Source organism: Cygnus olor, chromosome Z (genome assembly GCF_009769625.2).
Source record: "Cygnus olor isolate bCygOlo1 chromosome Z, bCygOlo1.pri.v2, whole genome shotgun sequence".
Classification (NCBI taxonomy): Eukaryota; Metazoa; Chordata; class Aves; order Anseriformes; family Anatidae; genus Cygnus; species Cygnus olor.
This window is the reverse complement of record NC_049198.1, coordinates 33,319,970-33,392,058: the sequence shown is the minus strand read 5'-3', so window position 1 is coordinate 33,392,058 and position 72,089 is coordinate 33,319,970. Positions and strand designations below refer to the sequence as shown.

The 72,089-nt window shown below is 39.1% G+C and overlaps 1 long non-coding RNA gene across 1 annotated transcript; it reads right to left on the bottom strand.

Moving 5' to 3' along the window:
* Window positions 1-35,636: 35,636 nt before the first annotated feature.
* LOC121062108 lies at window positions 35,637-56,879 on the bottom strand. Its single transcript, XR_005815411.1, has 3 exons — window positions 56,633-56,879; window positions 37,585-37,725; window positions 35,637-35,749 (listed from the first exon to the last, which is right to left on the bottom strand). It is a non-coding gene; the product is annotated as an uncharacterized LOC121062108 (long non-coding RNA).
* Window positions 56,880-72,089: the final 15,210 nt, after the last annotated feature.

Here is a 72,089-nt window from a genome sequence, read left to right as displayed (position 1 = left end):
ATTTTCATGAGGACAAACTGTTGAACAGCAGTCTGTTGAATTACTCATGCTTTCCTTTAGCAGGCATGTATGTTTTGTTTTCCATAGCAGCATTTTTTAATTATTTATTTTTAGTGCCTATTAAGAATTCACCAGTCCTACTTCCACTGTTCAGAGTTTCTGGGTTTGCTTCCACAGTGTGGTCACGTAGCATCCTTTTAGAGTATTTTTCTGAAATCTGTTGACAGGAAGCAAACAATAGTTTTTATGAATTTTGTGAAACAGTTTTTTAAAGCATACAGAAAGTATTTTTGTGGGGAAAAAGTTGTTGCTCTTGACACCTTCGCTTTCTAGTTTTTCAGTTTTAGTGAGAAATTGAGGCCTTCATAGCTAATGATGGAACTCTGGTAGGACTAGCTTTTCTCCATCACAGCCTACAGTAGACAAGAACCTAATAATGAAGAAGAGGAATTGCAATGTATTTGTACAATAGAAACTTTACCTAGAACAGATTCAAAATGATTAAATTGGATAAGCAATCATGCAGATGCTCAGCTGCCCCTGGAAAAAAAATGTTAAATGAAAAGAGTGGGATGATTTACACTAACATTTATCCTCCCAAAGAGCTGTCAGTTAAGCATTTTCTCTCTTCTCCTGAGAAACAGGATTTGTCAGATTTCCTGAGCCAATGGTATTTAAAAAAAAAAAAAAAAACAACAATTAAAACAAAAAAGAATAGATGTTTTTCCTACAAAGGAGCTATTGATTTGTGCTTGTCTTTTCAAAAAAAAAAAAAAAAAAGGTTTTACAAAATGTCTAACTACAAACCTATGCCAAAAACATTCCTGTGTAAGTGAACATTTTTTTTTTTTTTTTTTTTCCTTTTGGTCAACATTTAGCTCCTTATTGGTCTACTCAGTAAACCATCAGTAGAACAGCATAAATGTGGCTACTTCATTGTACTCTCTGTTTTTTGTGAGACTTCCTCCTTTTGATCAACATCTTACCATAGGAGTACTCTCAAACAAGTGAACCTATGTGTGTAGTGATGTGCTAGACAGATGATTTGTCCCTATGTTAGTGCTGTCTGCTGCAGGCAAACATTGATGTAACAGTGCAGAATGATGTCTCTTAAACCTATTTCCCAAATGCAACCATTTCATAGTACAGAAAAAGAACTATAACTGTTAACCTACACAGCTAACAAAAAGCACTACTGAATCCCATGCTGTCTGTACCTGTGAACATTATCATACCCTCTGCCATCTAAAAAAAGCATAATTCTTGCAAATACCAAAGAATAATGTAATACACTTTTATTTTCATGCATTAGGGATTGCATGATATTTAACTTGCCTTAGGCTTTGTTCTGCTAATTCTGGTTTATAAGGTTAAACCTTGGTCATTAAAATGAGAAAAGCCTACTATTAAGATTCTTCTACTAGGTCATAAATGTAAACAAAGAGCCAAGAAACAAACTAGAGCTACCCACATCCATGCTTTGGGCTAATGCCTTGAATCATCATACTATTAGCAGAAAATCTCATGGTTCATTTTTCAGTTCTCCTCTTGTAGCAGGGAACATGAACTCTGCAAACTTGCTGTAAAGCCTCAGTTCCATCCTGTGGAATGTCATTAGAAGATTTAATTGTATCAGGAAGACAAATAGATCTTGGTTTATATTTCTGGGAGAAGGAGAAACATCCTCCTTGCTCCAGATAGCATATACCCTGCCCCACATGTTTTTTCTGTAGCTTGTCTGGCATTCTCCTTATAACAAGGGGCAAGAAGTGTGTGAACAGGAGCTGATCAGTGCTGTCTGTCCTGTCTTCATACTGATTTCCATTTCTAACCATATCCTGGGCAAGGAGCTCCATGTGTGTGGAGGCTTACCGCTGGCCATGGGAGTGAGTCTGCAGGTCATAGAATGCGTGGTGGTGTGCCAGCCACTGGAGGGACCAGGGTGCCCTACATTTTGACTGGGTGTCAGTTAGCATGTGCAATCACCAGCAGATGTCAAGCCAGACTAGTGAGTGGCAGGTAGGATAAGGAACATGGGAGTCATGCATGGGAGTGATCCTAAGACTGGCCTAGATACTGTTGAGACCAGAACATCTGAGAGTTGGCTACTCTAGTAGCCATAGGTCCAAGCCAGCTACTGCAGAGTCCATGGGTCTGAGTTGGCTCCTGGTAGGTTCCTTGGGTCTCTACCAGCTACCAGAGATACTTGTTTGTGTATGCATGTGTGTGTGTGTGTGTGTGCGTGAAGCAACCTGGAGACAATAAGGTCCAGTGCTACTTGAGAGATGTATGTCTAAGATCACTTAATGGAGGGATACATACTGAATATATATACACATATATTTTACACTAACAGGCTTTCATCCTGATTGGCCAGAGAGGGAACAGGATGAGCCTTTTGTTGCTGTCTGCATTTCTCTGAGTGCTGCTTCTTTTGTCTGCACTGACCTGCATTGGCTGGATGTGTGTACTTGTATACACGTTACGTATATCCCCATGTCTGCTTACTGGGAATATATGCTCAGCCTCACTACTTGATGGTCCTGAGGACATGGATCTACAGCAGCCTTAGCACTGTTAGGCTGATTGATTCAGCAGCTCCAAATACAGGCTAGCAAAACCTTCCATTATTTAGAACACTAACCTGTGGACCTTGAAGTATCACCCTCACCATCATACACTTGGGAAAGCTAAGTATAAAAAAGAGATGTTACTCAATTCACCCAGAAAGCCAAAGGCAGATAATCTGTGTTTTTTTACCTGTTAGAAAAGTGAGAATCACCACTCAAGAACAGTGACCAAATCAGAGCATCTGTGAGCTGAGGATACTGTAGGCAAAAAGGAATGGACAGGAACAAAAGCCCCCCGGCTCAACTAGCAAGGTGTCTGTGAGAAGGAAGAGATTGGAAATGTCTCCCTGTTGTGGTTTAGCCCGGCTGGCAGTCAAACACCACACAGCCGTTCGCTCACCCTCCCCCCTCCCTCTCCGGGATGGGGGAGAGAAACGGGAAAGTGAAGTCTGTGAGTTGAGATAAAGACAGTTTATTAAGACAGGGAAAAGAATAACAATAATAATAATAATAATAATAGTATTAATAGTAATAATGTGTACGAAATAAGTGATGCACAATGCAATTGCTCACCACCCGTTGACCGATGCCCAGCCTATCCCCGAGCAGCCGGCCCCCCACCCCGGCTAGCCACCCCTATATATTGTTCAGCATGACGTCAGATGGTATGGAATACTCCTTTGGCCAGTTTGGGTCAGCTGTCCTGGGTCTGTCCCCTCCCAGCTCCTGCTGCATCCCTAGCCTGCTCGCTAGCAGGACAGAGAGAGGCTGAAAAGTCCTTGGCTTGGTGTAAGCACTGCTCTACAACAATTAAAACATCAGCATGTTATCAGTGCTCTTCTCATTCTAATCCAAAACATAGCACCCTGCCAGCTACTAGGAGGAAAATTAACTCTGTCCTAACTGAAACCAGGACACTCCCACACCTTACCTCAGCAGGCAGTAGTTACCATTTTGAGAATACTCGAAGTAAAGACATTTCAAGCTTTATTCTACTTGTCCCAAATCAAATCAAATCAAATCAAATCAAATCAAATCAAATCAAATCAAATCAAAGAAATAAACAGAACCACTACATCTTTGTTTAAGAGTGTGTCATATTTTAGACTGGTAAGTTACATGCAAAGTATAGTAACTACTATAATAACATGTGCCTTGTTATTAATTAATTGTGTGTCACACCAGATTACCATTCTACCCTTTGCCTTGCTCCAGACCACACAGTAAAGAAAGCATTTCTCACACTTATCATTAAGGTCTTTAAGACAGACCACAATGCAGTTAAACTATTGTGCTGTTGGAGGTGCGTAACAGCTTGGCATGTGGTTTTCTTACGCTTCACACTTGGGTTGTGTCAAGTAACAGTGCCAAGCAGCAACACGTGAAGTCTGTAGATGGTGGCTAAATATATCTTACTGTGGCTAGTCTGCAGATCCTTGTTCCTTGCTTCAAGCACTGCAAAACAAGCCAGAAGCAATGAAAAGGGAGGATGCTTGGCTTGACTTCCTCTTTGGCTGACAGTTCTGGAGAAATCTGCTCCCTCAGTTCCTTAGTTGGAGGGAAGCCTGCCAGGACATGGGACATTTTGAACTGGCACACATGGGGGTCGACGGGGGAGAGAAGAGATAAAACCTGAAGTGAGCTCCTTTACTGTTACAGAAATATACTGGAAGTGTTTAGAAAATACCCTGCTAAGTGTATCTGGATTGCTTTATTTTGTGTGAAAGCCACCTGGAAAATCTTCTTGACTCAGCTGGAGCATGAAAACAACTTGCCAAAACATCATCTCAAGCTCAGCTAATTGGAGTACTAGTTATTAAGCTGTTACTGGCTGAGGTAGTTTGTGAAACCACAGACAAGTGAAGTTAATGTGTAAGGAACAGTAAGGCAGGAGAAGAGGATGCTGTCTTCCCTTCCTTGCATGACAAAGTGACCATGTCATAACTTACAGCTTTCCAGCTCAGCATCTGTGTATTTGTGTGTATGACAAGATTTTTTTATATATACATGCATATGACTACATACAAAATAAAAATACATAGACCTACCTGCACAGAGATTTATATTCATTTGCATATGCTGTTCATGTGTCTGCATAAGAACAAGCCCCTGTGAACTGCCTGAAGTCTTCTGTGTGATTGGTTCCGTTTTGGAATTGTTATGGCATGCTAGAATTAAATCACAACAAAATCCACTTTTTCTGTCATCCAAGCCTGACTTAATTTGACAGGGACCACTTGAGATAAGTATTCTCCATGAAGGGAAATCTGGCCAATTCTATCTTCTGCAACAAAATCCAGTGACTTGAAGATGGGGCATTGAGATAGCAGCACACCAGTTTTGTACTGGATAATTTCTAATGGTTAAATGGTTTTAAGACTTTTTTAACACAGGTCTCATTCCGTATCCTGGTGGTGACAAAAATGATTCACTGCTATACGGAGAAAAACTGGACAAGGCCCCTAGTTATCAGTGTTGTACATAGAGCTCAAGTCTTCTTCTGATGTTGGTTAGGTGGATCTTTGACAAACATCCGCATTTGTACCCATGTCTGTTTTAGAGCAGTGAATTCCTCTGATCAGGTTAATTGGCTTGTTGCAGTTGCTGGGATACACATGTGAAAGTATGGGTTCTGAAAACAGCTATACCTAGTGCTCACATAAAAGGCAGAGGAATAATGCTGCTCAATTAGCAGCAAAAAAAAAAAGGAGTGAAGATGATTTGAACCCTGATTAAATTTCTGTTGCTCACTATGAAGACAGAAGTTCTTGTGCTTAAAAAACTTCTACTGCCTTCTGGATTGTTAAAGGAACTTAGTACATTTCAAGGATTCTTCAGATATGAACTTTTAAACCAATAACTATTTGAGAAAAGACCAAAATCTTCAATAAGGAAAGAACTGATACATTTTCTCATGAAATGGGAACAGAGCAGTCTGTTAATGTGTAGAAAATACACTGATAAGACTGCTGGAGATTGTCAAACAGCTCAATTTTCTTTTAGGTACAGAGCTTGGAGAACAGGACTGCGTATCAGGTCATGACTGCATGTTCCCTGTCGTAGTACGGTAGGTACTTGGATGATTACGGCCCAGAATGGGTCACTAGGCACTCTGTGACAGAACACCTTTTCAGAATGAAAATTTAACCAATTGGATAAATGAATGCATTTATTTATATGGTATTTATATCAGTAACACATCCAACAACTGACATTACAAAGAAAAATAATTTTATTATTAGAAAATAATTGTATAAAGAGATACTTCAGTGCCCAGCATTTATTCAGACATAAATCTTGTTATTTTACCTTCTTTCTCCAAAATTTTCACCAAAATTTATTTGATTATGTTGACCTGAGCAATTTTTACCAGTTTTGTTCTCATTTTAGAATAATTTTCTGTGGTGTAATATATGCACATATAAACACAAATACATACACATTTAGTAATTAATTAATTTAGAAAACATACGTATTGTATGAATTAAATGAATTACTATCACTAAATCACTACAACGAATTGCTTCGGTATCACTTAGATTTGCTTATATGCAATTTTATTACTAAATGTGAAGCATGACATTTGGGAGATGGTCAATCAAGATTAATTTAGGATCGTTAAATAATGCTGGTAAGGATACGGTGTGAATTAAAAAGAACATCAAGCAATGTGTTCAAGTAACAAAATGGTTTTCAGTGAATTTAAGTCCTATTTCAACCTCCATCACAAAGTCATCATAATGTTAGCTGCTTCTCTTAAATCTTCTTGTACCTCCAATGCCTTTTGCATCTCCATGCTCCTTGGAACATATAATTGCCAGCATCTCTACCTGACTGGGTGGGAGTGAGCAGGCAGAGGAGCTGGTCTGGACTGTGCTGCATGCTAGCCTGCTGGGACAGCTGCTGTCTCTGAGCATGGAACAGCTGAAGTACCAGCCATTCCCCTGGAAGAGGCACTACATTTAGACTCTATTCTACTTGTATTATGTGTATTTTTAGCTAACGTATATTTGTCCTCTAGTTTCATTTCGGCCAAAAATATTTGGTGTTTCTAAATACCTACTAATCAGCAGTGTAAAATAATTGTAGTATAAGGGGAAACTATAATCCTTTCATTACCTTTCCATTAAAAGAAAAAATAATAATTAAAAAAATGGCAAGAAATGTCTGTCAGAAGCTGCTAGAATGATCAGAAAAAATACTGAATGTGTATAAGGATACTGGGGAGACGAGGAACGGCTATACCTGTCTGAAAATTGGAATTGTTTCTACTACAATTTTGTAAAGTTTGCTCCAGAGTTCTTGGTAGTTCTTTTAGGGCTTTGAGGGGGGTTGCTTGAGATATGCGCAAACATAGGTAGGGCACTCCTGTGACATGGGAAGAAGGGCAAGAATTATCTGCGGATAACTGCCTTGGAAGGTTTATAATACTTTTCACTTCCTGTGCTGCTGGGAAATATGTCAGAGTAGCCTGTTTTGTGTACTTTGATTCGAGGCTGGACTGGAGTGAAACAGTTCTTTGGACTTGGCTCTAGAACAAGGAATTTGTAAGATGGAAGCAGCTGTGGTTGTGTACCAGCTGGCTAATTCACGACTGTGGGTCAGTGGGTAAAGGTGCTAATGGCTTGCCTATTAGTGGGTTGCAACCAGAATGAAATGTTCCATGAAAGGAGTTAAAACTGCCGCATGATAGCTGCACCCAGAACAATGTGGATGCAGTGGACCCTTTAGAGCATTCCTGTCCCACTGAGTCTTTCCTGTATACCCCATACTCTAATAACCTTGAACAAGGGATTTGTCAGCTGAGTAGTTTGGTGTTGCAGTAGGAAGGGAATCACTGAGTCTGAACGACATCTTACAAAGTCTAAGTGCTTAATAGACGTCTTTTGATGAAAGTTGTTTTGTATATGCAACTGCCCCTTTTTCCTTGCTTCTCTTGTACCACCTGCTCAAAGAAGTAGGACTTGCACACACTGAAAACAAACACTATCAAAATGCTACAGACCAGCATATCTACAAGCTTTGGAGTTCTGTTGCTGCATAATGAAGGAATTATTTAGATAAAAATCTGAAAACCTAATAAAAGAACATTCTTTGCTCAGTGACATGCTTATTGAATGTTTGCCATAGAAAGAAACTAAGATGTTGAATATATTACTTCCTTTACAGCTGGACAGTCATTGCACAATGAGGCCACATTTTAATAACAAATTTGAATTAGTGATAAACTGCTGCAAACATTTATGCAGCAGGTAGAGCATGATTACAGTAGCTTAGGAGACTATGTGTTTGAGTTCAACTATCAGAGATATTTGATACATAAAAGGGAATATGATCCTTTATTGGAAGCATTAAATAAGAAGCTAATGTTTTCCCTAAAGAAGGTCTGAAAACTGATTATGGCCCACTGGTTGCTTCTTATACTTGAAAAAGAAAACCCCATAAATAAAATTGCTTAGAGGGAGTTCAGTATACTTTCCAAAAAGCCATCCAAAAAGTTCTTTCTTTTTAAATAAATAAATGCTGAACTATAAAGTAACATTAAGTCTCATCCTAGCTGCCATTCTATGTTTTAACTGCTTTCTGACTGTATTGCTTTAAGTTTCTGAGTGAACCTTCTGAAGAGACAAACTCCCAACAAAAGAACAGGTCCTAAAAGTGATATATCTGGAAACACCTGGAAGTATTAGGATTATTTGTATCTAAGTAATGCCAGAAGGCCTGCTCATGATTGAGATCCTGCTTTACTGTGTTTAAACAGAGTATATTTCCTACAACATTCTTTAGGAAAAAAAATAGTAAAAAAGAAAAGGAAAGAATGCCATTGACTACAGTGACTTTGTCTTCACTGCACAACACATCCGCCTGAAGGAAGAAGGCTGCTACTGTGTACAAATTCCTTTAAAATCAACTTCACTGTTGCTGGTGTTTGGATGGGTGCTACCCAAGTCTTACATGTATATTAATTAGTCATCTTACAAGCAAATGTATTTTAAATTGTCTTCTAAATGGCACACTGAGTGGCAGAAGAGGTTAAAGTAGGAAAACCATCGACCATACTCTTATTTCAGAAAGAGGTTTATTGTGTCAAAAGACAATCCATGATAATGTAATGAATTATGTGTATTTGAGGAAAGATTTCTCTCATGAGTAAACAAAAAAGTGAAATAACTTGCACTTCACTTTTACCTAGTAAGTTCTATGAATATTTTGTCTTGTTAGCACATATCAATGGACATCATGTCTGAAGTTGATAATAAAAATAGTAAAAGAATGGGAGAGTTGCTTATGTTTATAAATATGCATCACACTCAAAACCAAATTAATTAAGAAAGATGTGTAAGCTGTCTTTTGCCTCCCTGAGGCAGTAAAATGAAATACAAGCTCAAGCACTTTCTATAAATGCTGTCCATATCTAAAGAAACTCAGAGATATATCCAACCTCCTCTGCTCTTTGTGGTCTGTAAAATGGACTGAATCAATATATCAAATGCAAGCACTACTGGCTTGAGTGGAAGGGAAAAAAATAATGTTCTCAAGGAATGAAATGGGCATTTTTTGATGCAGCATTCCAGAAAACATAATCTATGGCATGTGTCCAGTTCCCATTTAGTAACCAGAGAACTAGCTGCAGCTGTTTATTATGCCTGGTTGTGCCAGTTTGATAGTGTGTAATCATATTTGCATAAAGATAAAAAGGAAGGTGTTATAGAACAGAGTTTAGCCATGAATTAAAGGTAATTTCATAGTAATTAGGTATAATTTGTTAAAGAATTCTTCCCAGCTACTGATGACTCTGATTTCATAATTACAGGACAATGCTTACTACGGCTTTCAAGGCAGGATAAAACATACCAGAAGTGGTAGTGTCACACACTAGACGGATCTCATGGTGCAGTGAAAGACAGGTGTTTTGTCAGATTTCAGTCACACACTTTCACACCTGAAATGCATTAACCATAGCAGTGATGTTAATGAAGACCAGGTGCGTCTTCCACATTCTAAATGAGGAACTGGCATGATTGTTACTGTGTGCTAACTAGGAGTCTCCCAGTTGTCTCTGCGGATGGACTTTGATACCTGCCAGAAGGTGTCCTTTAAAATTTTAGTGTGTGAAGACACTCAGGCCCATAAGAAAGCACAAATGAGCCATCAGGCAAAGTCAGATAGAGGAAATACTGGCGTCCTCCTTCCAAGCCCATGAGAAACAAACGGGGTGGCTAAGCATGGAGCAAGCAAAAAACATGTAGGGAAAAACAAAGATAATTTGCTAAGGGTGTTCTGCCACATTTATTGTTTTCATCCCAGGATCCTGGGCAAAGATGTGAGTGTCCAGAAAATAACAATAAAATGGCTACAAGAGCTGGAAGGTAGATATCAGAAAGATGTCATATTATCAACAGCTGTCAGATACAGTCCAACTGAAAGGCCCTTATTCCTTTAAAATGTGAAGGCTTGCCATTTAATCTGGAAATGAGTAATAGACGCCTTGAGCAAGACATCTTTTTAATAAAACATAAGGTTTTCATTGTGATTGAGCCTACATAGCTTTAATGTTCTGTTATGGAAAACAAAACTTTTTAAAAAGAATTCCTCTTTAAAAGGTAATCTTTCCCCCTTTTCTTTGCATTTCCATGTGTTAGATTTGAGGTCGTCTACTCCCTGCAATTTACAATAGTTAAGGAAAAGTTAATAATGGCTCTGTGAAGGAAAAAAAAAAAAAAAAAAAGAAAAAGAAAGCTATTGAAAGGGAAAAGAAAGGGAAAAAGGTCTACATTCTCAGCAGGAGCTTAACTAATTATCTGACTCCTTCCCAGCCACATGACACTACCTCAGCCAAACAATTAGCCTGTCCATACTGAGGGCTGGAAAAAGGGATGGCCAAATATCAGAATGTGCGACTCCTTGCTTAACTCTAAAGTCCTAATTATGTTAGAATATACCTAAAGCAGTGCTAATGAAGGGCTTGTTGTTTACCTCTCTGCTTCTAAATATGACATCCTTTAACTGAAAATGCAGAGGGAGATGAGATGGGAAATTTGTAGGTAAGGTAGTATTTTGAAAAGCTAAACTGAGGTATGGTGCAGGTGATGAAACCTATTTTGCTGTCTAGTTAATAAAGTCTCTTGTGCCAAACCCTTATACAACACAGAAGTGGAATCACCTGGTATGTTTTCTTTCCATGTTCATTTGTTGCCCAGTTTATTCAGTCTCTGGGGTATCCTCTTCCAAAAATTGCTTGGGCCGTAATTCATTTCAGCCATCTTAAACCAACATATCAATCTGCATTTGTAATCTGGCCATATGGAACTACCTGATCCTCTTTCTATTACTGTCATGCACACCTCATACAGCAGCCATTGTCCTCCCAGCTACACAAAAAAATACTGCAGGATTAGATTGTGCTCTCATAATTGACTGTTGGGACAGCAGTTAATTTGAGCTGGGTAGTGTTTCTCCCTGGAAGTTTAAGACTACTCAAACAGTATGTCTATTCCTTCATTGCTTCAGGATCAAACATTTTTGCATAGCCTTTGCAGCACTCTAAACTTCAGCTTGCATTTTAGGTAGTTTATGTTCTAGGAAAAGAAAATACCCTCATACAAATTATTTGAATTATTAATACCAATATTTGTGTTCATGCACCAACATTTGTGTCCTCTAGTTCATACTCTTGTTTTTACTTGAAGTGGTAGTTCAACTTCTGTCCTTTATAAGAAAAAATTATCTTCACTTGTCTCTGAGAAAAAAAAAAAAAAAAGCATTTTCAGAAGAGATTCAAGAACACATATTAATCCTAGTTTTGATCCATTAAAAATCTCCTCAAAATACTTCATTCAGATGAATCTCTTACAGGCAAAACCCCAAAATGACAAAGTATTGAAAATTAGATGCTTACCTGTATCCACATTAAATAAACTGCACCAAGATGATTATTGTAAGAAATAGAACAAAACAGACATTCACACTGGGCACTGCCGGTTTTATTCTGCAGTATATAGTAGTTGTACTAGGAGTGGGATATATATCTGCAAATGGAACAGCAATCATGCTTTTCTAATCAATTCATATTTTTCTGAATTTCCAGGTCATTTTATTGTAGTAACACGTAGTTCAGTTCTGTCTGTGTTTGGACACAATTTGGAGTCAGGAAAATGCCTTAGTAGTTGGAAAACTGAGACACAGAGAAGTTAAATATTGTTTTTCTAGGTATCAAGGTATTCAAACATTTAACTGCATATTTAGGCAAATAATTGAATATTTTTGACATCTCTCTGGTTGTCCTATTTTTCTGGCATTTACATGCCATTCAGGATTGATCCGTAGATGCCTACCCAGAAGAACATATGACAGACAAGTTCATGACCTGGACAGAAGAATGCATAGTGCTTTATACAGTCCCTGCTCTAGTGCTGGCCCTCAAACAGCCTGTTTGAACCGCTGCCTCAACAAAAGTCTTTCACAAATCTTTGCAAAAAAAAAAATATATATATATATATATACATATATATATATATATAACTTAGCTATAATTGTTATGGTAGTGGAACAAGCCAATGACCTACCTAGGCCAATCTTCCCTCTATAACAAACAAGTTCCTCAGTGAATGGCATAAATTGCAAGGCACAACATCATGGACGAGTTTAACCATGGGAGAAGTCTTTTCCTCATGTGGGTAGATAATCAGAATTTATCCTTAGGCATTAGGTCTGCTTATTCCTTGTACAAATGCAAACTGAGTGAGAAAGTGTGCTGCCACCCTTTTACTCAGTGCTTGGTGCCTGTGGTACATCTGCTTTTGTCTTTGGCTGGTGCTGACTGGTTGTGTATTACAGGCCCGGTTCCCTGTCCTGGAGAAACACAATCTCTGTTATCACACCTTTTATCCATCAGCTAAAGCTTACTTCCCCAGTTCTTAAATCTACAGCATAAAACACAATTACAAATATTCACTCTGTGCCTAATAGCTTTCTTTCATAAGAGTGCCCACTTAGGCCCTGACATATCCTATACAATTGACTGGACCTCCAAAAATTTCCTTCTTAAACAAACACTACTGTGGTTAAGAACAAATTCTTGTTCTGGTTGTTTTGCATCCTGAAGCTCTCTTCTTTCAATCTGTATTTTCATGTATTTTTTAACTGCCTGTGATCTGTCGAAACAAAAGGATAAATATGAAGCCCCTTACTACCTTTACATTTGAGTCTTTGGATAGAGGGAAGTGGACAAGGTGACACTGTATACCTTTGTCTATCAGTATTAACTTCCCTTGACTAACAGTGAGAATACTGCAGTTTGCAATTGTTACCACTCACAAAAGAGATGAACAGATCTTTTTCATGATGGAGTGATAGATTTCAAACCATATTTTTGCTCTTTCTTTTTTCCTTCATATACTTTAATCTCTGTGTGTACTCAGTAGTCTATCTGCTGTGTCTTACTGCAAATTTGGTAACTCATATCAACCTCTAAGGATGTAGTTAGCATTTCTTGTCCTCACATTCTGCTCTCTAATACATGTAGTTTTCCTTCGATTATTAATGTCCTAATATTTTGTGCTATTGGTTTAGCACCCATGTCCAGATGAAAATCGATACACAACATTTGCATTTAGAATGATATTTCAAATGATGATTCTTACAGCAGTTTCCACTACTCCTCTGAAAAATTTACATTAACTAGTGGTGCTTTCATCAACCTTAACCTCTTAACCAGTGCTTACAAAATAATGTAAGGTTTTGCATTTCTTCTCATATGCTGGTTGTAGTGTTGCCTTGTGCCGTTTTCAATAGTATGTGAAGCTCTACCTTGTTAATATTCCTGCCTATGATGTGGAGCTCCTAAAGCATTTCCTTCCTGTAGTATTTTTCATTTCCTAAAATGTATTTGGTGCCAGAACACTTTTGGCCTTCCATGAGCTTTGGCCTCAGACAGCTGACTGCTTGTAGTGGTTAACTCCAGTTATTCCGGCAGTTATTTCAGATCTAATCCCTCCAAATTGCACTGTTTAACTAATCAACTTCATCTATTAACGTCAAATAGTTTGTTCTCTTTATATCCTCTGGTTGGCAGCATCTCACTCATAGACTTCCTATAGCACTTCTTACATATTTATTTGTTACAGTTTAATGCTTAGTCCTTTCCTGCTTATTCTCCTCATGCTTAGTCCTAGCTAAGTCAAATGAAATATTAGGCAAAACTTCTAATTAAAAGTTCTCAAATATGTCAGTTCAAGCTAGCTCTGAATAGATATTGTCAGAAGAAGGATCATCTTGCAGCCATTATCCTTTTTGCTGGGACTCAGATTTTCAGATAGAGACAGAAATGCTACTTATGTTCATATATATTTAAATATTCTAGCAGTTATTTTTTTTTGGTTCATCTGTTCCCTTGTGGTATTACATAGTCACTTGTTGAAGATATTTGCAGGAGATATGCCTCATTCTGTGACAGGCTTCAACTGCGTGTGAATAACAAAAAGTGCTTTGACCCTGCTTTTTCTCCAAGAAGCTTAACTTTCTATTAACTTCCACAGAAGTTCCATTTTGGAAGAAAAACGTTAGTTTCCAGTCAGTAAAAACTTCTTGCAAGAGGGGCTAGTCTGTAAGATCATAATCCTTTGTATGTTACAGGAAACAATTTAAAACAGACGTGTGAGATAAATGTGCTTAGATTATCTCCCAGAGATATAAAAGACTTACATTCTCCCAGACAAGTAGAGACTTCCAAAATTCCAAAATAAAAAAAGCAGATTTTATAAAAATAAACAGTAGGGCATGTAACTTTTGAAAGAGAAATACAGAATGTCAGAAGAAGACAATATATATACATATAATGCTTATACACAGCTTTTCCACTTCCCACTGTGGCCTAGCAGGTAGGCCCCATGCTTGACTAAAACTGGTTTCCATACCCTTCGAAGTTTTGGCGGCGCTGCAGCCTCCTCTTTCTGCTTTCTGTCTTTTTCCCCTTTTCTTTCTGTCACATCTGGCTTGAGGGGCTGCTCACTCAGCCTGTCGCAGGGCAAGCTCCCTTCCTTTGCAGACTCCAGCCTTCTCCCTTATCTGTCTCTTGGGGGGGGGGGGGGGGGGGGGTTAACCAAATACTTATCCTGAAAGGAACATAATGCAAAATGAAAACTGAAGAATAAAACAACCTACCATCCACCACGAGACCGATGCCTATACTTGAGAGAGCAGAGGGGTACAATTCACAGACACCATAAGTTCCATCAGTGTTTCATCGTGGAATGGGTGTTTAGAAACTGGGATCAGCTTTCTGCCCAGACTGCCTTTTTGTTAAGTGACAGATTCTCGAAATGTATGTCAGTATAAATTTGGTGTGTCCTTCAAGCCCCATGCTGGATTAAAAGTATTATCTTTCCAAGTATGCAATTGTTTTTAATTACCTCACTAACAAAGCTGAACAGATGACATTGTCCAACATGGCTCATAAGTTTTATGAGCTATGTTGCATAGCACAACAATGTGTGCAACCACCTTTCACAAAACAGCACTCTATCATTCAGCCAGATACCACTTTTACACTGGATAGTAAACTCCCAACTACCTTACCTTGCATAACTGTACATATACCTTTGATATCTGGTATTCAAGTTGTTAGCAATAAACTCTAACTCCCATTGCTGTAGCTTTGTCCTGAATTTCAAATGGTTCCTGACACTTTTTACCCATAGTGTACATGCACAGTGTCCTGCTGAATGACTTAACATTGTCCATGAAAGCAATAGTAAAAATACTGAGGAACTATGGTGGAAACAACCTCCTATCTTTTCCACCTTGATTTACTCTACGACAATACAGACATAGGACCTCCTATTTCGTTCTATGCCCCGAGACAGGCCTTTCATTAGGATGAGTCTCCAAGACTCCTGAAATTGTCTTTTCTACTCAGAATATTTTCTCCACTTCTGTATTTTCATTTCATCAGTAAAGTTCATTTGCTCAGTGCTGACAGCACAGGAGGTGTGCTGTTCCTTAGGTCCCCAAGGCATAATTGGTAGTTGGGCTGTGCATAGAAGCATATAACTCTTGTGAAGAGTGTTTAACCACTACAGGCAAGAAGTGTGCCAGCGGTCATAACCTTCCTATCTAAATTTCCGTTAGAAAAGTGGTTTTCAAAGTGTTCCTCTTCTCTTCATGTAATTGTTAATAGTGAAATTACGGCTCAGCAGCAAAATTCCAGCCCCTTAGACGTGGAGGAAAGAAATCTCCTTCCAGTTTTGCTTTCTTGGAAAAAAAAAAAAGGGGGGGGGGGGCAGGGAGGAGATGAGAAAGCAAGAAAAATGGAAGGGGATTTAATTTCCCACTTGCTCTCACAGTGTGTCTGAGTGGTATTTTGTGGTATGATGGTAGTGTTCGGAGGGTCCAGTGGCTATCTACCTGTGCCACTCAGCAATGCATATGCAAGCTGTGCAGCCACAGCAGTGCCACAGGCAATCTCTTAAGGCGTTTCCTGGGGATCCGGACTCTCAGTGGAACAGTTCAGAACACAGGATCCTCTGCAGTCTTCTAATTCATCTGTCCTGGCTCCTACCTCAAGGTTTTGTGAGGCAGCTGGGGTGTGCTGGGGTGTGCAGAGTCAAGGGGTGAATGATGTCCCATCAGCCACAGTCCCAGAGTGCTGGTAAAAATAAAAATGACATATAAGGGTGGTGGGGGAGAAGGGTGGGAAACAGGCAGGGAGGAGAAATGCATTGAATTAATTTGTCTTTGGGAGCTTTGCCCACCGTTTATAGAGACAGTAAGGAAGTTAGAAGAAAGAATGCTGCAGAGATCAGTTTGACAGTGAAACCCAGGGGAGGGTTAGTACAAAGGAGCTGGGAAGACGGTCTGAAGCAATCTTCCAAATCAGTAAATGCAGAGGGCAGCAGGATGCTGACCTTCTACTGTAACCAATGTCAGCTGCAAGCTGTAACTTCATGCTATTAATTACAACTGAGCATACGTTTGGAGTGTTTCTGGTGTGTTTCTTCTCTTGGCATTAAAATTCCCTACTATCCTCTCCCTCCTGCTCCACACCAGTCCCCACCTCCTGAAACAACATGAAGTTTCAAACTACCCAGATGGAAATCAAAAACAGAAGAAGAAAAAGGAAGGGCCCTGGAAGGGAAAAAGTTGTTTGTACATTTTGTGGGTTTTAGGGCCTTCTAAGAAATTTCCAGTGCAGACTACCTCCAAATGCAAATACTTTGTCAATGAATGCAAACTTTATAATATCAGTGTTAATGTTATGTTGTTGCAGAAAGCATTAAATCACTAATCAGTCAACAAAATACTGGACAATTCCTCCTTGAGTAATTTGTAGCTCAGAGAGCAGTAATGAGCCAAATGCCTTAGATACAATGATAAGCAACCTGTAGTTTTAACACATTCAATCAAAACCAAAGTTCAGTCAGAGGTTTGGGTTAGAGTTGTACCCAAATCACCCCCTTTGCTATAAATAACTCTGCATTTCAGTGATGTTTCATGTAGGTTTGGATCTGACTTTGGGTTTTGGACACTTTCCAAGTCTGGATTTTTGTCACATCAAACATGTTGATTTGCTGGAAAAGCAGAGAACGTTACTTCTGTGAGCAGGCAGGTTTAATGACACCTGCAAAGTACACAAAATAGCAGCAGGTATATTTTTTCGTCTTAATTCATTCCAAGAGTCAATAACACTGCTGAGAGTCTGAGAAGGAGAGGAAAAAAAGTCTGATTGTCTTAATGGACGAACTTTAGAATAAATAACATTTACACAGCAACATAGCTGCAGAATGTTTGGTCTTCCAATTAAACTTCTAAAAGTACTAGTTGCTTTACAGGAACAGGATGTATGCCAGTCTGTTCTACATCCTGCTGAGAGGTAAAGAAATTATGATTTTAATGAATATGAAGACTACATATCTGTCAACATACTTTTGAAATAAATTCCAGAATGTAAATTTGCATGAATTCAGAGATAAGCCATGGGGAACTTGTTTTTATATCCATTTTAATATTCAGGAAAAAGGAAAAAACAGGGTAGGGAAGGCTTTGCCTTGTCATGTTTCCACTTTGGAATACATTAGGTTTGACAGCTGCCTCTTACTGATTCTGGTACTCAACCTGAGTTAAAACATCCAGTTTCTTTGGTTTTGCACATTAGAGATAGAAAATAAAGGTCAGTTCATTGTGAGCTCAATCTAAGACTTTGGAGGTCTGACACTTTTAAAGTTCTCAGTGCTTGTTTCTTTATTTGGTCTTACAGTCATGAAGCACATGTGAAGAATCTTTCTCAGGACACGACGGTCCTTAAATACTTTGAGCTGGAAGAAATGCATATTGTTTTGCCACTTCAACAATATGATACTGATGTACTTGTTTATAAGGTAATGATTTATTTTTTAATTTTTTTTATTTTTTTTTCCCTTGGGTGGCTTGCTTTTTATTCTAGCAAAAGAACCTCTCGAGTCTAAAATCCACCATATAGTTTTTGTATCTCTATTCTTCTACCCACAAGATGCTACTCTTAACAGACATCAAAAAGAAAAATGAAAAAAAATAATATGCAGTTTCTTTGGTCTGAAGCCACCTGGGGAACTGTATATACAAGCTAAATGACATGAGAACTCCATTAAGTGTAATATTCCTTTAAAAGATTTACTTCTGTCAGTTTCTTTGTTGTTGTTTTGTTTGTTTGTTTGTTTTGTTTGTTAGTTTAGCGTGGACAAATCATTCTCTTGCTGCACATAAAATGTCTCTATACAGAGCTGACATGAAGAAAATTAGTAGATAGATCTGCTGGGAAACCTGACTGAGGAGGCCAAAACCCACCAGTCTGCTGGGAACAGCTTCAGAGTTGGCCCGTTTGCTAGCAGTGCCTCAAAGCTGCACTACCCCCAATAGCTGGACAGGCAAGATGCACACACTCCCCTTTCCTGCTTGGCTGGTTTAATGTGGAGGATTTGTGGAGGGGTGTTTTTAATGGCAGGATTTCACATGGTAAGAACACCATCCAGGAAATGAAATTTGGCATGTTGGCATTCACTGAAGGCCCTCAGCCCATCCTGACGTATGAAAGCCTGACATGACCACAACGATGCTGTCTCTTACAATTTTATCTTAAAGACTTTTTAACTAGTCTGTTGTTATGAATGTTTCTAGGGATACAAATCTCTTTTCCATGCTCTAAACCAAAGCTGAAAGTGGCAACTGACAATGATGTAAGTGTTTGTTTTAGGTAGATTAGAGTCCCTCCTGACCACCTCAAATAGTTTCCTGTACTGAACATTAAAAAAAAAAAAAATCCAGATCCTAAACCAAACTCTGAAACTTTCTGCCCATGCTTGAAATACTGTATTCAAACATATACTGGAACGACCTGTTTACAAAAATGTTACACCTGCTGTTTGGATTTTATCACCCAGTTTATACTACTGCGTAGATGTCATCAGCTTATTAGTCAATTGTACATAACCTGGGGAAGTGTTTTCACTCCTGACTACTTTATATGCTAATATTATTTTTGTACATATTTTTAGCTGATTTTTTTTTTCTTTTTGGGTGTCAAGCAGTCACAGCAGTATACATTCATAGGCAGCCACATACGTATCTTTTGTACTTAGACAGATTTCTGATCAGGAAGAAATTTCTTCCTTGCCAGTTCAGATACAAAAATTTGTGTAACCTCTTTTCACATGGGTTTGATTCATTTCTGAATCTGTATTGCCTGTTAGTGCTGTTGATCTCTAGGGGATTGCATACTGCATATAATGCTTTCCTTTCTGTGTACTGTTACATAGCAATCTCCAAATTCCAAGATACACATTTTGGTGTGTCTCTAGATAATTGCAAATGACAAACTTTAAATTTTCTTTTCTCGTTCATGTAGTCATGTTCTTTTTTGAAAGGCTCTTAGTGTCATCAGCTTGTATTTCAAAGAACAGCCTTTGAGAAAAACCCCAAATCTATTTTCTCCATTTCAGAAGACTAGAATTGGAATTGCTGAAGTGTATGACCTGCCTCCTGTGCTTATCTGTTTGCTGATGTCTGGGAGGCTCTTTCTTCACACATATTAAGGGACAGTGCTGGTACAGCATGGGATGCAACAGAGTTTCTGAACAGGTTTACGAACACACTGATATATTCTGCTTTGCCAGCATGCTGCTGTAAAGACAGATGATTACATGGCTTATCTAGAATCTGGAACTGGAATGTACCATAAAACTAAAAAACCTAAAAGAAGGAAAAAAAATATTTCGGATCCAATGTATACATTGAAATAATGTATGAAAGTGAGATTTCACTTTAATTTTTTCTATGCTACATTTTTAAATTTATTAATCTATTTTGCTTAGAAGAGTTTTGAAAAAAAAATAAATTCCTTTTACATAGGTGTATACTTGTGTGTTCACAGGATATTAGAATCACAGAATCATAGAATCATTAAGGTTGGAAAAGACCTCCAAGATCATCTGGTCCAACCATCCCCCTACCACCAATGTCAGCCACTAAACCATGTCCCTAAGCACCACGTCCAACCTTTCCTTGAACACCCCCAGGGACAGTGACAGCACTACTTCCCTGGGCAACCCGTTCCAATGCCTGACTGCTCTTTCTGAGAAGAAATGTCTCATTTCCAACCTGAACCTCCCCTGGCACAGCTTGAGGCCGTTCCCTCTAGTCCTATCACTAGTTACCTGTGAGAAGAGGCCGACCTCCTGTGGTGGTTTTACCTTGCTAGGCAGCTGAACTCCACCACAACCGCTCTCTCCCCCTCCTCAGAAGAGGAGGGGAAGAAGAAAAGGAAAGAAACAACTCATGGGTTGAGATAAGGATAATTTAATTAAAGGGAATGTAGTTATTAAGGGAAAATTATTAGTTAAATAACTTAACTAAAGGGAAAAGGGGAAAAGGGATTAAAAAAAAAAAAAAAAAAGGCTGTGTGGAAATGCAGAGGAAAGAAATTACTCTCTACTTCCCACCAGTGAGTGATGCTTGACCACATCCTTGAAGCAGGGCCTCAGCACACGTAGCTCTTGCTTGGGGGGACAGACGTTTTTCACAAGAGCCCACCCCTCCTCTCTTCTTCCTTTTTCCACCTTTCATTGCTGAGTGTGAAACCACATGGTATGCGATATCCCTTTGGTTGGTTTAGGTCATCTGTCCTGGTGATGTTCCTTCCTCACCTTTTGCCCACACCCATCCTGCTGGCTCTGGGGAGGGTTGGGGGAGTCCTGATGCGGTGCCAGCATTGCTCAGCAGTAGACACAATACTGGTGTGATACCAGTGCTGTTCTAGCTACAAGTAGAGCACAGCACTGTATGGGCTGCTGCAGGAAGAGTTAACTCCATCCCAGCAAGACCCAGTACACCCTCAGCTCTCCACAACTTCCTTTCAGGTAGCTGTAGAGAGCAATATTGTTAGGAAGATACATAGTTAAGGCTCAGTTTTTAGCCAGAAAAGTATCAGTTACTGCTCATTGCATTTTATTCTCTGGCTAAATCAATAAACATTCAAACAGATGAGGTCAGAATTGATCCATTTACAAAGAGATTCATTTTGTGTATCCTTATTCTAATACTAGTAAGGTCAGTCAATTAGAATTTTTTATATAACACATCTATACCTGAAACTGAAAAAAAAGCTGTTTCCTTAATATCAGATTTTTTGTTTTGATGGGAACTGTTGAAATAAATTATTTAGATTCTCAGTCAGTGTTAGCTTTTGTCCAATATTACAATACCATCATTAGCACGATTGGCTATACTTGAAGACAAATTTCTTGATGTTTCTGAACAGAGATTTTTCAATTTGCATTGCATTTAAAACTATCAATTGATTTTTTTTTTTGATTTAGAATGCAAACATATTTGGGCATATTGGAATCCTGAGTGGAATGAAACTGCTTTTGTTAGTTCCCCTAACAATGCAAATCCTGGATCGGGACGACTCACAGCCTCTCACCTTGAAAGGTACCATCACAACCCTTGGAATGTTTGAACAATCTGCTGTTACAAATAAGTACTTGGATCTATCACACACTGATGTCAAGCTCTGTCTCATCATGCAGTCTGACAGCTGTAATGCCACCCCACTCACACCCTTGATTTGCTAAGTGCCTTAGGGATATTGAACTAGAGTAAGCCAGGTATGTCCATTGACTTACATGTGTATAACTGGATAGCAATGTGTGTCTTTTGTTGCTGCCATTTTTACAATATGCTGCAGGCTAACTAGATGGAAATGACAGAAGAATTCATAATAGGTCGTGGTGGGAGTCTTCAGACATCTGCAACAATACTGCTATATTTCAAGCGACTGTTTCCTGGAAAACTTTTCAGAGTGCTTTGACCATTCTCTGCTTCTCAGGAGGTGGGAATGCTGAGACAGGATGAATCTTTACTTGAATAGTAACATGTCTGGTAAGATCAAAGACTTTGCAGCGGCCCCTTTTAGGGGAATCTGTGGTTTATAGTATCAATGTGTCATAAATAACATGGCATTAGTGGGTCAGCAAGAAGGAAACCCAAAACAGCTATGAGGGCAATATGTACTACACAGTTGTTAACTTGAATTTTTGGCATGCAGATCTAACCTGAACTGACACCTCAGATTGCAAATGTTCCCACAGCCAAGCCTTATCTGGAACACCAAAACTCCATTGTTTATTCTCGTGATCTGTTTTGGCTCACAGACATGTCCCTTAGCCTAAAACATCCCAAGATTTTTCCCTATCCTTTTGGCAATTCCTTCTGGAAAAAAATGTGGAAAGTGACTCAGACAATCACCACCATTTGAGGGACAGTTATTAATCAATACTTCCTAGCAAAGAAAAGCTTGCACTCTAACCTCCACACCAATCCATATAAGATAGCTAATACTAACAAATCTCCAGATGTGTTTGAGTGTTTTCTAGATGGCTGATACAGCAAAAGGTAGCAGCCCAATGCAGACTTTGTCATTCATAAGGGATGCCAGTTGCCATGAATATAAAGCAAGTTTTATAAGTCCTACTTCCAGGAACCACACTTGCCATTCTTAAGTGGTGCTTATTGTCAGTTATCTTTTAACCAGTTAAATATATTTTGATGATTGCTGCAGCACCTGAAGCAGTCATCTACATTTTTGGCTTAGATTTGGGATTTACCACCCCTACAGTTAAAGCCTTAGGTTGTAAGAGAGATTGTTACCATCTACAGCAGGAAGTCAGAGAAGAGCTATGGGAGAGGGTAGAGTATGGGAGAGGGTAGAGGAGGTGTAGAGTATTGGTCTGAGGAAATGCCACCTCATGGGTGGGAATGGGATGCAAAGCAGAGGTTAGTGAGTCTGAATGACACTAAAAGGTAACTTCCTGCAGTACAGTGCAAGGCAAGTGAGGTCTTCCCACTCTACTCTGTGGTGGTGCGGCCTCACCTCGAGTACTGTGTGCAGTTCTGGGCACCACAGTATAAGAAAGATAAAAAAATGTTAGAGGGTGTCCAAAGGAGAGCTACAAAGATGGTGAAAGGTCCGGAGGGGAAGACGTATGAAGAGACGCTGAAGTCCTCCTTGGTTTGTTCAGCCCAGAGCAGAGCAGGCTGAGGGGAGGCCTCATGGCAGCCTGCAGCTCCCTCACGAGGGGAGCGGAGGGGCAGGCGCTGAGCTCTGCTCTCTGGGGACAGCGACAGGACCCAAGGGAATGGCATGGAGCTGGGACAGGGGAGGGTCAGGCTGGGTGTTAGGGAAAGGCTCTGCACCCAGAAGCTCGTCAGGCCCTGGGGCAGGCTCTCCAGGGAAGTCATCACAGCACCAAGCTTGCTGGAGTTCAAGAAGCATTTGGACAATGCTGTCCAAATCAGGTCTAATTTTTTGGGTGGTACTTTGGAGACTCAGGAGTTGGACTCGATGATCCTTGTGGGTCCCTTCCAACTCAGGATATTCTATGATTCTATTCTATGATTCCAACTGGGTGTGGAAGTCCAAAAGCCATATTTGCATGGTGCTATTCTGAGTTAATAACATTTCTAGGTTTCCAATGTGATTAAAGTAGGTAAACATCTGCTTATGACACTGGAAATAAGTTTGTGAAAAGTTTTCCAGTGAGGAGTCACTTCTTGCAGGAGGATTTCTTACCTCTTGAGTGAATATTGGTTAACTTCAGTAACTGTCATATTGAGCAGTACCAAACAGCTGATTGCAGATAGGAAGTTGTATGAGTTCATTTGATGGAATAATTGAATGGTATATTGTTGTGGTTTAGCCCGGCTGGCAGCCAAACACCACACAGCCGTTCGCTCACCCTCCCCCCTCCCTCTCCGGGATGGGGGAGAGAAACGGGAAAGTGAAGTCTGTGAGTTGAGATAAAGACAGTTTATTAAGACAGGGAAAATAATAACAATAATAATAATAATAATAATAATAATAATAATAATAATAATAATAATAGTATTAATAGTAATAATGTGTACGAAATAAGTGATGCACAATGCAATTGCTCACCACCCGTTGACCGATGCCCAGCCTATCCCCGAGCAGCCGGCCACCCCACCCTGGCTAGCCACCCCTGTCTATTGTTTAGCATGACGTCAGATGGTATGGAATACCCCTTTGGCCAGTTTGGGTCAGCTGTCCTGGGTCTGTCCCCTCCCAGCTCCTGCTGCACCCCTAGCCTGCTCGCTAGCAGGACAGAGAGAGGCTGAAAAGTCCTTGGCTTGGTGTAAGCACTGCTCTACAACAATTAAAACATCAGCATGTTATCAGTGCTCTTCTCATTCTAATCCAAAACATAGCACCCTGCCAGCTACTAGGAGGAAAATTAACTCTGTCCTACCTGAAACCAGGACATATATATATATATATATATTTGTTTGTTTAAAATTACTGACCTTAAATGAAAATGAAGCTACGTAGTTAACAATACTAGAAAAATATTTTGGCTAAATGCTATGGTAATTGCTTCTACAAGGAAGGAGTTAAGTTGAAATATTTATCTGTGAGATTTAGTTCTGGTAGCTTGCTCTAGAATAAAGTGGGAAGCTGAATTTGATATCTTTTTCATTCTAAATTAATTACCTAGAAAATAATTTAACTGAGTATTCATTTCTTCTACTAAACCTCTGCTGATGATACAGCTTTTGACTCTTGGGATTCAGACTTGTCCTTTCTACACACTAGTTCTTCAATATACCAAAATGTATAAAGTTTTTCTTTTTGTCTTTGGATTTTCTTTATGTTCTCTTGAAACCATCATTAAGTGTGAGCTTTAGTTCTCTTCCAGTCCTAGTCCTGTGGTACAGTCTACAGACTAAAGTCTACTACAGTCTAGGAATGGTTAATAAAACTTTTTTCTCAGTTAAGTTTTCTTTTGTTGCGCTCTTTTTTCATCTCCTACTTCTGAACTGCATAATTCCATACATTTGGGGGTAACTGTCATCAACAGTTGCAAATGCAAACTAGCTCACATTTTCATTTTCCTCCCTGTCCTCAGTTCAAACTCAAATCTGGTATCAAATCAAAATAAGCACAACCTGGTCTACACCTCTCTAGTTTTCATAGGCAGTTAGTGAACAGCAGTCTAGGGTTTTTAGAGAGAGGTTTTTAGTACAGGCAGCTTGAAGTAGATGGTCCATCTACCTGTTAAAATAACTGTGACAAAACAGGGTGATTTCAAAAAAAGACTGGGAGAAGTGACTCCTAATCTTGACTGCTGGTTCCTTGCTTTAATGAGGGCCTATAGGTTAAAACAAAGAAGACCCTCACTGAGTTGCTCTGAAGGGTTTGTTGCAGTGATGATGGCGGGACAAACAGGACATTGAGAAGGCTTAATTGCAGTCAACAATGTAACAACAGCAGATAGCACAACGGTTTAATGAAACTGAGGGAAAATGTGGGGAGGTGAAGAAGACATGCAAACAGCATGAAGGAAAGGAAAAAAAAAAAAAAAAAAGAGCCGGGCTAAAATAAGGAGAGGGTAGATGGGCAGGTGTAATTAGGCTGAAGAGGCAAGGGGAGATGTGATAAGCTAGTCACTTTCTTTTATGACTGAGGGGTTTTGCTTTGGTGACCTTTGCAGCCAGTCTTCATAGTTCTTTCCCAATGAGTTCCAAAAGAACAAAGGGATCTGTCCAAAATATGAAGCGTTCTGGGGGATGAAGTTGAACCTTGCCTTGACAGTTTCCCATTTAATCTTCTTTTCTCCCTAATTTGGCTGTTGCTTCTTGTAACTTGGAAGCTTATCTAATCATGAGTCTCAGTTTCTCCAGGTGTGAAAGCAGCTATCATCTGAAGATGAAAAGTGTTATAAAAATTCTCTATCATTCATGTTCATGTCAGGCTTTGCAAAGAAACTAGTTTCTAGCTTGTCACCTGCCTGTGCTTGTTTTTCATAATCTCTTTAATGAATCTGCTTTCATCAAACTGTGCTCTGAGATGAGCTCAGGAGTAAGTTTTACAGAACTGAATGTGAGGATCACTCCACGGATGGAATGTTTCCAACATTTATTATTTGGAGGAGCTTCTATGGCTACCAATGTGGTAAGCTTTAGGCTAGACTAATCAGTATGTGGTTGCTGCTCTGCCATCTAAGCTCATCTGAAACTGCACTACAATTCACATTAAGTAATTTTGAGATAGAGGGACAGTCCCAAAGTCTTTGTAAAGTTTTCAGTTAAATACTTGTAGTTAGAAAATTATTTGATCTTCTGGCACAAAAACAAAGTGATAAAAAATGTTTAGGTGAAAATTTATGGCAAAAACTTTTAAACTACGAGAATTACATAAGCATTTGATCTCAATGCTGAACATGCCTATAATAAAATACTAAGCTGATGCTTGAAGATTTCTGAATCTATCATTAATTTCACAGCTTTAAGCAAATCTACATTTCAAGGCTTTTACCTGGAAATGTTTGACAAAGCCTCTGTTCCCAGTGCAGGATTGCCTCACTGTTCCTTTGAGCACAATCTTTGTGTAAGGCAAGTTCCCCCACACCAACATTAAATTTAAAAACCCAAGAAAAAAAGTAAGGGATAGTGATAGAGGAGTCACTTTGACTTCTACGATTGTTGAAATTCTCTCATTCCTTGATACTGGTATTTTTCCTGCAGGAAAAAAAAATAAAAATCATTAGTTAAAATAAGCAAAAGCATTGATTGGGCTTGTCAGCTTGAATTATTTTGTCAGAGATTCAATATTTATTATGCATCATCACTACATTTATCTGTTTTCCCTTTGACTTACCCATTTTCTTGTAATGAATGTCAAGCTTATATCTGCCAGGGGTAAACTTTGGGCAAGTCAGCTCTCCCTGTTGTTTATAAAAGATTCTATTTTGCACTTCATCAAAAATGTGCTTCAATCTCATTTTAGAAAGATCCCTCACAAACTCAGTTTCACTGTCCTTTTGATCCTTGGCTGACCTAGAAAGGTTCTAGATTAAATTATCAATGGAATGTTTTAATATGATGTATAAGAAACTGAAGTCACGAACCATTACAAAGTGAGGGCATAATTCAGGAGAAGCAATCAGTTGCATGACCTGTACATGTAAACTCCTCCTTTTTACCAGAGATGTCTTGTGATGACTATTCCCCATTACTATCATGGGTATGGATAAACACCAGAGGTAAAAAGCAAAGGCAAAATGTTCACACTAGAACTAAGCTGAAAGCAATTTTGGACATGTTAACGTGTATATAGAACCTGAGGATCCTTCACACTTTAGAATAGGTATGTATGCTTACAAAACACTTATGTATATACATAAGTATTTGATATTAAGTTTGGGTATTATTAAAATCACAGAATCACAGAAACAGATAATAGTTGAGATTGGAAGGGACTTCTGAAGGTTGTCTGAGCCAACTGACAACTGTTCCTGCTCAAGCAGGACCACTATTCTTAGTAAAAGTCAGTTTACCTCATTCTCTGTTCCTCTCCTTTTCTTTTGTTAAGGTACTTTTTTTTTTTTTTAGTTAAATGTAGTGCTTTCTTTTTTAAATATCTGCTTTTCTTCAGAGTTTCTTAGTCTCTGAAGAAAGGCCTTGTCTCAATGACCCCAGACCTTATCTCATTGTATGCTTTTTTTACCTCCTAACTCAAATCATAGCAGTATTTATGAGAGGAAAATTTTACATGTGAAAAACTCAAAATTCCTATTAAATTTTATCAAGTATGTCCATTTACTCATCATAAACCACACACTTAGCTGACTAATCCTTAAACTGTGGATGTTTATTATAAAGCATAAACCTCACTTAGCTGGAAACTAGTTAATGCTTTAATAAGAAATGCTTTGGTAACTTAGAAAAGAGAGACTTAAGCCTTGTGCATTCTGTAGTTTATTTGAGATGTTGCCAATAGTCTTTAATTTTCTGGGGCTGTGATGCACACTTATCATCCATAACCTCCACTACACAGTCAGCAACTCAGAAATACAGCAGGTTTTGACATGTAAGACATTTAAAAGTGACTTCTAGATGGATTTATGGGGATGTCCACTTTAAGTCACTTACTCTGGGACAGCAGCAGTAGTTTGCTGGCAGTGCTGTTTGTGCAGATGATATCAACAGTATCGTTTCAATACAGAAATAGGAGCTAGAAGCTGTTAAAAATAGCAACCGCTCCCTACCCACCCCCACCCTGACTTACTTTGGTGGATAATCCATGCTTTTGAACAAGATACATCATTTTGTCATCTGAAGTACACCTGGTGTTGACTGGACTTGCATGAGTAGCACAGTGTTTCATTTGTGTTGTGTTGTTATCGGCATGATGGCCATGTGCTATGGATTATTCTCTGCTCACACAGAAGCAGGGAAAAGATGACAAATTGCATCCTCTGGTAGAAGATGACGCTCAGCACCTTGTCTTTCATTCACTTTGTTTTCATTAGACACTGAAACGTGACAGAGCATGCGTCACTTGCAGTACTGTGAAACATGGGTGGCAGAGGCAAGACCAACCCAGACTCTAAGCACTGTCCCAGCAGCCAGGCATATTGTGATTAAAGCCCTGGAGTGATTTACTGCAATCAGAGAAAGGAAGAGAAGTATATTTGATTCTCTTTAAATAAATTGTTTTTCCAGTTGAGCAAAGTTCGTGAAGCTGAGTCCTGAAGAGGTTACATTTTTTTTTTTTCATATATTTTTTACTGTAGTTAATATAATTGCCATGTGGAGAAGGTCCACTAGTTACTATACAAACACAAACACAGTTCTTGAAGTAAGGTCTTACCATGCAAGAAACACAGAATCAGAAAAAAATGTTTCATTATTTTTACACTGTTAGTTTTCTGCAGAGACCTGAAAGTCTGCTGGAAATTTCAAATGTGTAGATAGTGAAAACTGATGTTGGTGATCTATGCCTTTGCTAAACACTCACAAGATTTTCTTTGGCTTGCACTCCAAATAGTCAGCTTGACTGCTCTCTTATGGTAAATGTGAACAGCAAGGCTTGACCTGAAGACTTTTTTGTTTGTTTGTGTATGTGTTTTAAAATACTCTTTCTGTTCAATATTTAATGGTCAGGCTTTTGTTTTATTTTCTTTTATTTTTATTTTTTATTTGAAGCTGATCTGGCTTGTATTGTTGTTGATTAATAGGCTGACATTATATGCTTCAAAATCTCAGTGTATAGAAACATGATTTTAGGCTAATGAGCTAGAAAGAATCAATGTAAGGTTTTTATAGTAGTTTTGTGTCCCTCTCTCCTCATAAAACAGGCAGCATCTCCAAGACCATAACTGAGCTGCCTCATACAGATCCAGAGACTTAAAGGTATCAGGCAGGAAAGCTGAGACCATGTACCCATAAACTGCCTTCTCTGGGGCTCCGTGCAGGACAGGCTGTGAGACTGGAGACATGGTCATGACAGCTTCCTGGTCACATCACCACAAGACAGCAATATAGTAGTGGACTTTTAAAAAATTATGCTAGATTACTCAAGCACTGCTCCTACCAAATAGGCCATTAAAAAATACAGATTGAAGTGTGGTAAATGTACTGTATACTCATGTGATGTGTAATATATTACTGACTACTCAGATCGACTTTACTGAAAACTTGAAGAAAGAAATTAAACTTAAAATACACATTCAGCATCAGCATTGAACTAAAAATTAATGTGTTCTCCTCTTTTCATTTAAAAGGCCCCTTCAAAGTGATAGCTGAAGTAGGCACACTGTAGCAATTGTGGGTATGTGGGTCAGTTCAACGAATCAGTGCATGTGTCCTCAACTCCGAAAGTTTCTTTTTTCCTGTTCCCCATCTCCCCTTTTTGATGGTTAGTACTTAATTGTTAGACTGAACTTCCACACCATGAGAGAGTCTTGTGCAATTTGTAAACCAAGGATGTTGACTGTATGCAGAAAGCTGGAATAAATCTGCATTCATTGATACAGCTGAGTTTCTCATCAAAACATAATGTTCTGTATTGTCCAGTCATTAATTCTGAGCTGTAAAGTGCCAAAATATCTTTACTTTAAACATAGCTGTAACATTTAGCCACAGCAGAACTGCTGCACAACTTTTGAAAGCTGAGTGTTTCCACATATGAAAAAAAAAGAAAACTAAATGACTACAGTTCAATTCACTGAAGGTTATTTATACCTCAGAACTTACTGTCCTAAAAGTGCCTGTCCCATTGGAAATATGATTCAGATGCCCTGAACTGAAGAAACATTTTCCTTTTTCCTGTGTAAAATATGAAACAAAAGAAACTGAAAAACACCTCATTAAAACAGTTCCTTTGTCCTTTTTTTGACAAAGTAAACTGCAAAGAAGCATGGCAGTTTCTCTACGTAGGTGGTCTATTTGATGTGCTAACCTCACAGTGACCTCTGAGATACATTGGAAGATACTTGATGAGTTCTGAGGAAAATCAACATGTTACGCAATGAGAGATTTCAGGCTTTAGTCTATTAGTGACCAAGTTTCCAAGCTCAAGAGACTTCGTTCAGAAATACTGCTTGTCTTTGGTCCATTCCAGTTGTTCCCAAGCTAGGTGAATGTTTTAACCTGCATGGCCCTTTATCAGATCTCGATACTCTGTCAGGCTGTGTTCCCTAAACCTTTCAGGGAGGCACAAGTAGGTTTTCATGATCAGTTGCAGGGAATTTATCTCGTCAATGTGTGTACATGTGATCTTTAAATATATTCCCAGGGTATTTTCCAGAGGTACTTCTTTTCATGTTTCATAGTCCTAGTACATTTTACCATCTTTTTCTTACTGGCTGAATATCTCTGCATATACAGAGCTAGTGAGAAAAAATAGATACTATGGGCCCCATCCTCTGCTCGTATAAATCATGTCCGCTCTGCTGAAGCCGCTAGAGACATACCAGCTTACTTCATGAGAGGAAACAGCCATGTGTTCTTTGTGACTTTCTTTTTTAGAAGCGTCTTTATAGAGTTGCAAATGTGTTTCATATCCTTGGTCTTGGGAGGAGAGCAAGCCAATGCTTGAGTACATTACAGCATTTAAAATACAGTAATTTAACGATGCCCGTTAATCAGTCAGCTAACTCTGCATGGAAAGTCGTTACAAATGAGAAAATATAACTTTCATTTGTTACTGTTAGACTGAAATACTTTTTTTTTTTAAAATAAACATAATTGGTCTCATTTTTTTCAGTGCCAAGTCAAAGCAGAGGCATTTTCCACCCTCTAAATCTTCTGAACTGTCACTACTCGTAGTCTGAGACAGTTGTGAGAGAGGAGCTGAACAGCTTCAGGGTTTAATGTGGTCACTGTGAAGGGCTGGGTCTGTCATGGCCCAGTGATGTGATTTCATTAGTTTGTAACAAAATGGCTGGTCTGGAACAGCTTGCTTGCAGATTTTTTATATTCCTACTACTTATATAAGGAGCCAATATTTAATCGGTTTAATTTTATCAGCAGATAGCAGAGAGAGGACAGAAATGCTTGAGATGTTGCCACATGATTGAAACAGCCCATTTAGGGGTGAGCCAAGGATAGAAACTCCACAGTTTTTCATCAGTCTGACATACTTATAGTTGATTGGCACGCAGAAGTACTGTCAAATTAGCAATAAAAGGGAGAAAAAAATATCCATGAAGGAGTAATTATGATGTTTGTTTTCCTGAGACTTATTTAATAGGCTAGAGGGGACCATTAGATCATTCCATCTCACCTTCTGTGCATCACAGGCCATTACAATTTCATTTAGCTGTCCGTACATTCATCCATAAACTGTCAACTGGATTAAACAAGTCTGTTGTCAGAAAGCAGCAAAGGTGTCTAGAGAAGGAACAGGAAGGACCATGGTGCTACCAACACCTGATGCTCCAGAGTTTGCATGGTACTGCATATGTAAGCTCTCTCCAGATAATCTCAGGAGATGAACGAAACTCTCTACTGTAAAGTAATGCTTAAAAATCCACACAAGAAATGATCTGTCAGTCTTTGTGAATTTAACATCCTAAGAAATTCTCTCCATACCTTTCAGAGCTGACAGTTGTGATGGAGCTATGGATGTGGCTCCATGCACATACATGAAGATGTTCTAGCTGGGTGCCTAAGGCAAAGGCCCGTACAGATTATTGCTTTCTAGTGTGTCTGCCAGGAAAAATGTGACTTTTACAAAACATTAGAAACAACAACATGTGCCTGGATCATCACTATTTTATTTATTTATTTCTTTATTTTTGACGAGAATTAGTATAATCTCCATAGGATGTGAGGAAAAGACCTGGAATAGTCCATTTGCACCCAAGTGATGTTCCAGCCCCTCCCCGTGACAACTGGTACTACAGTTGGACTACACAGAACCCTTGTTTTATAAATGTATACAATGTGAAAGACAGAAACATGATCAGGATCTGAAAGCCTTGTGTGGGGAGTGTTAGATGCTCTGATTTGCAGTCAGGAACAGTGAGTTTTCATGTCTCTGTGTTGTCTCAGTCCTTACTAACAGAGTCTTCCCACTGACAGATTATATTCTTGCTTTCTTTCTATCCTTTCACCTCCTTCTCCCTGGTTTTGCAGCCAGGTCTGACTATTTCCAGCACGCTACAAGTCATTCATTTTGGGCTGGAAGGACTGGTATTGTATGGGACAGAATAGTTACATACATGGAAATAAAAAAAACTGAAAGGAAAGAATTTGACCAAAACCCACAACATCTAGGTTGCAGGAGTTGAAAATGGTTGTGTCCAATGTAAATATAAAGAAATCCTCTTTGTAGACAATAGTGTAATGAAGCAATGTCCACTCCTTATTGAGAAGTATTATATCATGCCTTATGCTGATAAAAGAAAACAGAAAATAAATAAATAAGTAAATAAATGGCTATAACATGGCAAAATAGAAAGTTGACCAAGGTAAAGAGGAGCTCATGTGAGATTATCAGCCAATGAGGTAAGTCTTTAGTGACCCTTGTTTGAGCATTGCTTCTGTTTTCAGGCAGCAGTCACTGAGTGCTTTCATGGATGTGGGATCAGATTGCCTTGCTTCCTCTTCTACTCATCACATTTCATACTGCACTTACACTGATGCTTGTAGCACCCTACACATGTGCTTCTCAGAAACAAGTCAACAGCATTAAGTTTTGCAACACCAGATAATGTTGCTTTCAATGTCAGCTGCTTCACTATTTCATGTCACCAAAATCTGAGGTTTTGCTTATAAAAGCATATATTTGCTATACCCCCATGTAAGAAAATATATATATATATATATATATATATATATATATATGCTTGTATTATTCTGTGCAAAGCAAACATAACTGCTATGCTAGGCTCAATATGACTCTTCACCCTCTAATGTGGCCACTAGGCAGCATTCTGAATGTTGGTTCTCAAAAGCACATAAAATGCAAATTAATTAAGATGGCTATTCCTTATAATATAAATAACTAAAGACTATTAAAATATCCATAATGAGGATCAAATAGTTGCATAATGTTCTAAGCTATGACAGCACTATGTAAGACTACTAATGAATAAATGCCAACTGGTTACAAAAGACATAATTATAGATGGTTAACAGCTATGCAATTAATAACACTTGTTAATCTTTAGGTAAGGTTTAATAATCACTTGATAATTATTTAACTTACAATGATACTCTGTATTAAATCTAAGTGAAGGGTTGTGTTCCAAATTTGATATTTGTGGCTTTAACCATGCTACTGGGAGTTGGGCAGCTCAAGCCTTGTTCTTAGCATTGAGACTATATAATCTGAATAGGAACCTTAATTAAGTGTTACTGCATGTGTTTTGCTTGGCAGAGGAAGGAGAAAGACAAAGTCTTGGATCTGAACAGAAGCCTCAAATCTACTGGCAAGTGAATATGTGTGTGTTCAGGGGGAGGAAGGGTTTTTATCCGTGCTTGATTTCTCTTGTTGGAATGAGGTACAGCAACTAACATTAGATATCTGCAGCTTGGGCCGGGCTTTTAAAAAATGCTGGGAGATGGGGTAGTGAGAAAGAGAGTGGGAAAGAAAGAAAGTGATGTTAGCAGGTGACTTCAGTATTATTTTGTTGCCTCTGTATTGCATCTTACCCATTCATTGTGGCTGTGAGTGGTTTCTGCTCGCACATTGGATTTCGTTTTTCCACTCATTGAGATACTAAATGCTCAGCAGTCATATTAACTGGGTGAACGTTATCCCCTTTCAATTAATGAGTAGATATTACTTCAAGAAAGAATATAAAGTCTAGCATCTTAATCTAAATATCTTTGCGCCTCTGAATCTTATTCCCATGCCTTGCTTACCAGTTCAAGCTTCAGTTTTGGTATAACCAGTAAAATAATGGGGTCATGGTTCAAGACAGTGAATATCCTCCCTTACTATGCCAGAATATTTGAGTACTCCTCTCTTTAAGTCAGCACTTCAAGTCTTGCTGCAGTCAACCAGCAGAGCATGGAAATATGATTCATTCTCTACTGTTTCCTGCATTATCAGCTTGCCAACTCATCTTGATCTCACAGTCTCTATTACAAGTAGAAGAAGTATTGCAAAGTGCAGAATGCAAACCTTGACTTTCCGATTTCAATATAGGCTGTGGTGATGGAAGTTAAATTTGTAATGCCATTGCTTTGCAGATAAATACAACACAACATAAAAGGGATCCCAACAAACGTAGCACATCCAAACATTTTTTTAAGATTTGTTCTCATCCTGTACACATTACAAAAAGCAATGTATAGATTCTACTCTGTTATTGTGTTAATATACTCTTGAAAATGTATGAGCTGAAAGTAAACAAGTGGATCAATGAATATGAATACACGTAAAACAAATTAACAGTATTTGGTCTTTATCAGGTAAGGGATATCTTTTCTTGTGTCTTGTTGATCTTTTATTAAAAAAAAAAAAAAGCCAACTCGTTGAAATAACACAGTGATTAATTTCTGAAGCATTCTTAGTCACAATGAATTTTGTGAGGACACAAAAACATACAGTAAAAACTTGTCATTGTTATGCACAGTGAAAAAGCTGTCATGGCATGAAATTACAGAATATAATAAAGAATAAGTGTGTTAGGATTTATTTTTTTATTTTTTTTTAATTTTTTTAATTTTTTTGCCAACATGGAACAAAAACCTTTTACTGGAATAAGAAAAGTTGTATTATGGAGGAAGACATTTTATTAACCTCTTTCTCATTGTCATAATTCCACTCAAATCTTTCTCCAACTACTTTCTGTTTCAGCTTCCTGTTAAGTATTAAAAAAGAAAACCCAGCAAAACTGTTGTTTTATGTAATAGAAGAGCTGCCAAAAGCAAAAATGTGAAAAGTAGTTGAAATTAGCAAGTAGTCTTAGTCTTAGTCTTGGTTAGTACTTAAGAAAGAGTAATAAAGATACCCTACAGAAAATTGTTAAATTATTCCAGGTTAATTAGAAAGGCACACACTTTTAATTTTATTTCAAAAACTTTGGAGTGAATGCTTTTAGAATTCTTACAGAAATAAACTTGGAAGCCCAGTAAGTAATGGCAGAGTATCTAATATTTCTTCTAAATATCTTTTTACATAACATAGCAGATTATTATTATTATTATTATTATTATTATTATTATTATTATTATTACTATTTTGTAAATCATTAACTGTTAAAAGAACCACTTTGTATCTTTTTTTTTTCCATTGGCCGTTGCAGAAGTGTTCATTTATAATGCTCCTCCATAAATTTTGGTCTGAAAATCTTGAAACATTTTGCAGATTAATTGAATCAATCTTCAGAGAGCTGTAATACAGTACACAGATATCAATCTGCTTTATAGATGGAGAAAATCATTTAGCTGGGACTAGTTTGCACAAGGTCACACAGCAGTCCTGTGTGAGCTAGCTATTTGCCCATAATATTATCAGTTTTAGGCTCTGACCACTAGACAAGTTAATTAATGTTTAATTCCCATATTGTTCTTGATATCGACATAATGATTCTGATTGATAATGAAACAAGCAAATATAAAAAGAGTTAAATAGTTTTCCATGTGGATTTTTAATAAGAATTATGTTATGAGGAAAAGAATGTGAATTTAAGTCAACAAATGTTATTTTAGAATATTGAAAGTGACAGAGAAAAAAAAATGCAAAATTCTTTATGATAATGTTCTTGCCATACACGAATATAATGCTTAATATGCCAGTCATCACTGTGGTATACTCTTATACTTGCACCATAAATGGGAAAGAATACAAGATGCCGGCTTTGGAATCGTATCTGAACTTCCCAAAACCTTGGGTTGGTTAGATTTTTCTTATGAGAAATAGGTCGGGCTGGGTCTAATGGAAGGCCTGAAAATTCTCAGTGCTTGGGATGGTTCTGACAGAAAATTTTATATTCCTAGATACCCATTCGTAAAAATACAGATTCATATGTGTAAATTTATATTGTTTCAGTTATGGTCTTTCATTAGTAGACAGACTGAACTGATCTTCATGCTAGTTTTTAACTTTTTTTTATTCTAGTTGGGAATCTTGTTCTGAAGATGCCTAAAACATGGCAACTTTTAAAGACTTTGACTTTAACACTTACAGGTATCACTTCCAGTGTTCTGGACCTTATTTGTGGCATTCCACAATGATTTTACAAAGAACAAGAAAGGTCAGGGCTGGGAGTGCAATGCTGAGAGTTGTAGTGGGGGCCCACGTGAACCTAATGAGGTTCAACGAGTCCAAGTGCAAGGTGCTGCACCTGGGCTGGGAAAATCTCAGACAGGAGCACAGACTGGGAGAAGAACTCATTGAGAGCAGCCCTGCAGAGAAGGACTTGGGGGTTCTGGTGGAAAAAAAATTTTTGAAATGGGTCAGCAGTGACCTCTTGCATCAACAGAGGAGTGGCCAGCAGGGGAGGGAGGTGATTGTGTCCCTCTGTGGCTCTTGTGAGGCCCCACTTGGAGTACTGTGTCCAGGTCTGGGGCTACCAGCACAAGAAGGACATAGACTTGTTAGAGTGGGACGAGAGGAGGGCCACAAGGATAATCAGAGGGCTGGAGCACCTCTGCTACGAAGACAGGCTGAGAGAGCTGAGGATGTTCAGCCTGGAGAAGAAAAGGCTCTGGTGAGACCTCATTGTGACCTTTCAGTACTATGGGGGGACTTATTGAAAAGATGAGAGTGGCTTTTGACAAGTGCAGATAATGATAGGAGAAAGGGGAATGGTTTTAAACTAAAAGAGGGGAGATTAAATTAGATCAGGTGTTAGGAGGAAATTCTTCACTCAGAGGGTGGTGAGGCACTGGCACAGGTTGCCCAGAGAAGCTGTGGATGCCCCATCCCTGGAGGTATTCAAGGCCAGGTTCGATGAGGCCCTGAGCAACCTGGTCTGGTGAGTGGTGTCCCTGCCCATGGAAGGGCAGTTGGAACAAGGTGGTCTCTAATGTCCCTTCCAACCAAAGTATTCTGTGATATGGTTCTTCTGCAGGCAAGACAGGCCTCATGGCAACACGCCATTCTCAGCAATGTCCCGAGGCAGGCCCTGCCTTACAGCAGGGCTCTGGCACTACACTGCAGCATTATCCCAGTGACAGCTGTTTCTGAAGTATCATTTGAAACTGGGGTAATCCTCCCAGTTACCTTTACTCTTTCACTGTTAGCTGTGCATATCTTCCCCCTGCGTGCAATCCCATGATGAATGGAAGCGGCATTCTTGTTCTCTTGGTCTTGTAACTCTGGGAGCTCATGTGTGAGAGGTGTTCTTCCTGTCCTGGCATGTTTCTGAGGTGGTATTAGTAATTATACCAGGGGAAAAAAAGGGGTGATGTTATTATTAACATCATTAAATTACAGTGATTTGAAAAAGAAGCTTTCACATAACAAAGAAAACAGGAAGTAAAAGTATGCAGAACAATTTGAGGACATGCCTGAACTTTCCTAGACAGAACTGACATCCCACTCATCAGGTGGGAAGCAAAAAAAATAAAGAATGTTCTTTGTTTCCAAATTGCAGATTGGCAGCTTTGCTTTTAGACATGCTTCAATCTCCAGTTGTGTCTGGAAGTAATTTTTTTTTCCCATTTTAATGTTTAATTTTCCATTACTGTGTAAGTAAATGTTTTTATGCTCAGTGTATACTTCAAATTTTAACTCTAGTAAGGTATTTAAAAAAATAAAAATAAAAAATGCCTGGCCAGAGGAATAGAAAAAAGTTCAAAGTTCAACTCATAATCATAAGCAGCCATCTCCCTCCCACTCCTCCCTCTCCTTTTCTCTCCTCCTTTTCTCTCCTCCTTTTCTCTCCTCCTTTTCTCTCCTCCTTTTCTCTCCTCCTTTTCTCTCCTCCTTTTCTCTCCTCCTTTTCTCTCCTCCTTTTCTCTCCTCCTTTTCTCTCCTTATTTTTTAAAGAGGTCAGAATTAAATATCCACTTTTTCTCTCTTCCTCTGGATGAGCTGTAATTTCATAATATGATGGTTTTATCCAGAGCTAACGACTTTGGTTTGGCGTAGAACTATATAATCTTAGAAAATACAAAGTAATAGCTTAAAAGCTTGGGCTATGAAAGGAAGGAATACTGCAGCTTAGTAAAAGCATATGTTGCTTGTGGGGACCTCACAACCACATTCAAATTCAGCTCTTGCCAAATCACGTTACATTGCTAGAGCTCCTTCTTTAAATTTCCCCAGTGAGGCTCATATGGCAGGATCTGTGTTCCTGCTATACAGTATTAAGGAGGTTCATGGGCCTCTCTTCACCTTTTCCTTTCTTTCTTTTATAAAATGATTATGCCATGTAGAAATTCACAAGTCAAGATCTCCGTTCTCATTTTGGTTTTGTTTTTGATTTTTGTTTTTGTTTTTTTTTTTTTTTTTTTTTTTTTGACAGCATCATTTTTAACAATACATTTTCTAAAAGACATAATAACATGGCAAAAACTTTGTCTCATATTCATACGATTTTCTCTTGAGACAACTGCTCTGGGAGCTGATGACTTTGTTTTATAGTGAGATACATGCAGTGTGTGGAAAGAATATTTGACTGCAACAGAGATTGAAATCTGAGTACAGCAGTCATGAGAGAGCTAGATCTGAATAAAAGTACCTAAATTTCACTGAGAAAGTATTTATAAGTTTTGCAAAAGACCTACTTAAGGATTTTTATTGGAACATTTTTCCACCTTTTTTTTTTCAGATGCAGTCTTATTTAAAATGTAAGAAAAAAATATGAAGGCTGTTACTTTTGTTTTCGTAGGGAAAACCTGTAGGTTTTTTTTTTTCAAGGAGACACAAAATATTCTGAAGAATTTTATTTTCCAGGGTGATTTTGTATACAGGATACTTTTATTCCACATTAATAGCAGAGGACATATAAGACAAATTTAACAGAAAGCTCAGTGGCCAAATTCTTTGGTGGAGTAATGCTGAAGGGGCATACAAGCAGATCTAGAGCAGAGATACATTTGGCTCCATGTATGCTCTGTATAGGCATGTACTAGTATGTCAGAAGTAAAATAAAGTGTGCAATGAGAAGGTAATTCTGTTTGACGTGAGGCAACTTCAGAGTGAAAACCTTGAAAACTTTGAATGCAACATAAATGTGATGTAATTACTCCTTTGGTTCAGGGACCTCCACTTAAAATCAATGGAAGTTACATGCAACAAAACTTTACGCCAGTCTGTGAACCCTCCTGAAGACTACTCATGCAACATTTTATAAGGTTTGGTATGATATGCACAAAAGATCTACCTTAAGTGAGAATTTCTGTATATCTGTTTCATCAAGTGATATTTAAGGTGCTTGCTATCAAACTGCAGACTTACATTCAGCCTCCTATCCCATCAATGGATGGCAGATTAGAAATATTGAAAATGACAAAATTAAATGTTTTCTGCAAAAACATACTGCAAATGCTTCTATTCAGTTTATGGAAAATGAAGAGGAAAGAAGGACAGAAAAGGCCAAATATTTTTTGCAGACTTTCTGGGCTCCTTCAGTCCTAGGGAAGGAATTTGATTCGGCGAGGCTAAGAAAAGGCCAAAGCCTTCCAGCTGCATATAGCTGACAACTTGTAAGTGTCCTGGATTTGCTGAGGTAAAAACTACTTTTCAGTGGTAACTTTCAATCAGTCCTATTATTTGGCTTTCTTTTTATTTCTAAGTGTAAAGGAACATGTGAATTTGTAATTATGGTATGTGTCAATCTAAAAAACTCTTTTGTGCAAGGATGTACCAGCAGTACTAATGTTTTTATTTTGTGTCTCATCTTGGTAAAACCCAGGTACAGTGAGGTTCTTGGGAAACTATCAAAAGGGGACACGTTCAGAACAGTTTGTGATTCACTGGATCATGTGGACTGGTGAGAAATACAGAAAATTATTTGAAAAATTCACATGGCTCTGTTACTAAGAACGAGCATTACTGTGGGACATTGACCACAGGTCAGGAGTGGGAAAACGTCTCACTGTATAAAGTCTCTAACACCACAAACTACATGCTTGCCCATTTGTTGTGTTGGCAGTTTTGTATTTTTGATATTTCTGGAGGTGGAGTTATGGTAGTAAGATGAAATAAAATTCACTATAAGAATTAAATCCACACCCTGTGTTAGACTAAGGTAGTAAGAGTATATGTTTTCAGAAAGTAAAGTGGCACTTCGTATAGATTATGTTAAAAATCAGTCCAATTTCATTCAGATAATCAATATATACCGTAGTTTCACTTAAAGTTAATTATTCTTCTGGAGTTATTCCTGCTTCTTGCAGTGCTTGCCACCTTATATAAACTTTTGAAGCAGGATGAAATTTAAGGTCATCTGTTATCCTTATTCATTAGTAAATGTTTCATAATCCCTGTACCAAAGGAAAGCAGAAATGCATATATGGTCAAGAGTTATGAGGATGTCTAGTTACTTTACTGATCTGTTCTGTATCTGTAAACTTAATTTGAGACATCTCAGATTTTTACCAAAGGTGAGTCAGTAGACAAGCAAAGTGCCTATCCTGTATCAGTTCTGACTTGCTGAGACTTGCATTCGATGTCTTCAGTTAGAAAAGAAAATACCAGGCACACTAAGAATACATATATATGCAGTATATATTATGCAAGAATGAAATGGTTCATTTCTAATGAAAGAAAGCTTCTTAGCGAGTCTAATATAAACTATGCTCTATTTTAAAAAAAAAAAAAAAGACATTATGAAATTAGTAACAAGAAACCCAAATTTCTGCATTCCACCCCCGCCCCCCCCCCCCCCCCCCCCCCCCCCACACACACACATTCCTGCTCTGGAAACTCAACCAGGACTCTGAAAAACAAGCTTTGTCTTTTCTAGTTTACTTTTATAGCCCAGATACTAAATAGTCTGCTGCCGTAGCTGAAATCTAAACGTTTTGTCACTGTCTTCACTAGAACATGGCTCACTCTCTTGTATCTAGATTGGCTGTGCAAAGGTCACAGAAGTACAAAAAAATGTAAAGGTAGTATCACTTTATAGTGATGAGAAAATGAATCAGTCTAAAGTCAGAATGCTTTCTAGGCAAAGATCTGTTGAATTACAAGATATTGTTTTAAATAGCTGTTATTCTAACCATAACCGCACTTTCAACAAATACTATATGCGGTTTAAAGAAATACTCAAATGACACATATGTCCATACTAAGAACATAACTAATATCAAAGGAAAATAGAATATGAGAGATGAATAGTGCATTGTTCCACATTCAATGCTGTGACTGACCGTGAGTCCAAATAAACTATTGTTTCTGCCTCCACAGAAAATATACACACTCTGTGCTCGTGCTTTTTCTTTACACCTACAAAAAACAAACCTATAGTAAAAACACTGCAAATAGCTGTGTTAAAATGACCATATAAACATGGTTAACCATTAGCAAATCTGTTTTAATGCCTTGAGGTACAACTGATTAGAAAAAAAAGCAAAACATACTGGGGGAAAAAAAAATCTCTTTTGGAAGTTTTCAGCTGACTTCCAAGTGATAATAGAACTATCTCAAATATGACTTGCTATCAGAGGTAGTGTGTTCTTGAGGTATTCACAGCTACAGGAGTATGCTTTCCACCTGATGACAACACACAATGCTCATTAATTTTAAGGCAAACAGGCTGATTAAAACTGTGATACCCTTATCATTTGCTAACAGAATTTCTTATAACATACACCTGTTGCTAATAATATAAATGACAGAATCTGAGAAATGGTAAAGGATTTCAAATGAGATTCAAACACCACTTCTGATGTCCAGTGCAACTGTTGTGCAGTGCTTCTTGGAGACAGACTGATAGCCTTATAATCCGTCGAGGGGCAAAGCAGAATGAGGTTTTAAATATGCTGGAGAATAAATACTGTGGGAGCATCAGCACAGGGGAAGATTACTCCTAATGTCTGTCTGGATTGGTTGCACTTATTTAAAAAAAAAAAAATCTAAACGTGTTTTATAATGATAGTCATAACAATAAGTGACTTTCTTTGTTGGGTAGAAAAGCTGATAGCATGAATTCACAGAAAACATCCAAAATATACACTTAAAGCTTAGACTTTTTCAGTGGCTTTATTTCCATGAAGAATTGCATTGCTCTCCACTGAACTTTGGAAGTTACTGAACACATTTGACTTGGCACAGAAAGAGCACATAAGCACCTGCTTAACTTTTAAAACAGCTCCAAGCCACTATTGCTCCAATTTACATCCTGTTTAAGGGATTGGATGCAGATCATCTGCAATCTTTGTAACAGGAGGTGGTCTGAAGAAATAAGGGAGGAACTGGAACAAAGCCAAGGTGACTCTGGATGTTACCATAGATAAGCAGCATACTTCAGCTTTCCAACTGGCAGTCAGTTGTAGAGAAAACCAGCTACTCTACACTTGCAGCAGTCCACTGCTGCTGGTTGAATGCTGCTCTTTGATGTAGGGAAATAAAAATGACTGAGTGGATGCCTAGGCTTATGGATATGGATATGGATATGTGAACAACTTGCAAAGAGCAAGGACATGTGGAGAGGAAGTTGTAATATAAGGGATGAGAAAAGCTTGCAGTTTGTTTTTATATTTTAGCCAGTCACTACAAAAACACCAGCATGTAGTAACACAGTGACCCTTATCTTTCTTAATGGGGTATCCTTTCTTTACTGGGATCTGTTAGGCGTGCAGCCACAGAGTTCGACATTAAAACTGGACAGTCTCAGTGAGCTTGTGCAAATACATGTAATCAAACACTGCGTTTTTCAAGCTCATTCTACCACAAAAACACAGGTCCGTCACTTTGTATGTAATCATCAGACTAAGCTTTTTACTTTTTAATCCTCAGAATGAATAAGTAAAAGCTGAAATGTCATCATAAAACTGTGGAGAATCTTTAAGGCCAGTTTCACTGGGCTTTAAGGAGATCAATGACCTCAAATGCTTCAAAGGATTATTATATCAATTTATAATTAATTTCATTATCTTTTCATTATCATAAATTACAAAATAAATATTATTTCATATATGCTCAGTATTAAGGCTATTAATGTATTGATGACTATAGCTTTATCACTCTTTCTGTGTTATCTGTGACAAATTATTGTTCTAGGAAGAAGAAGATAATTGAGTCTCAATATTAATAAAATCTAATGTATTTGCATTAGCAATTTATGCTTCATGGGAGTTGAAATAAGCTGAATATTCACTAGTTGATTAGTTTAATTAAAAAAAATCTTATTTGCTTGTAATTATCAAAGAACTCTGCCTCAGGTATTACAGAGTTACTATGTTTACAATCAAAACTCATCATGGCATCTCAGAGGAAAGGAGTTATTCTTTGGTTTTTGGACAAGAAGTGGAACCAAAAACATCAACCACTGGTACTTAGGGCTGTGTGCCTAATGGCAAGATTCTACTGACCGAAGAGCACGAAACTGATGAGGTTTGTCACAGTCATGATCTTGGAAGACTGTAAACAAAAAAAAATCAACCCCACAATCCTAAAAAGAATAATAAATAAATCCCATCCTGTCCCCCACTTCATACAATGATGTTTTAAATGATGTTTTGCCTTTTTAGTCCAAGTGTATTGAAATGCTAATGTTCACTCAGATTATTCATAGGCAAGGGTGTTTGTAGCTCTCCCAGAACAGCTCCCAGTGCAATTAACTTTGTCCAAGTAAGGATGCCAAAATCTGGCGACTTATATGGCCTGTATGATATTTAAGTGAATTTGAAGTCAATCTGTATGTATTAATGCATATTAGACCATATAAAAATATTCCTGGTTGTTATTGGTGGTGAGATTTGGTTCTTACACAATAATACTGGAGTTCTTGTACAGAGAAGGTAGCATTGGATCTCTGCTTCACATTTCATTTTTTTTACTTCATTTTTCAAATTTCTTTGATAATATTGAATTGTCTTTGATAACATTGGCATTGTTTTGGTTAAATACCGAACAGAATCTTCTATCACAGAGATTGCATTGAACAGAAAATGAAGAGCATGCTATAGATTGCAGATAAATCTTCGTATGGAAACCGTATGTGCAGATAGCTTATGTCCACTATGTCTACTGCAGATTGCAGAAGGTAAGAATGTTCAGCTGGAAAAATTGAGCTGTCTTTGAGCTACATATTTTTAATTTGTGAAGCTTTACAAAGCAGTCCAATGGTTGTTATGTGCTAGCAACTGAAATCACCAGTCAGCTTTGCACAGATTCCAGTCCGTTTTCTGCTACAAGCCACGGATGTCAACCTCCTATGAGTCACACCTGCATGACTTGAAACAGATCTTTTAAGAAAAGTGGAAAATCTGTTCAAACTTGAACATGTAAAGGGGTAAGCATAAAAAATACTCCTTAATTTTCTTTAAGGTTTTGGAAAGTTTTTCTTTAACTTCTGAGGTGATAAATACATGTTTTAGTAGTCTTTGCATTATGTTTGTCTGTTAAAGATTCTCACTTCTGCAGTTGTGCGTGTAAATGCAATCATTTCTTGACCACACACTGTAAATATTACATTTGTGTATTTGTGTTTATATATAATACAGCCTGAATTTGTCTTGCCTATAGTTTCAGTAGTGCTTTACTGAGCACGGGCAGTTCTTCCAGAAGGGGAACAGCAGTAGGACTGAAATAAAAAGTGTTACACCCTTCACACCGTCGCGTGTAAAACTAAGTTCTGCCAAACGGTGTCACTCATATGCTCTGTATCTCTCTTGAGAATTATACAACTGTCCAAAGTATTTTTGAAGCAAAATTAAATTTTCTCTCCTCATCTGAACTAAATAAAGTAGAAATGAGCCATTTTAAGTAAGAAATGACCCAATTTCTTCTTCCCAGTTAAAAAAAACAAAACAAAACAAAACACTTTAACTTTACTGTAGATGTCCTGCTATTAATTATTTGAACACAGATGCTTTGCATGCATATTAGGAACAGCAAACAGGTTAACTATCAACTCTGCTGATAAACAGGGCAGTATCATCTCTCACTTTCACAATACTTAAATGAAAGATGCATAGGTTATCTCAAGGAAGTTCCATGCATGCAGTAGATAGAAAACTGAAATTTTCATGTAAAGAAAAGGAGTAATGTATATAAATCAAGTAGAGAAATAATCTGAAGTGAATATGAAGCTACTGTAGTCTGTGCAAACTGATTACCTCTGGATTTACGTTCTGCCTGTGAAAAAAATCTCTTGACAATTAAGCTGAGCAGGTACCAGTAATTGAGAGTGGGGAGCTCTGGTTACCACTAAGATAATGTTCTGAACATAAATAAGCAGAAAACAAATCTCAAAAAAATTAATCTTTTTGTTACCACTAGTGCAGTCAAGTTATACCTCTCTACTTTTTAATTTTTCTTTATTTAGAAGAATGTGATAAGTAAATGAAAATGAATAATATAAACATAAAATACATAGGTTAGGCTTGCTCAAACAACCCTTACATTTGGATTTCACTTTAGATTTAATAGTAGGAATGACATTACCTTACCATCTTTCTCAGCCTGTATTAGGATTGATTGTGATGCATTTTGTGCTTTAGGAATCATATTTGTTGATGATATATATATGTATAATATGTATATGTATTTTTATATATATATATAGTCAACATATATATATATAATCAACATATATATATATATATGACTGTAACCTGGAAATTAAAGCAACAAGATATCTGGGGTATTGTTCAGCCCAAAGTGAAAATGTGCATTGTGAGCATCAAAAAATGTGCATTATTATGCTGTGTAAAGTACCCCATGATAAAATCAAATTAACAACAAAATGAAAATGTGTTGTTTTACTTAATTTATCCATTCTGGTGATCTTTATTCGGATTGACAGAAGTTGAGAGTTAAGACCAGAAGCCTACTTCACGGAGAATGTGAATGCAGAATGTCTATGTGTTTGGAAAAAGTTCTTACATTAGTTTATTCCTAGAATTTTAGAATTTTAGAATTCCAATATTGTGACCTAAAACAAAATTTAAAAAAAAAAAAAAAAAAGGAACCTCTCCTGTTATATTAGAGGAAAACATCTCGTATCCTTGGATAAGAAACGGAAATGCTTATAGATTTTCTGAACTGACTACCAACTTCTATGATTTCAGCAATTCAGTTGAACTTTTTGAGTAACTGGTGCTTAGCTATAGCTTCTTTGTAAAATTGGGTTTACTAATACATTTGAAAAGGCAGTTTAAAGACAAGCAACATTTAGATGAATAGTTGCACAGTCGTATGTTATTAGGAATGCATAAAGTAATAAAGAGACCAGTGAAAACTGGACAGAGTAATAGCTTGCACATAAAAAGAGTTTGTCAGATTTTCTTCAATCTGCAGAAAAAAAATATGTTTCTCTTTCAGAGTACACCTGGCAACTTCTACATAAAGCCAATTTTGTTAGTCACTGTAATAAAACAGCTAACAGTAAGATTTATAATGGAAGCTGATAGTGTGCTTAAAGGGGAGCAACCTTAACTTCTGCTATGAGTTCTTTTCCTTTAACCTGCACCGAGCCTGCAATCACATGAGCAATTCAACAAATCTGAGAGACATGAGACCTTGCAAGTTTGCTGGGAGAACTCCAGAATTCATAAAGTTAAACCATGCCTCCCTCAATATGACTAACATATGGTCTTAACAAATTTCACCAACCCTGTATAAACGGAACAGCTCCAGAAAATGTTTCTGTTATTCTTTCAGTTATTCCATTCACTTTCAGCACAGCTATGAGTGTTGTTAGGATTTGGTTCTATAAGAATTGTTAGCAATTCTTATTTCTTATTTCTTTATTAGCAGTTATTATTTCTACAAAATAAGATATTTTGGATGCATTATTTTACTGCTAGATTTGCAGTACTGTCTTCCCAAAATCAGCATCACACCTCTTTTTAGTGATGATAGGAAAACAAGTTTTCTCCATATGACAGGGAAACATAATAATACACTATTGACTTTATTTCTCTTTAAAAATGTTTTCCAGTCATACAATTCTGTATCACCATTCACTGAAAAGCACTAAAATTCTATTTAAACCTGAACTCTGTACAATTCCAAAAGCTTTAACATACTGTAGCTAATCCATTTTTGTTTAGAGAGTTACAGTGCTTATGGAAAATGAGTCAGAAAGGCTGTTATACAATTGCTAGATTAAGTTGTTATATATGGTAGGATCTATTCTCTTGAATAACCAGAATTACATCTCTGACTGTACATACCAGTAGTTCATAAAAGCACTTTTGTTCATTAACTTAAATCCTTGCAGACAGCCTCTGGTTTTAAAAGCCATCTGGTGGCTGATAAGAAATATAAATTCTTATCTCTTTTCCTAAGGCCAGTGGATCACAGCCAAATGGAGGATGAAAGCTGCAAAAATGCCACCATCTTGGTTGTAATCTGCTGTTCCATGAGGTCACTAGATCTGAGACTAACAATGCATTGAGCATGTGGGGGATGGGGGTGGGAGAAGAGGTAACTATTTTCTTCATGCAACTTTTTTCCTCTGCTTCTGTTTAGAATGGCATAGTTTAAGGTCAGGTGGAAACCCTATCATTTGCTGTACTATTGTGTAAAGATTAATTATACCTTCAGAATGAATGCAGGATTCAAAAACAGCAGTTGGAGAATTAAACTATTCAGTTACCACAGGTGTATTTTCTAACATTAGGTTGCAAAAATAAGCACACATACACAATCTTCAGTCAAAGATAATCGTCTTCCACTAAGTTTTGATATCAGAATTCCTTTATGTCCTATTTGTTTTCCTGCATCCTAATGCATATTGTCACTAGTATCAGTGCATATGACACTAGCTGGTGTGTCAGAAATGAGGGACTTCTTAAACACTTTTTTTCACCTGATCTAAGGAAGCCACAGGGTTACAGCATAGGATTACATTCAGCTATATACAGCTCTGTAATAAATCTCAACAATCTCTGGGTGTGTTGGTCAAGCTTTAAATGAAAATAAAAACTGCTTTCTAAACAGAACATGTCTGTTTTGTCTTTTCAATAGGTCTAATGACTAGCTTGAACAAGATAACACTTTCATTTTGTGTTTCAAAAGATGTTAATGAAGATGAACACAGCAATTACGGTGAGCTGATATTTACAAGATTCCTAAGAAAAAATAGCTTTCTATATTCTTTGAGCTGTAAAGAAAAGCACAAGGTGTAGTGGAACCCAAACATTATTTTTCTGAATTCTGTATTTGCATCCCAGATGTTAACACAATTTTTGGGAAGCCTATGACTCAGTGCTGGAGGAAAATGTGTGTGTGGAACAAACTGACATTTTGTTTCTTTTTAGACAGTTTTCACATTGGCATCAAACAAGTAGTAGTTCAGACTTTTAGTTCTTAGAAATCTCAGTTAAGCCATAAGCTTTTTTTTTTTTTTTTTTTCCCCTGAAGTTTTTGCCTACTGTCTGTTTAATATTATCTTGTTCCAGGGTCACTGGAAAGGGATAGGAGACTTCTCACTATGGTCCCACTTACTGTGGGAGTGGTCTCTGGATCAGATCCTCTTCTGTATATCTTCTCCATTTACATCAACCACATCTGTCATAGCTCCTAAGTCTCCTCTTACTGTGTCTTTCCCTCATTTCCATCGTCCCCTGTAATTTTGAATCCCTACCCTTTGATTTAAGCATAAAAGTTTTGGGAGTTTTATGTTGTGGGTTTCTTAACTCTGTGCTCTGTTACATCTAGTTCCATTTCTAATCAAATTGAATCCAGTTGGTAAATCACATGTAAAAACTAACTGCTGTAGCTTTTCAGTCTGGTGCTCTTCAGTGTTGACTTACATAATGAAAGAAAGTTTATAATTCAGTAGTGCAGCGTTTTGCCTTTGTTTCTTACAAGACTCTGTGCTAACCTGACCCTAGTATTGATGAGGATAAAAAATACTTGGTGTTTTCCTTAACTTCAGTTAAGGAAAATTTAAGTTCTGCATGCAGTAATCCTTCATTCTTCAAACAGACAGGTTACATGAAGCAAATGCAGTCTAATAATAGAGACATTCCTCACATCAATTGCTTCAGCCACTTGAGTAAACAACTTTCACCAGTAGTACTTTTACGTACGGTCTTTCACAGAATTGGCTTCCAAGGACAACAAAAATAACTGGGGACAAAGACACAGCATTGAGTGTTTTCATATTTTTCAGTACTTCAGGCATCCCTGACTTTAAAACAACCCCAGGTACAGTTATTTTTATTGTTTACAGACTGTCATTCCTTTGAATTAAGTGGAGTCCAAAGGCTGGTGATTAGATAGCAATCGGAATTAAATTCATTTGCTTGGCCACTGGTTTTCTGTGCAACCTAGTTTCTCTGTGCTTCTATTCCTTCAAACACAATGGGCAAAACAACTGGAGAAATGACAGGGCAGAAGAGGAGGCCTCCAGCCCAGCCCCGGCCCAGAGCAGGCTCAGACTGGGCTCAGGCCAGGATGCTCAGGGCTTCACCCAGCCAGGACACCAAACCCCCAGGCCGCAGAGTACCGACCTGCCTGGGCTCCGGCTCCATGGCCAGGCTGTCCTGGTGGGGAAAAGGCTTCTACTCATCTCCAGCCTGAGCCCTTCGTGCCTCAGCCTGTGCCGTCCTTCCTGCCCTCCCACCAGGCACCGCTGGGCAGAGCCTGGCCATGTCTCCTCCATCCCCCTCCTGCTGGTGCCGGGGCTGCTGCTGGGTGCTGCCGCAGCCACCCCTTCTCACAGCAGAAGGGTTCCCGCTCCACAGCCTCACCTTGCAGGGCAAGGCCTCCAGCACCACCATCTTGGTGCCTCCCCTCCCCTCCTGGCAGTCCTCTCCACTTTGAAAAGGTACCATGACTGTTGAAAACAGGGAGGGGTTGGATGTTATGGTGATAAGGGACATATAATAGCTAGGATGGGAAGAATCTGCAAGACATTAAAGTAGCAGTAGTGGCATGGTTATCGTAGTCTTTATAGTCTCATGCTCCATAAAAGTGACCTCAATACTGACAGCTTGTTTTATTTACTGTCTAGTGAAAGAGAAAAAGAGGCCATGTTTCTACTAAAACTTGTTCAAACAGATTTTATATTTGGTGTAGAGTAAGAATTTCTTCCTTCCTGTATCAGTGCTTTTCTTCAAGATGACACGAGTACAGATAAAAAGTTTTATAAAAGAAAGAAATAGCAATACTAGAGATGAGAGTTTGTTTTTATCCTCCCTAACTGTACCGTGCCTCATTAATATGTTTACCAAATGACCTTGCTTGACAACTAATTCCTTATGGTGAGTCATGTTTACCACTGACATATGAACACTGAAAAAAAAAAAAAAAAAAAAAAGGACAGTGTATATGCAGCACTCACATACCACACAAAACTTATTTCAAGAGTTTGGAGACATGGCACTGGACCTCTGCACGTGGGTTAATCTAACTCCCAGTTTGTGGGCCGACACACAAAACCTTTTTGAGGGCCTTCCTGGGTTGCTGTCTCTGCCTCGCCCCACTGTAAAAATTCTCCCCAGTAACAAACCAACCTACAGTCCCTTCCCTTCCTCCCCCACCCATAGACACAACAAACATTATGACAAGTTTGAGGAGACATTTGTTTGCAGTGACTGGGTGGTGTTTTTTTTTATGATGGAACCCTTTGCCATCTGGGTTTGGGCTCAGCAGTTAGGGTCTGGAGCTTTTCAGTGCTGGAGATGAATAGCAAAGTGTAATTCATGTTGGATATTATGGCTAAAATGCAAACATTTTTCAGTTACATTTCGAGGAATTTGAGTCCAACCACAGACCCAGGGCACAACAGTGACAAAACTCTTTCCAGCTGCACTACTGTATGCAGTAACCCAGCTGAACAGAGCTTTGAGGGCCCTGTGACTCTTGTTCTCAACCTTGTGTTGGTGCTGGATGCCTGCCACTGGAAGTAAAAATGCAGCTTTATCACTTGACTCCAAGAAAATTCTACCCTGGATCCTCGGGAACAGCGGCATGGTTCTAGTTCATGTTGTGGCTTTTCTAGGTTCACCAGTGGGTCCTAGGAGTTGTTAACAGATAATTTTCCATCTCCTTGCCTGACAATTACAAAGGAGCAGCACTATTGTGTTTTAACAGGGTTAGGCAAAAAGCAAGAGGTAGGAAAAGAGAGGCACTCTGGAATAGAATTAGGATTTCGGCCCTTCAGGAATATGTCATCTCTGTAATGTGGTCATATACAGGCTCTCCTGGTGCTACTTTCTTTGCCTCCCTTCTCTTCACTCCCTATTTTCAACATCCTTCAAAGTTTTCCTCCTGGGCTTGAATACTCTTGCCAGCTGTTTTCATCATCTGCCTCTTATTAGGCTTCCTGTGATGAGGCAGATGTTTGCTCCTCTGTGGTTAGCCTCAGCTAGTCCCAGTCACACCAAAGCTGAAAGCAGAGGGAGCTGGTGGCCATCTCTGGGAAGTGTAGCCCTACTACTATTCATGAAGCTGCAAAAAAAGGAAGAACATCTTAAATGTGGCCTCATTAACAGAAATAGACCATGGCTGACATTTTGAATAAAGGAAAATTAGGACATACAAAGTTAGGACTTATAGTATCATGTGAAACTTTAATTAAGAACAGATACTGCAACATTCATAATAAAACTGTGGGAGTTGGCAAGGTTGGTTGGATTTATGCTACCAGCAGCTTATACCCTTCACAGCATAATAGTTCACAGCAGACAGTGAAGAAGCACAGATCAGGGCACACAGACTCCTGAAATGAAGCACTGAGAGGTTTATTCCTGTGGCTATGAGTACCAGATTGCAGGGGAAGATTTCTGGCTCTGGAAGATTTTATATGTGTGGGCAGGTGGAAGAAAAGGAGACTGATACTCTGAGACAGAGAGGTTGCCTGAGAAAAGGTGAAATGTAGATAAAGAACAATTAAGAGATTAACAGTAGCTTATAGGCAGAAATCTTTCCAGTGTAGCTTCAAAAACAGTTCAGTGTTCAGCCCTGAATTCTGATTTCCCAGATTGCAAGTGTTAGTTTGTAAACAGGGAGCACCAGAAAGTTATCTTGCAAACACAGTTTATCAGTGAGTGTGTTTAGTATAATCCTTGTGTCTCATAACTTGACAGTTTACCTCTACTTCTGCTCTGATACATACTACCAAGTCCTATACTATGGAATGGTTTCTTTCTAAGCTGTCATCTATTTAAAGTGAGCTTTTCAATGGAAAGTCAAGAATGTTTCTAAGGTTCACTTTTAGTCCACATTTATGTCCTCAGGTTTCAAGTTTATTTAGAAACAGCTACACTTGCATAAATCGTATTCTGAATTCACATAATAGACAACTGGTGATGGACATGTAGGTGCATTCATGCAGTCAAAGAACAGGATCAGCCTTTGTAGTGCATCCTAACAAATATAACTGATGAGCTTGTGTTGAACTGCAAAAATAAAATTCAGCTGTAAACTCCTTCTCTCTTCTCTCTCCTCACCTCCATAAGAAGTCTAAATTTATATTGCTTACATACCTGGTTGAAAACTGTTCAGTTGATCTGAGGAGTTTTGAAAACTTCGTCATACTCTAGAGATTAGGGAGTTAGTTTATTTCATTCAGCTTTTAGTTTAGTGCCATCCATTGGATTTAGCAGAAATACTCATGTTTTACACTGGCCTCAAGTAACAGCTTGAAAGTTCGGTCATTTTTCTAGAAGCAGTTCAGGCATCTGAATACTAATTTCTGTAGCATCCAGTTTTTTAGTTTCTTTAGATTCAATACAGAAAATAATTTTCAACAGGTCTGAAGTGCTTCACACATAAAGATACAAAAAAAATAATTTGGTGCATTTGCATTACTGACCATAATGATTTGTGGTTATAGATTTTCACCTATCATTGTGCAAGAATATTTGCTCATATAAACAGGAGATTATTCCTAACACAATATTTCTGAAATCCACTGTAGCCAGTAAAAAATTAGTCTGCCTAAAGGAAGCTGGGTAGAAGAAATGAATGTGAAAGGGAAAAAAAAATCAAGATTACATTGGGCAATAGTGAATTATAGGCCTACTTAGGCATATGCACACAAGCTAGAGGATGAAACTTTTGTAATTTCTCAGCTCATTTAATCTGAAAGGCCCACATACTGAGTTACATAGCCGGAGTTAACATCTGCAGTTTGGTTGGTACATGCCTTTGGTGTTGGCATTAGCCCTGTGACCACAGTGGCTTCTATTGCTCAGCTATTTTAGTGGCTTGGCATCTTTCATATTCCCCCAGGCTCTATGGTAGAGCAAGCGGACACCCACACTGGATGGCAAGAGAGTCATCTTAATGAATGACATATTACGAGCCTTGTGAAAGCAATTTGCTTTGCTCCATGGCATAGTTGGCTAACTTCCTATTACTGAAGGTTCAGGCTAAATCCAGCACTAAAGCTATGCAAATTCTTGCCTTTTGGGCAACATATCACAGAAACAAGTCTTATTCAAAGTGATTCTTGCCTTTATTTGTTTTCTAAAAGGAATCTTAAATGTTACACTGACCAGGGGAACAGTTATCTGCTATCCCATTTCATGGGTAATGAATTCACATCCAAAGACTTGGCATTTTTACAGCAAAGTATAACTTGTGTAAAATATACAACAAAGATACTGATAAAATCTTGTTTTCTGTCCTACAGTTTGATGAGGACCGCTATTAGCTGTCAGATCCTAACAGTAAAAGAGCTGAGAGCGCAGGACAGGCAGCTCACCCTTCCTGCCAGGCAGAAGGGCAGAACAGCACTCATGTTCTCACTCTTCAGCCTTACTTTCCCTTTGTCTCTTCACAGAGCATCAACCGAATACAGTAACTCTGCTCCATGCACAAATACGCATCCTGTAGGCTTTCATTAGTTCCACAGCTAAAACTGAGTAACATTTTCTGCTCCAGACTCCTGTTTCAGTCACTTACTTTGATGAAACATTGATCTTTTTGCTCTTCTAGTTTTTTTTGAAAGAAAAAAGAAAAACAAAAAAAACCACTATTTTTCTTCCCCCAAACCCTGCTTGCTGCCTTTGCTCCCCAGTCCCTGTTTCTTCTGAAAAGCATGTAGATCAGAAGGAAGGCTATATGTGTATAAAAGAAATTACTTTTTTTTCTGTCACAAACATTAGGCATGGAAACAGTTTATGTGGAAGGGCCAGTGGGGGCCTGAAAAGAAAACTGGGCTTTGATTTGACTGAACTCTGAAGCTCTAAGAATAGCATTCAACACTACTACTTGTACACACGGTTCCCAGTCAGCTCATACTGCGTGCATGTGAGGAATGCTGTGCTGCGTGTACATATGAAGCTAATTTAGTTGGGCAGTGAAAGTGTGAAGAAGTTCTGTGAGGCAAAACCAGGACCTTCATGTTGTTCATTCCTGAGGGCATGGTACGAAAGTCTGCTGCACCCTTCAGGCAAAATTGTGCTCAGGCTACAACTTGAAGGCATCATGATGCAAAAGACAGTCCTTTTCCTTTACTTTGGAGTAAACTAAATTTTAAACATCACAGAATTGCTATCCCACTGTTTCTTTAGAGGTGATTACTGCAAGATTGTTGAAGCTCAGGCATGGTTAAAAATTCATTATTTTCTTGGTTGTGAAGGTTCTTTAACAGCACACTTCCCTCTTCCCTGCCCCACAGGGGACTTTCTGAAGTGCATTTATTCAAAATCATGCTGAATTATCGAACTTAATGGGAAAAGGATTTATCCTTGAACTTCTAAGCAGAGCAGTGTACAAGAATGGGGACCAAGAGAGGCACAGTCTTAGCACTACCCATGAAATAGTATGCGGAGTCCACATTTCTGCCGTAAAAGGGTTAGAATGGTCTGAAGGAAGGACAGAAGTAGAAGTGACGTTGACCACAAGCTTCACAAAATAATCCCAATTCAGTCCTGTGGCACTCTTCTGGGATTAATTGATGATTATTCAGGTAATTAAGGTAAGAATTAATTCCTGAGGAAGAGGAGTTAATAGCCCTTTCAAGAACAACAGGAATTGACAGTGTTTGTGCCATGCCTTCGGTTGCCAGCAAGAGCTTCAATGCATAAAGCACTACCAAAAAGTATTGCATGCACCTTAATAAAATAGTTGGCGCACTCACTGAAGAGCCCACAAATGGGCATTAGCAGGTCCAAAACTTACAAACAAATGTATGGCGGTGGAAGATAGACACTGCTTTCCTTGTATCTCAACATTATTGCTTTTTTTTTTTTTTTTTTTCAGAAGAAAAATAGGATTGGTTCAGCTTTCTCCACTGTTATGTGATACAGCCATTTTTGAATATTGATTTAATAACATTATAAGGAGTCATAAGATCAAAACCAAGTAAACATTAGTAGTGCTGAAACCATTTTGTCCTCAGAGCTCCTATAGCTTAATTGTATCACTAACATACAAGGGTCTGAATGGAGACATATGGTCACCATCAGCTTGGATATTTAATTTTGAGATGACACTTCTATTAATCCATCTGAAACGAGGGAAGCTACCATGTAACTGGTTGCAATTAGCCAACCACAATTTTCTCTAACCACTTCACTCTAAACCAAAAGTCAAAATGGCATTTTAGAATTACAATGTCACTCCCAGATTTACATCTCTTGATGAATTCCCAAGGTTAAGATTCAAGTCATACTGTAAAACCAACCCTCAATTATACCTTTTAAGAGAGGAAGATCAGTGGCAGGTGGTGCCTGCTATAAAAGCCTCATTAAAACACCTTCTGTTTTAGTATCACAAAAGGGAGTCACCAGATGGAGGCACAGATCCACATGGTAGCCCTACCTCAAACGTGAGTTTCACCTGACACTTTGAGAACAGAAGAGTGTTTTTTTTTGTTTGTTTTTTTCCCTAACTAATAAACAACCGAGGTTCGAGAGAGGATATATTAGGATTAATTGCACTTGATCACTAATCCATTGTAATGCCATATGCTAAAGGCGTTGTTCATTGTTAAGCCTAGAGACAGGTAGGGCCCCTCTGGTAATGTAAACCGTCCCCATTTCCATGAAGTTAATCTAATTTCACCTCCTCACAGACCTCAGATTCCAGTAAAGATACTTAACTCTTCCTGCTGTGTCTCCTGATGCATTTTTGAATGGTAGCAAATCTGATATAGAAGTTAATGATGCTGAAACATGCTGACTAATTGGAAAATGATTTTTCCTGGTGCTGCTTGCTGAAATGAGCACAATATTGAAAGAGTACTTACTGTATTGTGTGTTCAGCCTGTTGGTTCGAAGAAGCAGCTCTTCCTTCATCAGCCACACTGTTCAACTTTTCTCACCTCCTCCCCCTGCTAGTCCCAAAGCACATTTGAAGAATACGTGATTTACTAGATGAGAAAAATTGGCAGGCCAAACCATGTGAGTAAAGTTTGTTATTAGAGGAGGCGTTGTCACCTTGTGCAGCCTTTGGAGTAGGAGGATTTTTTTCAGTGGCTTGGCTTTGGGATGGATCCAAACCATTAAGTGCCAAACAGTGTAACCAGAGCATTTTTTACAGTTCTGTTGTGTGTTTTGTGCTAAGCTACTTTAAAAATTGCCACCCACTAAGTCTGTCTCTTAAATCAAGGAGGTCATTCTTACTCAATATATAGTGTGTGCATTTGTGAGAGGCAGAAGGAAGTCACATAGATGCATTCTGTGAAGATAAGAGTATTGAATTCACATACTTTTTACCAAGTGATATGTAGCATATTATCTCCCAGGAGCAAAAAAACTTCATGGGAAACTGTAGTAACTATTCAGGGCCAAAATATGTTTTTATACTAATCTAGTTCAATGGCTATTCTGCTCAAATTGGAAGAGTAAGAAATGAGTCAGGATTTTGGTGTTTAACATATCATCTTCAGCTACCTTCATAAGACTACTCTATACTTACAAAATGCCTTCTAGTCCAGAAGGGACTACAAGTATGTTACCAGCTGTATGCACTTAAAGATCCCTTCTACCACCACTGAAATGCAACCATCTCTGAGGTGAAACACAGTGACTCCGCCATTCCAGAAAAAACAAAACACTGTTTTTAGGAGGAGGAAGTGAAAAATAACTGTTCCAACTGCAGTTCCAAGGGAAATTATGTTGGCAGAGTATAATTACCCTTGTTGAAAGCTGGCCAGGACACTGGAGCTGACTTTCTCCATTCCTGAAATAGGTATTGGGAGATTTTAGCAATCACAGGTGCTCAAGACCTTAAGTTTGTGTTGAGTTCAAAAGGCATTGGCTGATGGATGTGACAAAACATTCTCTTTAAATAGAATGCTAAGTTGCTCTGGCTTTTCCACTAATATCTGTACTACTGTGGTGGTTTCACCCTGCTGGGCAGCTAAATTTCACCACAACCTCTCTATCATTCCTCCTCATCAAAGGAAAAGGGGAGAAAATATGGTGCAGAGGGCTCAAGGGTTGAGATAATGACAAGGAGATCACTCACCAATTACTGTCACGGGCAAAACAGAATCAGTATAGGGAGACTAATATAGTTTATTGCCTATCACTAGAGTTTATTGCCTATAACTAGCAGAGTGAGAAACTAAAATCAAACTAAAAACACCTTCTTCCCATCCACCCTATTCTAGGTCCTCCCCCTAAGCAGCGCAGGGGAACAGGGAACAGAGGCTGTGATCAGTCCCTGTTGCTTCATCTCTGCTGCTCCTTCACGGTCACTGCCTGCTCCTGCTCCACGTGGGGTCCCTCCCATGGGATACTGTCCCAAACTGAGCCTGTGGGGGCTTCCCACAGGCAGCAGCTCTTCAAGAACTGCTCCCACATGGCTCCGTACCACGGGGTCCATCCCCCAGGAAAAAACTGCTCCAGCACGGGTCCCCCATAGGCGGCAGCTCCCCCCAGACCCCCTCCTCCTGCATGGGCTCCTCTCCACGGGCTGCAGCTCCGGCCCGGGGCCTGCTCCTGCGGGGGCTCTCCATGGGCTGCAGCCTCCTCCAGGCCACATCCACCTGCTCCACTGGGGGCTCCTCCATGGGCTGCAGCATGGAGATCTGCTCCATGTGGGACCCATGGGCTGCAGGGGGACAGCCTGCTCCTCCAGGGGCCTCTCCACAGGCCGCAGGGGAATTGCTGCTGCATGCCTGGAGCACCTCCTGCCCTCCTGCTGCACTGACCTTATTATATGCAGGGCTGTCTCTATCACCTTTTCTCATTACCCCAGATGCTGTCACACAGCAGATTTTCCCTTTCTTCAATCTGCTCTCCCAGAGGCCCACCCAGCGTTGCTCCCTGGCTCGGCTCTGGACAGCAGCGGGTCCCTTTTGGAGCCTTCTGGAGCTGGCTCTGGTCTGACATGGAGCAGCTGCTGGGCTCTGCTCACAGAGGCCACCCCTGCAGCCCCTCCACTACCAAAACCTTGCCACATAAATCTAATGCAACAACACATAGTGGAAGGCCAGGTGATGGCCCTTTGCTCCTACCAGTACCATGTCAGTGAGAATAATAACAGTAGCTGAGAACCTGTTCACCAATGAGACCAACAGGACCAAGTCCATCTAGTTTACCTCCAACATCTTACACATTCAATATCAATTTGGTTTCCTTGTATATTGAGTTTTTGATAGCTTTTCTAAGACATTACAAACTTGTAATTGTGATTCTCACTGTCCTAAAAAAATTCTTTCCAGATAATTTTGTGTGAAATAGCAATACAACTTTTGTACATCAAACCTGATTAAACAAAATGGTTGGGTTCAAGTTTGGTCTGTTTTTTCACTTCAAACTATGCCTTGTGGTCCTTGCTGTGTGCCAAGAACACCAACTCCTCCAGAACCCTGTATGATAAATATCTTGGCATGCTTTCTAGCTCAGCATATCTACTTTTACTCTGCTCCAGGTTTAGTAACCTCCCCAATAACACATTATTGCTCCCCATTTAGAAACTCACTTAGAACTCCCCATTTAGAAAATGGGGAGTTTTCTAAACTCTGTCTGTCCCTGAAGGCTGGGCTGTACCATGAGGAGAGATGGGCACTGGTTTCAAACTTAGAAGGGCTGAGTAAAAGTCAGCAAAGAAAAAGAAATTTCTGACTTTCTGAACACATGGATCTTTCAGGAGTTCTGAGCATTCATTGGATGCTTCACAACCAGAACTGTTCACTGTTTTTATTTATTGACTCTTGTCTCTATTTAAGTTTCCTGTATTGAGAATGTGGCCCACAGTGTAGGAACAAAGGAGGAAAAATTAAATGTGACTGAAGAGAGGAGTTATGTAAGGTACAGTAGTCCCATATTCTCATTTGCTTTCTATACTGTCTGTGCTTGGACTCTGCAATTGTGTGTGTGTTACGAATTATCAGTAAGCTATTCCATGATCTCCACTGTGTATACTACACACATGTGAGTCTTCATAGATATATGTGTGTACCATCATATCCATCCACCCAGACAGATGGCTCTTCTTGATCACAGATGACTGGATCTGGCAGAATTGCAACAAACAAATGATCTCCAAAACCAAAAACAGACCAATGACTGTGTTATGAATAAAAGTGCTAAGTTCAGTTTATTCTAGTTAACTGAGGCATGTTATTCAAGGGAGTATAGACTATCCTTTGGTACCCAAGATTAGATTTTGAAAGTCATATAATATTAATGAGACTTCAGCAAAAATAGGTGTAAGAACAAATATGCACTGATTTTTATTAGGATTCATCTATCTAAAATCTTTACAATTTAGTAATGAAGCACAAAACATGATCTAGGTGACCAACTGTGCAGCGAAAAAGCAAGCACACATAGCTATGTGTGGTGAATGTTCTCCTAGTTGTGTCTTGTAGCTTTTGCTGTCTGAAAGTGAGATGGGGCATGGCATACCCTGGGTATTTTATGAACTATCTTTCTTGCAAACTGAATCCTGTGAAAAAACGTACTTAATCCTGCTTTCAGCAGTTTACTAGTGCCTTTTCTGGCTGTTATAGGCCTGGAAAGTGAAAAGTGTTTCAGAGAAATTGCAGGTGGCTACTACTCCTCTTCTGAAGGATTGTGACATGCTAGAGATTTGTCTCAAATCACTAACCATACCTTCATATTTCTGGACTTTTTTGAGACTGAAGATATGAGGTGGTGTGGACCTGATGGTGATTCCAATTTTGTAGTTGGAAGGATTTTTAATAGTCATTGTTGTAAGCGAGAACTGTAGCACTGATGCCAATTTTCACTAAATAGTGTCATTTTTTTCTATACAGAGTTCAAAACGTACTTGACACATGATGAGAATAGCTCGCAGTCTTCATCAAAATAAACCAATACCATCAACTTTTGCTTGAAAGAGCCATTGATAGCTTATGGTCTGGGAAGCAGACCATCACAATCCATCCTGTGGTCCATTTAGAACTGTGAACTGCTTAGATGCAGGCTTTGGTGTAGGCTGTCTTGCAGCAGATACAGGTTGCTATTTTGTACTACCCGTAGAATGCAGGATCTTAATACAGTAGCTATTGTTGAAGCAGATAAGACCAGATCTTCATGAAACATGTTTTCTAAAAATCTTTTTTTATATGACTAAGTGATATTCTAAAACTTCAGATAAAAATTTATATGGGAAAGGTGAGTGTTCACAATTTCTAAAACTTTTTTAAAAGCTTTTAAAGTCAAATTTTCATGATGGAGTGGTAATGGCTTGTTTTCTTTGTGTAGTTGCCACTTCTTCTAAAAACTGTCCAGTAACTGAAATGCTTTATAAATACTAATGATGGTGCAAATTATAGATAGTTGAGCTGGTGAAACTTCCCTTTTACTGGCTTTGAAGACCTATGGATGTCTACCACTTAAGCAACAAACCATATCAGAGACAATACGATCCCATTGAGAGATTTTTGAATGGAAGACACAACCAGTTTCTTCAGTCTTTCCTCCAATAAATTAATACCTACTACTAACATGTCCCAATGGGATGTGACTCAGTTTCTGTTTAGACTTTAATGTCTACAGCACTATACCCCTCCTGGTAGGATATTTTCAGCCTTTTAGCTAGGGTTTTTATGAGGGTCACAGGTGTCCAAAAGAGTTGTGTAAGACAGCACAAAAAACGTCACCTTCCATTTCCATCCTTCTCCTTTCATATAGGTACCTTTTAGGGTGATCAAAGCGCTGCTTGTGGTGTTTCATGGAAGTAAACCAAATCTTTAAAATACACAGAAAATGTGTCTGTCATTCTCGTTTTCAGTCTTCTCATGAAAGATGCAGCTGTTTTTACAATACTACCATCTGTAGAAGGTTCTGTGTCCATGAACAATGATGAGTTATTTAGCATGCTTCAAGTTACTGATGTGTGTTTTCCAATAAAATACAGTTCTGAAGCTGTTTCCTGGGTATGGATAGGCTACCATGTCTCTTACTTTTTCTTGCAAAGCTTAATTCCATTATGCTCAGTCTGATTGCTGTTTTGCCTGCAATTCTCTCTTTCTCATAGAGATGTGCACTGGCTACTCTCTCAATTTACAGGTTACATGTGCTCAGCAGAGTTGAAGTCATTATTCACAGTTCAAAGAATCACCAAATCAGAATGGCTGAGGTTAGAAGGGACCTCTGGAGGTCGTCTGGGCCAACCACCCTGGTCAAGCAGGACCACCTAGAGCCACTTGCCCAGGACCCTGTCCTGGTGGCTTTTGAAGATCTCGAGGGAGGGAGACTCCACAACCTCGTTGGGCAACCTGGTGCCAGTGCTCAGTCACCTGCACAGTAAAGTGCTTTCCCATGTTCAGATGGAACCTCCTGTATTTCAGTTTGTGCCCATTGCCTCTTGTCCTGGGCACAACTGAAAAAAGCCTGGCTCCAGCTTCTTTACATCCTCCCTTCAGGTATTTGTACACATTGATAATGTCCCCCGGAGACTTCTCTTATCTAGGCTGAAAAGTTCCAGCTCTCTATCTTTTCTTGTAGTAGAGGTGTTTCACTACCTTAACCATCTTTGTGGCCTTTTGTTGGTCTCTCTCCAGTATGTCCATGTTTCTCTTGTACTGGGCAGCCACAAACCAGACATAGTACTCCAGACATGACCTCACCAGTGCCGAGTAGATAAGGGAAGGATCACCTCCCTTGACAGGCTGACAGTGTTTCGCCTAATGCAGCCCAGGATACCATTCACCTTCATTGTTGCAAGTGCACACTGCTAGCTCATGTTCAAATTTGTGTCCACCAGGATCTCCAGGTGATTTTCTGCTCATTTTCCTCCAGCAAGTACTCGTGTCTGAAGTTGTTCCTGACCAGGTGCAGGCCTTCGCACTTCCTCTTGCTGACCTTCATGTGTTTCCTGTCAGCCCATTTCTCCTGCCTGTCATAGTCCCTCTGGATGGCAGCATGACCCTCTAGCATAACAGCCATTCCTCCCAGTTTTGTATCAATTGCAAACTTGCTTAGGGTAAACTGCTTCATCATCCAGATCGTTAATGAACATGTTAAACCAGACTAGACCCAGTATTGATCCTTGGGATTCAAAGCTAGTTATCAGCCTCCAGCTGGACTTCGTGCCCCTGATCACCAGCCTGGGGCCAGGTCGTTCAGCCTGTTTTTGATCCACCTCACAGTCTGCCCATACAGTCCGTACTTCAACAGCTTCCCTATGAGGATTCTGCAGGAGACAGTGTGAAATGCTCTACTGAAGTCAAGGCAGGCAGTATCCACTGCTCTCCCATCATCTACCAAGCCAATCATTTCATAGAATCACAGAACCACAGAATGGTTAAGGTTGGAAGGGACCTCAGGAGGTCATCTGAGCCAACCACTGTGCTCAGACAGGACCACCTAGAGCCACTTGCCCAAGCCCCTGTCCAGGTGGTTTTTGAAGATCTCAATGGAGGGGGAGACTCCGCAACCTCTCTGGGCAATGTGGTGCCAGTGCTCAGTCATCTGCACAGTAAAGAAGAGTTTCCTGATGTTCAAAGGTGTCCTGACGTGGGCTAAGATAAAGCTAATTTTCTTCCTAGAGGCTTGTGTGGTGCTGTGTCTTGGATTTGTGATGAAAACAGTGTTAACAAACTGATGTTTTAGTTGTTGCTGAGCACTGCTTACACAAAGTCAAAGACTTTTCTGTGTTTCACACTGCCCTGCCAGAGAGGAGGTTGAGGCTGCACAATAAGCTGAGAAGCAACACAGCTGGTCCCAGCTGATCAAAGGAATACCCTGTATTACATAGCGTCATGATCAGCAATAAAAGCTGGGAGGGAAAGAAGGTAGGGACGGGACATTCAGAGTGACAGTGTTTGTCTTCCCAAGAAGATGGGAATGCATCATCATGTTATGCATGATGAGCCATGCTTTCTTGATTATGGCTGAACATCTACCTGCTGATGGGAATTAATGCATGAATTCCTTGTTTTGATATGCTTGTGCGTGCTGCTTTTGCTTTACCTATTAAACAGTCATTATTTCAACCCACTAGTTTTCACACTTTTACCCTTCTGATTTTCTCCCCAGTCCTACTCAGGAAGAGTAAGTAAGCTGCTATGTGGTGCTTAGCTGCCTACCAGGGTTAAACCACGACAAGAGGGAAAACTCCTCTATTTCAGGGAAACTCCTGTGCTTCAGCATGTGTCCATTGCCTCTTGTCCTGGCCCAGGGCACCACTGAACAGAGCCTGGCTCCATCCTGTTTGCCTCTTCCTGTCAAGTATTTATATACATTGATAAGAACACCCATGGGGCTTCTTTTCTGCAGGTTGAAGAGTCCCAGCTCTCTCAAACCTTCCCTATATGAGACATGCTTCAGTCCTTTCACCATCTTCAAAACGCTTTGCTCGACTCACTCCAGTATGTCCATATCTCTCTTGTCCTGGCGAGCACAGAACTGGACACACTACTCCAAATGTGGCCTCAGCGATGCTGAGCAGAGAGGGGAAGGATTACCTCTGTTGACCTGCTGCTAACACTTTGCCTTACGCGCCCAGCATACCTGGAGTTGTTCCTCCACAAATGAGGAGAACCTTCATTGTAAAAGATTATCAAGTTGGTCAAGCAACATCAGAGATCATACCATGCTGCCCTGAGTGTAAATATGGAGGAGGTAAAGAAAAGTATTTAAAGATGTTGATGCCTGTAAAATTGTATTCTTTTAAAATAACAGTAAAGATTAATATGAGAGTGAAATTAATGATACTTAGAAGGTAGGCTACTTTGACAAATTTTATGTTTCAGAAGTCAGATGAAACATACTTAAAGACCTATTAAATGATTTCAGATGTTTTCCTTCACCAAACTGAGGGAAGGACCTTGAGGATCCAGGAGAAGGTTACATTTAAACAAAAGAGAGATGAATGTTTGATAGAGACTTCATTATTTCTGCCTAACAGCATATTCTAAAAAATTGTATTAACCATATCAAGTTTTCCTCAATAAACTGTCATCTGTAGATAGATTATTACATTTAGTCTGTATTTCAGAATAGAGTCTATGCAGTTCTTTAACTCAAAAAGAGGAAATGCAATAGCTCAAGTGTTAAGTTAATTTTACAGGGCATAGTGAACCTGGTGAAAAAGTTTTGATGTTCTCTTTGTCCATACCAATTTTTTGTTGTTGTTCTTTGCTTGTTTGTTTCCCTTAGAGTCACTGGTAATTATTTTACCTCCATTAGAAAGAAGTTCATGACTTCCTTCTCCTTTTTGCAGTTTGTGTGTTGGATCACAGAATCACAGAATGGCCTAGGTTGGAAGGGACCTCTGACGATCATCTTGTCCAACTCCCCTGCCAAGCAGGATCACCTAGAGCATGTAGCTCAGGGTGGCATCCAGGTGGGTTTTGAATATCTCCAGAGAAGGAGACTCGACCGCCTTTCAGGGCAACCTGTTCCAGTGCTGTCACCCTCACAGTAAAGAAGTGTCCCCTCATATACAGCCGGAACCTCCTGTGCTTCAGTTTGTGCCTGTTGTCTCTCGTCCTGTCACTGGGCACAACTGAAAGACTGGCTCCATCCTCTCAACACCCTCCCTTCAGATATTTATACACATTAATAAGGTCTCCCCCCAGTCTTCCCTTTTCTAGGATAAACATGCCCAATTCTCTCAGTCTGTCCTCGTACGACAGGTGCTCCAGTCCTCTAATCATCTTAGTAGCCTCCTCTGGACTGACTCCAATAGCTCCATGTCTGTCTTGCACTGGGGAACCCAGAACTGGACACAACACTCCCAGTGTGGCCTCACCAGAGCTGAGTAGAGGGGGAGGATCACCTCCCTGGATCTGCTGGCAGTACTCTTCCAAATGCACCCCAGGATACCATTAGCCTTCTTGGCCACAAGGGCACATTGCTGGCTCATGGTCAGTCTGCTGTCCACCAGGACTCCCATGTCCTTCTCTGCAGAGCTGCTCTCCAGCGGGTCACCCCCCAGCCTGTACTGGTGCTTGGGGTTATTCCTCCCCAGGTGCAGGACCCTGCGCTTGCCCTTGTTTAACTTTACGTGGTTCTTCTCGGCCCAACCCTCCAGCCTGTTGAGGTCCCCCTGAATGGCATCACAGCCCTCAGGTATCAGCCACTCCTCTGAGCTTTGTGTTGTCAGCAAACTTGCTGAGGGTGCACTCCGTTCCATTGTCCAAGTTGTTGATAAGTTGAACAACACTGGACCCAGTACTGACCCCTGGGGGACACTGCTAGCTGCAGGCCTCCAACTAGACCCCGCACCACCAAGCACAACCCTCTGAGCTCTGTCGTCCAGCCAATTGCCAATCCACCTCACCGTCCTCTCATGTAGGCCGCGCTTCCTGAGCTTGTCTAGGAGAATGTTATGGGAGACAGTGTCAAAAGCCTTGGTGAAGTCAAGGTAGATGACATCCACCGCTCCGCCCTCATCTACTCAGCCAGTCGTCTCGTCATAGAAGGACAACAGATTGGTCAAACATGACTTCCCCTTGGTGAATCCATGCTGACTATTCCCGATCACCTTCTTATCCTCCACATGCTTGGAGATGTCATCCAAGATGAGCTGTTCCATCACCTTTCCAGGGATGGAGATGTGTCTGACTGGCGTGTAGTTGCCTGGGTCCTTGCCCTTTTTGAAGACCGGGATGCCTTTCAGTTTTCAGCCATTTCTGCATTTTTCATGTATCCGCCTCCAGTCCCTGCCCAAAAGATGGGGATAATAACATGGGCCTTGGGTTTGGGAGAATGTAGATTAAAAGTTATTTGCAGATCGTACCAAATAATGTTTTCACTTCCAGGAGATACATATCTCTAAGGTTACCACATGTAATTAAAAGAAAACCAATTGTCTTTGCAGTAACTGTTTTATCTATGTTGTTTATGTTCTGTGCTTTCTTTTTCTGTGATTTTACCAATGTCAAATTTTTATATTCCTATTTTTGGTAAGGAGTTTCAGGCTGGATGTCAGGAAAAGGTTATTCACTGAGGGAGTGGTTGGGCACTGGAACAGGCTCCCCAGGGAAACTCCATGGCAGTCAGCCTGCTGGAGATTAAGACCATTTGGACAACACTCTCAGACACATGGTCTGATTTTTGGGTGGTCCTGTGTGGAGCCAGGAATTGGACTCGATGATTCTGGTGGGTCCCTTCCAACTTGGGATGTTCTGTGATTCTACTTTTTATTTCTGTCTTCCTCCTTTACCCTAGTTTTCTACCCTACATGCACAAGTAACAAAGGCATTACAGTTCCAACCACTATCTTAATCCCATAGCAAATAACATAATTTTCTTACAAGAAACAGAATTTCAAAGGTAGCTCTGCCTCCAGGTGTCATTTCTGAGATAACTTGATCTTAATTTTTGTAAATGTAGAGATCCTAGATTCTTCTTTTGCTTTATTTGATATTCCAGGTCCTTGAGCATTTCTACTAATGAAACAGTAATGGCCACCCAAACAGATAAATTGCTTTCACATTTTTGCTGGGAAAAAAAAAAAATAATTATTGTGATCTAGTATCATGTGGTAAAACTCTGGCCTTCTGCCAGTATAAATCAACAGACTTCTGTGTCATTATTTTAGGTCAGCCATGAGGGTGAAATAAATAAATACACATAAACTACATGTTGATAGCTATTTCATTTGGATGATGCTTATGTACCATTAATAAAAAACGAAACTTCTTAGAAGTTCACAAACTGTATAAATGTTTAGATTTAGCAAGGGCTTACCCTGTTATAGTGTCTTGTCAGCCTCTAATGAAAATGCAGCAAACCAAATAATTTGAAAGAATGAATCTGCAGATTATTAGAGCATCACCACCTCTGTTGTATTACATCACCCAAACAGATCACTTGGCTATGTAGTGCCTTGTGCACTGTTTTTTTCACCATGGTCTTGTGAAAGCAAAGGATTGCATTGCAGCTACAAGAATTTTTGCTCCTGATAATGCTTAGTCATGCTACTATGTGGGTACAAATAATATGATTTATTATTTTCTCTAGCGGTCAAGTGGACTGCTTGCAAATATGTGTCTGGCATAAGTAAAATTTGTACACTTGTACTATTATGTAAATGACAAGCAAAATAAATTACTGTGTTTTTAAAGTTACATATATGCCTCAGAATTATGTCATACTGGTTGATTTTTGCAGTAGTCTTAAGGCCTTTCTTGGCTTTCTGACTTGTCCCTCTTTCTGTTTGTTTTGTGTGCTCGTTAGGGTTGCTGTTAGCTACATTCTGATGTTTGCAGTTTTGGGAAATCTGAATCTTTGTTATTTACGTTATCAGTGATCTGTCCTGGGTTGCCCACAGCAATGTTCCAACTGTTCTCAGGTCTTCAATTACTAATTACGCAGATTAACAGATTATGCAAACTCTTTCCTTATGGCCACATTCTGCAGGAGTTGTTATTAAATTGCTGCTGCACTTGAATTTAAGTAGGTGCTGGTCCTTAGTACTTTTGTTTAGATGTCCCGTACATGTTTGTTGTAGTTGTTTCTCAACAAGTGATAGGTACACACACAGAAAAACAAACAATCAAACAAACAAACAAAAAACTATGTCAAAAAAAAAAGCAACACAGTTGTTAGAGGAAGTAAAGGACACAGATGAAGTCCAGATATCCACAGAAACAGCCTCCTCCTGAAGATCTCTAGGATAGTGGACAGTTTGCCAGTAGAATAGTTGGAGCTGTTAAAATCAGTGAAACGAGTGAAATCACTGGGTAGAATTTGTTGATGTCATTACACTAGGGGTGTTCAGAAATAAATTTTGAGGTGAAAGAATTCTGCTATATTGATGATGCCTTACCAATTAAGTAATACACCAGTTTTTGAGGGACAATTCATAGCATAAGATAGTATCAGAGTGAGAACACAGAATTGGCCCCAGTTTAAGTGACAGCATGGGTTACAGGATTATGGTGGCATCTTTCTCTTTTATCTTTTGCAATACTACAGTGGTGCCCAGAAGATACATAGGTTGAATAACGTGTTTTCCTGATATGATTGTGCCCTCTAGTTGGTCATTTTAAATCAGTTAGTGACTGCAGTGAGTGCAGCACACTCAACCATCACTTTTCAGTGTCACCACACATTTATACATTCCCTGAAGAACATTTTGAAGCATTTCTGCTTCAAAAGAAACAATGCCACCCAGATACCACAGCAGAACACTTACCAATTTTCTTCACAGAAAAAACTTTTGGAAATTAGAAAACAAAGAGTATGTTTTTTTCCTTGCTTTCCTCCTGCACAGCTGTGCAGGGCAGAAAAAAGTACGATGCAGCCAGAAGGATGGAAAACGTGAGCACGAGAATTAAATAAATTTTATGTCTGTGAAATCTGAATACCCCACATTTCTAGATAATACTTCAAGGGTGAAATTAATGTTCCCAGGAAAGTCAGTGCAAATCTTCTAGTAAATTCAGTAGGGACAGGTTGAAGTATTGAACATTTGGTTGCCTACCTAGATGGCCACTTAAAATTGAGACATAATTAAAGTAAATCTGTTAAAATGACACATCAGCTCGGAGTCAAGTCAACTTGGAAAAAATAAAAAATAAAAACTGGAAAAAAGTTTCAGTTTAACAACTGCAGTTATTTTCAAGTCTGATATCAATCACTGAAGTCTTAAAATCAAATTTTCTTTCTTAAAAAATCTAATTTTTCTTTTCTGTGTGAAAGGAAACTTTCATATAAACAGTGGGGCAAATTGCCTAGATGCGGAGAATCTGTGGTAAGGTTGAGAATCATCAAGGACACAAAGGTGCTGTCTGGAAGCAATAAGAAGTAAAATGGTTCAGAGAAAGGGTGATCTGTAAACAATAGGATGCTTTTAAGGATCAAAGTATCATCATCCTCAAATTACAAAGGAACAAAGCCATATTTGGCAAAGTGATTGGGTTAACTAGGTTAAAGAGCAAGCTTGTGTGCTTCACTGGTGAAAAGAAAAAAGGCACAGCTGAAACGTACTTTGCACTACACAGCTTTAAGGATGCATCTGACTAACAGTCACTTGTTCAGCTTGGGAACTATGTAGGAAATTTTGACAAGCTGGTGAGTTGAGGGCTATAAAAGAACTTTGCAGACTGAGAAGGGTGTAAGGAACAAAGACTTCTTGGAAGGAAGAGACAGCAAACTGTTTTTCTCTTGGCCTCTGAAAACTGGGGTTTTCTGAAATCATAACATCATGTCACATAATTACAACCTGGTGTTACCAGTGGGTGACATGTGAGGAAAACAGAGAATTATCTTTCCTTCTGCCTTATTTCTTCTTGTTCAGTGAAACGGCTCCAAAGCCAGGTCATGTTTTTATATAGTAAATAGAAGAAGATATGCATTACTGCCTCTAGAACAGCCACATATGAGAAAATAGCCTCTTGTAAAAAGACTAAAAATTGTTATGTAACAGCTTTTGTAGGTGGTGTTGGTAATTTTAAATGATGGAAGACACAATTACATGTATGTTTAGACACACACACTTACAAACATGTTAAATATGTTAAATACACAAGTCTGGACAGCTGCTTCTTTCAGATAGAAAATATACACAGTCCTACTTGATTTATGTTGGCAGAATTGGTTGGATGCATCTCAGCTACTGTACAAAACATTCAAAAAACATTTCTGTCTTTTCCAAAAAGACATTTCAGAATATTTTTCTGAAAAAGACAGAAAAGAAAGACTTTTCAAGATGGAACATAGCTTGGATAGTCAGCATGAATGAAACCTCTCTCACATCTGTCCCTGGTGACAGATACCTATCTTGCAGCAGGTGGTTTCACAGAAAGGACATGAGTTGTGGTGGGATTCTCAATGCCAAATGCACAGGGATTTAGATAGACCAGACCCAAGGACTCTGCTTTGGACTTGTTAAAAATACTGAAACAGAGATTGAGGCTAATGAAAGCTACCTTTGTCTTCTGTACCCAGTGTGATTGTGTCAAGATCCCTCCAGTGTAGGTTGGTCCTTAAGCCATATACAAATTCTAGTTTTCATCCAGAAACATATAATCATTTCTGTGTCTTGGGAATAATTGCCAAAATAGAATGATTCTTTACAGAGGTGAGTGAGAGTCACAGACTCAGGTAATTCATGCTATGAGAGAAGGTAATGTCAATGCAGACTGGATTCCAGGAATTGCCTAAGAGGGAAAGCAGAGGCACTGTCTTACTTTTCTTTCAGCACCCTCCTTCTGCACAGCAAATGCCTATAAAGTCTTCTGGTGTGGTGTCATGATAGAATACCACAACACAAAGTCAGATTAACAAAACAAGATAATCTGCTCTCAGCTTTAGTTGGCCTAAAACCAAAACCACTCTTATTTCCTTAGAACTCTTCGTTGCTTGGAGTCTAGAAGATGTGTTTTCCTCATTATTTATTTATTTATTTACTTTTAGGAATGATATGCTAATAGTTTTTGTTTGTTTGAGAGGGAAGGCAGAGAGAGAGGACTGGAAGAGTTACCTGCTACATGATACAGCAGTATATTTTATTTTATTTATTTATTTATTTTGAGAAACAGAATGTGGGTTCTTGTCATGGGTTCAAACATGAGAATGCACTAAGTCTGTCTTAGCTCACATTTTCATATTTGGAAAAAAAAAAAGTCACTGAAGTTCGCTGATGCTGAAACTTCTATATATTATTCTATGCATATAGACGTCATAAGAAGCCATATTCATTAAAAAAAAAAATTATAATGTTCCTTCTGTAGATTAATAACTTCAAACTGGTAGAAGATGATGTTTTCTTTCCCTGACAAGGCCCAAATGTGGTGTTCTCTTTGTTTACTATGGGGTTAATTTTAACTTCCAGTTTCTCATGAACATGACATGGTACTCTCTGTGTGCTACACATACCTCTGTAAGTACAAGAACTCTTTCTCTATTCCTAATGTGGTGTAAACTGTTGAGAAAAAGTGTTGGATAGAGGTCTTTATTAAAACCTCCAGCTTTTGGGGAAGTATAAGTCTGTTTTTGTTTGTTTGTTAGTTTTATTTTGCATTCTATCTCCTATCTTTCTGTTGTAGTGAAAAAGCCCATGTTTTGAACCAGAATTTTACGATAGGGAAGGGAAGGGGAGGGGAGGGGAGGGGAGGGGAGGGGAGGGAAGGGAAGGGAAGGGAAGGGAAGGGAAGGGAAGGGAAGGGAAGGGAAGGGAAGGGAAGGGAAGGGAAGGGAAGGGAAGGGAAGGGAAGGGAAGGGAAGGGAAGGGAAGGGAAGGGAAGGGAAGGGAAGGGAAGGGAAGGGAAGGGAGGGAAAGGGAATCTGGAAGGCACCTTCAAAGACCACAGAGTCCAACTTCCTGAC